This window comes from Arachis stenosperma, chromosome 5 (assembly GCF_014773155.1).
Source record: "Arachis stenosperma cultivar V10309 chromosome 5, arast.V10309.gnm1.PFL2, whole genome shotgun sequence".
NCBI classification, from domain to species: domain Eukaryota; kingdom Viridiplantae; phylum Streptophyta; class Magnoliopsida; order Fabales; family Fabaceae; genus Arachis; species Arachis stenosperma.
The window spans coordinates 27310196-27382284 of NC_080381.1; the positions used below are offsets into that span (position 1 = coordinate 27310196).

The 72089-nt window shown below is 34.3% G+C and overlaps 4 protein-coding genes, 1 non-coding gene and 1 pseudogene across 15 annotated transcripts; 3 read left to right on the forward strand and 3 right to left on the reverse strand.

The window, feature by feature from the left end:
• The first annotated feature begins 22233 nt into the window (after positions 1-22233).
• On the forward strand, positions 22234-22341 carry LOC130984812 (small nucleolar RNA R71). Its single transcript, XR_009088719.1, has one exon. It is a non-coding gene; the product is annotated as a small nucleolar RNA R71 (small nucleolar RNA).
• A 5609-nt stretch (positions 22342-27950) lies between these two features.
• On the forward strand, positions 27951-30407 carry LOC130979089 (O-fucosyltransferase 35-like). The gene is made up of 7 exons (XM_057902445.1): positions 27951-28039; positions 28312-28411; positions 28493-28546; positions 28676-28764; positions 29854-29983; positions 30067-30181; positions 30265-30407. Exons 2-6 carry the CDS (start codon positions 28316-28318, stop codon positions 30106-30108), a joined length of 411 nt encoding a protein of 136 aa, XP_057758428.1. The 5' UTR covers positions 27951-28039; positions 28312-28315; the 3' UTR covers positions 30109-30181; positions 30265-30407.
• Positions 30408-33621: 3214 nt separating this feature from the next.
• LOC130981665 (serine--tRNA ligase, chloroplastic/mitochondrial-like) lies at positions 33622-38804 on the reverse strand. Of its 8 annotated transcripts, none has more exons than XM_057905292.1 (10): positions 38388-38804; positions 36873-37115; positions 36580-36673; positions 36357-36505; positions 36178-36270; positions 35583-35762; positions 35012-35178; positions 34779-34913; positions 34594-34687; positions 33622-34277 (listed from the first exon to the last, which is right to left on the reverse strand). In XM_057905292.1, the coding sequence occupies exons 3-10, from the start codon at positions 36626-36628 to the stop codon at positions 34005-34007; spliced, it is 1140 nt and encodes a 379-aa protein (XP_057761275.1). In that variant the 5' UTR covers positions 36629-36673; positions 36873-37115; positions 38388-38804; the 3' UTR covers positions 33622-34004. The 8 variants fall into 8 exon arrangements, with proteins under 8 accessions (XP_057761275.1, XP_057761274.1, XP_057761273.1 ...); XM_057905291.1 differs by having other exon boundaries at positions 36873-37228; positions 38388-38627; XM_057905290.1 differs by having other exon boundaries at positions 36873-37270; positions 38388-38617.
• A 20116-nt stretch (positions 38805-58920) lies between these two features.
• On the forward strand, positions 58921-63795 carry LOC130981703 (type 2 DNA topoisomerase 6 subunit B-like). 4 transcript variants are annotated; one of them, XM_057905349.1, is made up of 12 exons: positions 58921-59059; positions 59167-59315; positions 59411-59491; positions 59593-59619; positions 59985-60090; positions 60186-60261; positions 61018-61038; positions 61293-61489; positions 61983-62127; positions 62267-62459; positions 62750-62880; positions 63342-63795. In XM_057905349.1, exons 2-12 carry the CDS (start codon positions 59204-59206, stop codon positions 63642-63644), a joined length of 1392 nt encoding a protein of 463 aa, XP_057761332.1. In that variant the 5' UTR covers positions 58921-59059; positions 59167-59203; the 3' UTR covers positions 63645-63795. The 4 variants fall into 4 exon arrangements, with proteins under 4 accessions (XP_057761332.1, XP_057761331.1, XP_057761333.1 ...); XM_057905348.1 differs by having other exon boundaries at positions 59216-59315; XM_057905350.1 differs by having other exon boundaries at positions 58926-59059; positions 59216-59315; positions 59396-59491.
• A 1753-nt stretch (positions 63796-65548) lies between these two features.
• LOC130981704 (ADP-ribosylation factor 2) lies at positions 65549-68371 on the reverse strand. Its single transcript, XM_057905352.1, has 7 exons — positions 68186-68371; positions 67689-67848; positions 67162-67232; positions 66909-67028; positions 66224-66342; positions 66018-66099; positions 65549-65828 (listed from the first exon to the last, which is right to left on the reverse strand). The coding sequence occupies exons 2-7, from the start codon at positions 67834-67836 to the stop codon at positions 65823-65825; spliced, it is 546 nt and encodes a 181-aa protein (XP_057761335.1). The 5' UTR covers positions 67837-67848; positions 68186-68371; the 3' UTR covers positions 65549-65822.
• A 2704-nt stretch (positions 68372-71075) lies between these two features.
• Positions 71076-72089, reverse strand: part of LOC130979128 (uncharacterized) — a 2208-nt pseudogene continuing 1194 nt past the window's right edge.

Below are 72089 nucleotides of genomic sequence, written 5' to 3' on the forward strand. Positions count from 1 at the left end.
AGGTGACAGATTTGGAAGACCACCATCCAAAGCTTGCTTCTACTGTCACAAGACTAGTCATCTTATAGACACATGCTATAAAAGGTATGCTTTTCCACTCCATCTCAACAACAACAACAACAACAACACAACACATAAGCAATGAATGTGATGACCACTGCAAAACCTGATGAAAGCAGATGTCAAACCCTTGTTCCACAGCAAGATGGTAGTAATGCTGAGCTCTCTTTCACTCAAGATAAAAAAAAAACAAGCACTCGTAACTTACTGCAACAATCCCCTTTTCAGTCTCTTAGTGCCACAATCAATTCTTCAGAGTCAGGTATTCTTACTCACACACTACACATGAGCACATACATATCACACCTCTTGTCATTAAAATCATTTTACTCCAACACTTGGATACGTGATTCAAGAACCACTAATCATGTATGTCACACACTCACTGATTTATCAGTTACAGTCATAGAAAACCAATTTTGGTAAAATTACCTAATGGTTATCATACTATCACTTCTATTTCAAGAACCATTCTTTTTTAAAAGATTTTTATCTTACAAATATTGTATACCTTTCTAATTTCAATTTCAACCTTGTGTCAATTTCTCAAATAACTCAAAACTTACATTGCAAAGCTTCTTTCACTGACAAGAGTTGTGAGATATAGGATTCAAGTACATGGAGGACGATTAGCACAGCTGAGGAAAAAGAGGATTGTACACTTTGACTATTCAGCCAAACAGTTAAGTGGTTTAAAATTCTATCTCATCTCTCATTCAAAAATCACAAGTTCCATATACTACACATGATGGAGCATGCCACAATGATACTTCTCTTTCCAATAGCACAATAAGTTGCACTAGCAATATCAATAATCTGTGGCACCTTAGACTAGGTCATATACCAAAAGATACATTGCAATTGATGCATGACCTTTATCCATTTGTCGATTGTAAAGAATTTGCACAACCATGTGATTGATGCGTGAGCATTTTATACCCATTTTCTGCTTATTTTCTAGTTAAATTTAGTTAGAATTTAGTAAGTTTAATTATATTTTAGTGTTAAAATCTTCTTTGGATGATACTTTAAGTTTTTTTTGTGTTTTTATTATTTCAGGTAAAATTCGAACAAATTTGACAAAGTTTTGTGCAAAAAAAAGGGAAAAAAGTGGATGTTGTCAACCTTGACCTCCTTACACTCCAACGAGTATAACTTGAGCTATAAAGGTCCAATTAACGCGGTTCCAATGGCGTTGGAAAGCCAACTTTTAGAGCTTTCCAACGATAGATAATATTCTATAATTTTCTTCTGGAATCACTGCCATGAAGGGTGCTAAATGCCGAGCTTGGTGTTTAGCGCTAAGGAAGATAGAACCAGTACCCAAGCCACTGCCAATTCTGGCGCTGAACGCCAATTCTAGGGCTAAACGCCAGTAGTGCGGGTCAAAATCACCCAAGGAAACATCTTTAATCAGATTTAGCTTTTAATTATTATCTTATCTTTATCTTTGTTATTTTTATTTACAAACAAAATCTTTTAGATTTAGAATTTAATGTTTTATTTTAGTTTCAAATCAAATTAGGTTAGTTATAAAAGAGAGATGATTCAACCTTTCAAGGGTCATCTCTCTTATAGGACTTGGATATTCTCTTCTACACTTTTTCAGAACCCTTGTTTTCTCTGTAAGTCATGAGCCACTAAACCTCTTTGGTTAAGGTTAAGAGCTTTGTTTATTTCTATGGATTACGACTATTGCTTTTCTATTTTAATTAATGTATTGATTCAGTTTTAAGGATTACTTTCTTTCTTTATTTTATGAATCTAGATGGAATGAGAGTATGACCCTTATTCTAAATGCGTTCTTGTGACCTTGGGAGAGGTCTCTCACCTGAACACAGCTTCAAAACAAATTCCTCCTAAATTGCTAATTACTTGGGCTAATCTGGATATGTGACATATAATCCATTTAGCTTTGGATAATTAGGGTTTTTGTAGCCATAAACTAGATTTGAACTTAACCCTTTAATTGGAATCAAGTGACCAAGAGATTGGCGGTTGATGAAGCTTAGAGGAGACTAAATCACTAAGAGACTAGGGTTTAGTCAATTACAGTTTGCCATGAAATGAATCTTGCATGATTAAAATAGTTGGTAAGAAAACTTAATCCATAAAAGTAAACGTCTTTGATACCTTAACTGTTTCTCTCATTGATTTCTACACCATACACATTATTTTCTTCCTTTATTCTTGATTTATCGTTTAATGCTTTTGAAACCCACAAAACCAACTTTTCTATCTGCTTAACTAAACCAATCAGCCGACCATTGTTGCTCAGTTCATCAGTCCTCATGGGATCGACTCTCACTCACCTGAGGTATTACTTGGACGACCCGATGCATTTGCCAGTTCAATTGTGGATATTCTCAAAATTCGGACCAGTGATGTTTGTCATTTCTTTAAACAAAAGAAACTTTCCTTTTCTATAAGTTCTACTACATCTAATAAAATTTTTTATTTAGTGCATTTGATACATGGGGGCCAATTTCCATTCCTTTCACTAATGGTTTCAAATATTTTTGATAATAGTTGAAGATAAGAGTAGATATACATGGGTACACTTTCTCAAACTGAAATATAAAGTTTCAAATTTGGTTAAAAATTTTGTTTTCTTGATAGAAACTGAATTTGGCAAAACAATAAAGGCCATTCGATCTGACAATGGTCTAGAATTTAATCTCAAATCTTTTTACCAATCTAAAGGTATCATTCATCAAATTTCATGTGCGAAAACTCTACAACAAAATGGCGTTATGGAGAGGAAGCACCAACACATTCTTAATATTGCTAGAGGTCTTATTTTCCAATCAAATCTTCACAAATGTCTCTAGCCTCATACAATAGACCATGTTGTGCACTTGATGAATAGAATACCTAGCATTAAACTTAAAAAGAACTCTTTAGCATTTATATGGAAGGGTACCTGACATTAACTCCTGAAAAGTGTTTGGCTTCCTTACTTTTGCTTGCACACTGACAGCAAATAGGAAGAAGCTCGACAGTAGAACCAGGAATTGTCTATTCCTCAAACTCAAACCAAACACTAAAGGATACATTTTGATTGATTTAACAAATAAAAGAGTTTTCATTCAAGGAACATTGTGTTTTATGAATCTAACCTTTTATCACAAAGAGCACGAACATTCCAATAGAGAAACCAAGGCGTTTGACTTCATCTTTGACTATTTTTGAAGAAATAGATCCTTTTATTGTTACATTTCATGCATCACATATATATCATGCACTAGACACTCTCACTCATAATCACACACGACAACATAGTTCATCATCTCATAATCAAACATTGGCACCTAATACACAGTCTGATCACACACTCACACCAAATTCCTCAAATTCACTAATTTAGCATACTTGGTTCAAGCATCCTCATCTCCTCCTTCACAAACAGCACCATTACCTCATACACCAGTACACAACACTCACAATTGAATGAGAGACCATGAAAAACCACCACATTACTTAAAGGACTATCATTGCATGCAAACTTCATCTTCTAAAGCTACTACCAATAGTCATTGCAGGTATCCAATTTCTGCTCACTTATCATATGATGCACCCTCACCATCTTAGAGACATTTTTTCCTCACCATATCATCCAACACTGAACCCAAGTCTTTTGAAGAAGTTGTGAAGGAAGATTATTGGAAGAAAGCTATCAGTGATGAACTTTTAGCTCTTGAAAGTAATAGAACTTGGTCTCTCACAACCCTCCCTGTTGGAAAAAAGGTAATAGGTTGCAAATGGGTCTTCAAGACAAAGTACAAGTTTGATGACACCATCGAAAGACACAAAGCAAGACTTGTTACGAAAGGATTTACTCAAACTGTGGATTTTAACTACTTCGATACATTCGGTCCTGTGGTTAAAATGACAACATTTAGACTCATCATGGCTCTTGCAGCAGTAAAGGGCTGGCACCTCCACCAATTGAATGTCAATAAAGCATTTTTACATGGTGATTTACTCGAAGAAGTCTATATGAAAGCACCACCAGGTTTACAAGTCCCTTCCAATACTGTTTGCAAACTAAAAAGGTCTCTTTATGGACTCAAACAAGCGAGTAGACAGTGAAATTTGAAGCTCAACTCTGTCCTCACAACAGCGGGCTACGTGCAGTCTAAGCATGACTAATGTACATTGACGATATCATCATGGCTGGGGATGACATGCAAGAAATTAACAACTTGAAGACACTTTCTTGACAAGAAATTTACCATCAAGGACCTTGGCCAACTCAAGTTCTTTCTTGGCATGGAAATTGCTCAAAATGGCAAGGGAATTGCTCTTTATCAACGAAAATATACCTTTGATCTCGTCAAAGATTTTGGTATGTTAGAATCTAAAACAGTTTTCACTCTCATGCGCTGCACCTCTCAACTTACAAAGACTTCAGGTACTAGACTTGAAGACGCAACCAAGTATAGGCAACTCATTGGGTGCCTCATCTACCTTACTAACACACGCCCGGACATCTCTTTTGCGGTCAGCAAACTTAGTTAATATCTAAATTGTCCTACTAATGATCATTATAGAGCTAACATGCATATTTTTCGTTACTTCAAAGGCTCCCCAGCAGCTGGTCTTTCCTTCAGCGGCGACTCTGACATCTCTCTATCTGGCTACACAGATTTTGACTGGACAACCTGTGCCGATGCACATCGCCCTATCTGTGGTCAATGCTTCTTTTTTGGCACTTTTCTCATCTCTTGGAAGAGAAAGAAACAAGCCACAGTGACCCGCTTTTCATCCGAGGCCAAATACAAGGCAATGGCACTTGGTTCTATTGAAGGACAATGGCTTCTCTATCTCCTCAAGGACCTCAATGTCAACCATCCAAAGTCTTTCACAATGTACTGCGACAATCACTCTGCACTCCATATCGCCGCCAACCCCGTCTTTCATAAGTGAACAAAACATATAGAAGTGAATTGCCATATCATAAGGGAAAAGGTTCAAGCTGGGATACTCAAGCTACCGCTAATCTCTTGAGCTCACCAAACAGTTGATCTATTCACCAAAGCTTTACCTCTGAAAACCTTCAAGCAGATGTATTCCAAGCTTGGATTAGTGAATTTTCACTATCCAGCTTGAGGGGGATATTGATACCCCTAAACTAGCTATATGTAACATTAATTAGCACACTAATTAGGTTATCTATGCTCTAAGTTAGCTTTACGAAGTAAACATCAATCTCATACTATTCACAGGTGAGGTTCATCATTTTAAATTTGTCTGCCAAATTCATTTCTCTCCAATTTGAATTTCTTATCTCTTTTCTCTGAGTTCGAGTCATAAGTTCCCCGAGTTTCAACAGAAGACGACTTCTTCATTGGACATTCTATCATCAAAACGTGCTCCACAAGGTTACTACAAGCCTACAAGGCCAAGAACTGCAAGCCCACTCGTTTCCATACCCGTAAAGGTACAGTTGACTTTAAAATTTTCTTAATTTTGTCATGGATATCAGAATTGGCAATATGGGTTCCTGCTCTCTGAATCCCTTTTGATTTATTCTTCATTTCAATTGTCATTGTTTGTTCTTTTAAAAAAGTTATGAATTAGAAGACCCAGATTCGTGTTTTTTTTTCTTAATCATTTTCACTCTCCTCAATCTCATAAGAATTGTTATACCTTCTCTTTGCTATTATTGTTTGTTTATACAATTTGGAAGCTTCTTAATTCTTGTGAAATGAATGAATTAAATGTTTATTTCGTGTGAATTTTTTTCCTTTCTTTGATGTCGATATATAACTTGGGAACCTTTTTTCAATTTATATCATAATTTCATGTTTCTGTCTTTGATTTGCTGATGGCTGCTTGCCGTGAAATAATGCTCAATTCTTCACATGATAGTTTGAGGGATTGTAGTTTACTCAGCTGCCAGCTCAGTCAGTTAGAATTAGAAGTAGTTAGAAGTTGTTTAGTTAGTTATACTAGATGAATAGTTAGACTTAGTGGTGTGCGAAATTGTGATCACTACAACTTCGCACAACTAACCAGCAAGTGCACTGGGTCGTCCAAGTAATAAACCTTACGCGAGTAAGGGTCGATCCCACGGAGATTGTTGGTATGAAGCAAGCTATGGTCACCTTGTAAATCTTAGTCAGGCAGACTCAAATGGGTATAGATGATGAATAAAACATAAAGATAAAGATAGAGATACTTATGTATATCATTGGTGAGAGCTTCAGATAAGCGTATGAAGATGCTTGTCCCTTCCGTCTCTCTGCTTTCCTACTGTCTTCATCCAATCCTTCTTACTCCTTTCCATGGCAAGCTTATGCAAGAGCTTCACCGTTGTCAGTGGCTACCTCCCATCCTCTCAGTGGAAATGTTCAACGCACCCTGTCACGGCACGGCTATCCATCTGTCGGTTCTCGATCAGGCCGGAATAGAATCCAGTGATTCTTTTGCGTCTGTCACTAACGCCCCGCCCTCAGGAGTTTGAAGCACGTCACAGTCATTCAATCATTGAATCCTACTCAGAATACCACAGACAAGGTTAGACCTTCCGGATTCTCTTGAATGCCGCCATCAGTTCTTGCCTATACCACGAAGATTCTGATCTCACGGAATGGCTGGCTCGTTTGTCAGGCGAGCGCTCGGTTGTCAGGCGATCACCATGCATCGTGTATCAGGAATCCAAGAGATATTCACCCAATCTAAGGTAGAACGGAGGTGGTTGTCAGTCACACGTTCATAGGTGAGAATGATGATGAGTGTCACGGATCATCACATTCATCAAGTTGAAGAACAAGTGATATCTTGGAACAAGAACAAGCGGAATTGAATAGAAGAACAATAGTAATTGCATTAATACTCGAGGTACAGCAGAGCTCCACACCTTAATCTATGGTGTGTAGAAACTCCACCGTTGAAAATACATAAGAACAAGAGTGATCATTGGCTTCGATCCCAAAGAGGGAACCAGAAGAACCAAGATGAAAATACAATAGTAAAAGGTCCTATTTATAGGGAACTAGTAACTTAAGAATTACAAAGATGAGTAAATGACATAAAAATCCACTTCTGGGCCCACTTGGTGTGTGCTTGGGCTGAGCAATGAAGCATTTTTCGTGTAGAGACTCTTCTTGGAGTTAAACGCCAGCTTTTGTGCCAGTTTGGGCGTTTAACTCCACTTAGGTGCCAGTTCCGGCGTTTAACGCTGGGAATTCTGAAGGTGACTTTGAACGCTGGTTTGAGCCATCAAATCTTGGGCAAAGTATGGACTATCATATACTGCTAGAAAGCCCAGGATGTCTACTTTCCAACGCCGTTGAGAGCGCGCCAATTGGGCTTCTGTAGCTCCAGAAAATCCACTTCGAGTGCAGGGAGGTCAGAATCCAACAGCATCTGCAGTCCTTTTCAGTCTCTGAATCAGATTTTTGCTCAGGTCCCTCAATTTCAGCCAGAAAATACCTGAAATCACAGAAAAACACACAAACTCATAGTAAAGTCCAGAAAAGTGAATTTTAACTAAAAACTAATAAAAATATACTAAAAACTCAACCAAATATACTAAAAACATACTAAAAACAATGCCAAAAAGCGTACAAATTATCCGCTCATCACAACACCAAACTTAAATTGTTGCTTGTCCTCAAGCAACTGAAAATCAAATAAGATAAAAGAAGAGAATATACTATAGACTCCAAATTATCAATGAAACTTAGCTCCAAATTAGATGAGCGGGACTAGTAGCTTTTTGCCTCCGAACAGTTTTGGCATCTCACTTTATCCTTTGAAATTCAGAATGATTGGCTTCTTTAGGAACTCAGAATCCAGATAGTGTTATTGATTCTCCTAGTTAAGTATGATGATTCTTGAACACAGCTACTTATTGAGTCTTGGCCGTGGCCCAAAGCACTCTGTCTTCCAGTATTACCACCGGATACATACATGCCACAGACACATAATTGGGTGAACCTTTTCAGATTGTGACTCAGCTTTGCTAAAGTCTCCAATTAGAGGTGTCCAGGGTTCTTAAGCACACTCTTTTTGCCTTGGATCACAACTTTATTTCTTTCTTTTTCTTTTCTTTTTCTTTCTCCCCTTTTTTTTCTTTTTTCTTTTTTTTGTTCTTCTCCTTCTCTCTTTTTTTTTTGTATTCACTGCTTTTTCTTGCTTCAAGAATCATTTTTATGATTTTTCAGATCCTCATTAACATGTCTCCTTTTTCATCATTCTTTCAAGAGCCAACATTCATGAACCACAAATTCAAAAGACATATGCACTGTTCAAGCATACATTAAGAAAACAAAAAGTATTGCCACCACATCAAACTAATTAGGCTAGTTTTAAAGATGAATTCGAAATCCTGTACTTCTTGTTCTTTTGTGATAAAAATAGTTTTCATTTAAGAAAGGTGATGGATTCATAGGACATTCATAACTTTAAGGCATAGACACTAAGACACTAATGATCATAAGACACAAACATAGATAAACATAAGCATAAAAATTCGAAAAACAGAAGAATAAAGAACAAGGAAATTAAAGAACGGGTCCACCTTAGTGATGGCGGCTTGTTCTTCCTCTTGAAGGTCTTATGGAGTGCTTGAGCTCCTCAATGTCTCTTCCTTGTCTTTGTTGCTCCTCTCTCATGATTCTTTGATCTTCTCTAATTTCATGGAGGAGGATGGAATGTTTTTGGTGCTCCACCCTTAGTTGTCCCATGTTGAAACTCAATTCTCCTAGGGAGGTGTTAATTTGCTCCCAATAGTCTTGTGGAGGAAAGTGCATCCCTTGAGGCATCTCAGGGATCTCATGATGAGAGGGGTCTCTTGTTTGCTCCATCCTTTTCTTAGTGATGGGCTTGTGGTCATGCCTTCTCAGTTGAGCCGGCTTCCTTCTTGAGTTTCTCTTCCATTGAGCGCCCTCTTCACAATGTTTATGAGGACTTGGTCCATCCTTTGATCAAAGTTGACCCTTTTTGAGTTTGAAAGAGATCTCGGGGATCACCTTCTTCAAGGCCACAACTTCATAGAAGTGGTCTTGATGCACCCTTGAGATGAATCTCTCCATCTTCCATGACTCAGAGGTGGAAGCTTTTGCCTTTCCTTTCTCTTCTAGAGGTTTCTCCGGCCTCGGATGCCATAAATGGTTATGGAAAAACAAAAAGCAATGCTTTTACCACACCAAACTTAAAAGGTTTGCTCGTCCTCGAGCAAAAGATGAAAGAAGAGAGTAGAAGAAGAAGAAATGGAGGAAATGGAGGTGGCCTATGGTTCGGCCAAAAGGGGGGAAGAAGTGGTTTGATTATGAATGGTGAGGTAGGTGAAGAGAGGGGTAGGGTTCGGTCATGTAAGGGTGGTGGGGTAGGTGGGGATCCTGTGGGGTCCACAGATCCTAAGGTGTCAAGGAAAAGTCATCCCTGCACCAAATGGCATGCAAAAATGCGTTTTGAGCCAATTCTGGCGTTAAACGCCGGGCTGGTGCCCCTTTCTGGCGTTTAACGCCAGGTTCTTGCCCCTTCCTGGCGTTTAACGCCAGTCTGGTGCCCCTTTCTGGCGTTAAACGCCCAGAATGGTGCCAGACTGGGCGTTAAACGCCCAACTGCTACTCTTACTGGCGTTTAAACGCCAGCAAGGCCTTCCTCCAGGGTGTACTGTTTTTCTTCCTGTTTTTCATTCCGTTTTTGCTTTTTTAATTGATTTTGTGACTTCTTATGATCATCAACCTACAAAAAAAATAAAATAACAAAGGAAAATAGATAAAATATAACATTGGGTTGCCTCCCAACAAGCGCTTCTTTAATGTCAGTAGCTTGACAGAGGGATCTCATGGAGCCTCACAAATGCTCAGAGCAATGTTGGAACCTCCCAACACCAAACTTAGAGTTTGAATGTGGGGGTTCAACACCAAACTTAGAGTTTGGTTGTGGCCTCCCAACACCAAACTTAGAGACTGTGGGGGCTCTGTTTGACTCTGATTTGAGAGAAGCTCTTCATGCTTCTTCTCCATGGTGACAGAGGGATATCCTTGAGTCTTAAACACAAAGGATTCTTCATTCACTTGAATGATCAATTCACCTCCATCAACATCAATCACAGCCTTTGCTGTGGCTAGGAAGGGTCTGCCAAGGATGATAGATTCATCCATGCATTTTCCAGTCTCTAGGACTATGAAATCAATAGGGATGTAATGGTCTTCAATCTTTACCAAAACATCCTCTACAAGTCCATAAGCTTGTTTCTTTGAATTGTCTGCCATCTCTAGTGAGATTCTTGCAGCTTGTACCTCAAATATCCCTAGCTTCTCCATTACAGAGAGAGGCATGAGGTTTACACTTGACCCTAAGTCACACAGAGCCTTCTTGAAGGTCATGGTGCCTATGGTACAAGGTATGGAAAACTTCCCAGGATCTTGTCTCTTTTGAGGTAATTTCTGCCTAGACAAGTCATCCAGTTCTTTGGTGAGCAAAGGGGGTTCATCCTCCCAAGTCTCATTACTAAATAACTTGTCATTTAACTTCATGATTGCTCCAAGGTATTTAGCAACTTGCTCTTCAGTGACATACTCATCCTCTTCAGAGGAAGAATACTCATCAGAGCTCATGAATGGCAGAAGTAAGTCCAATGGAATCTCTATGGTCTCATTTTGAGCCTCAGATTCCCATGGTTCCTCATTAGGGAACTCGTTGGAGGTCAGTGCACGCCCATTGAGGTCTTCCTCAGTGGCGTTCACTTCCTCTCCTTCCTCTCCAAATTCGGCCATGTTGATGGCCTTGCACTCTCCTTTTGGATTTTCTTCTGTATTGCTTGGGAGAGTACTAGGAGGGAGTTCAGTAACTTTCTTGCTCAGCTGTCCCACTTGTGCCTCCAAATTCCTAATGGAGGATCTTGTTTCAGTCATGAAACTTTGAGTGGTTTTGATTAGATCAGAGACCATGGTTGCTAAGTCAAAGGGGTTCTGCTTAGAATTCTCTATCTGTTGCTGAGAAGATGATGGAAAGGGCTTGCCATTGCTAAACCTGTTTCTTCCACCATTATTGTTGTTGAAATATTGTTGAGGTCTCTGTTGATCCTTCCATGAGAAATTTGGATGATTTCTCCATGAAGAATTATAGGTGTTTCCATAGGGTTCTCCTAGGTAATTGGTGGACGAAATTGTGATTCAAATTCTTGTATCATTTGTGATCAATGTTCTAATTATGGCTCTGGTGGAATTCACAACTCCGTTCAACTAACCAGCAAGTGTACTGGGTCGTCCAAGTAATAACCTTACGTGAGTAAGGGTCGAATCCACAGAGATTGTTGGTATGAAGCAAGCTATGGTCACCTTGCAAATCTCAGTTAGGCGAATTGAACATTTGTAATAGTGATAATTGGATTGTTCTAATAAAAAGGAATAATAAAAGGGATAGAGATACTTATGTAGATTCATTGGTGGGAATTTCAGATAAGCGGAATGGAGATGCTGTAGAGCTCTAAGACGCCTGCTCTCCTATTCCTTCTACCCAATCCTTCTTACTCCTCTCCATGGCAAGCTTTGTATAGGGGTTCACTATCAGCTGTGGCTACTTTCATTCCTCTCGGGGAAATAACCTGCACGGCTGTCACTCGCACAGCTAACCAGTCTGGAGGCATCACCCATGGTTGATAGCTACATCCCATCCTCGCAGTGAAAGCTATGCACGCACTCTGTCACAGTACGGCCAATCACCGGTTGGTTCCCGCTCCTACTGGAATAGAATCCCTCTTTTGCGTTTGTCACTAACGCCCAGCAGGTTAAAGTTTGAAGCACGTCACAGTCATTCATGAACGGAATCCTACTCGGAATACCACAGACAAGGTGAGACTTTCCGGATTCCCAGGATCCTACTCGGAACACCACAGACAAGGTTGGACTTTCCGGATCTAGATGAATGCCGCCATCTATCTAGCTTATACCACGAAGATTCTGTTGGGGAATCTAAGAGATATACATTCAAGCCTTGTTACACGCAGAACGGAAGTGGTTGTCAATCACGCGCGTTCATAAGTGAGAATGATGATGAGAGTTATTAGCTCATCACATTCATCATGTTCTTGAGTACGAATGAATATCTTGGAATAAGAATAAGATAGAGAATTGAATAAAAGAAAATAGAACTTCATTAATCTTTGAGGTACAGCAGAGCTCCACACCCTTAATCTATGGTGTGCAGAAACTCCACCGTTGAAAATACATAAGCAAAGGGTTCAGGCATGGCCGAATGGCCAGCCCCCTAAAACGTGATCAATGATCTCCTAAGATGAAGACTAAAACAAAACTGAGACCAAAGATGATTGATACATTAGTAAATCATCCTATTTATAATAAACTAGCTCCTAGGGTTTACATGAGTAAGTAATTGATGCATAAATCCACTTCTGGGGCCCACTTGGTGTATGCTTGGGCTGAGCTTGATCTATCCACGAGCTGAGGCTTCTCTTGGAGTTGAATTTCGAGTTGTGATGTGCTTTGGGCGTTCAACTCCGGATTATGACGTTTTTCTGGCGTTTAACTCCAGAAAGGAGCGTGTACTTGGCGTTCAACGCCAGTTTGCGTCGTCATTCTTCGAATAAAGTATGGACTATTATATATTGCTGGAAAGCCCTGGATGTCTACTTTCCAACGCCGTTGAGAGCGCGCCAATTGGAGTTCTGTAGCTCCAGAAAATCCATTTCGAGTGCAGGGAGGTCAGAATCCAACAGCATCAGCAGTCCTTTTGTCAGCCTTTTTCAGAGTTTTGCTCAAATCCCTCAATTTCAGTCAGAATTTACCTGAAATCACAGAAAAACACACAAACTCATAGTAAAGTCCAGAAATGTGAATTTAACATAAAAACTAATGAAAACATCCCTAAAAGTAGCTCAAACTTACTAAAACTATATAAAAACTATGCCAAAAAGCGTATAAATTATCCGCTCATCACAACACCAAACTTAAATTGTTGCTTGTCCCCAAGCAACTGAAAATCAAATAGGATAAAAAGAAGAGAATATACTATAAAGTCCAAAATATCAATGAATATTAATTTAATTACATGAGCGGGACTTGTAGCTTTTTGCTTCTGAACAGTTTTGGCATCTCACTTTTTCCTTTGAAGTTCAGAGTGATTGGCATCTTTAGGAACTTAGAATTTCAGATAGTGTTATTGACTTTCCTAGTTAAGCATGTTGATTCTTGAACACAGCTACTTTTGAGTCTTGGCCGTGGCCCTAAGCACTTTGTCTTCCAGTATTACCACCGGATACACAAATGCCACAGACACATAACTGGGTGAACCTTTTCAGATTGTGACTTAGCTTTGCTAAAGTCCCCAATTAGTGGTGTCCAGAGCTCTTAAGCACACTCTTTTGCCTTGGATCACGACTTTAACCACTCAGTCTCAAGCTTTTCACTTGGACCTTCATGACACAAGCACATGGTTAGGGACAGCTTGGTTTAGCCGCTTAGGCCTGGATTTAATTTCCTTGGGCCCTCCTATCCATTAATGCTCAAAGCCTTGGATCCTTTTTACCCTTGCCTTTTGGTTTTAAGGGCTATTGGCTTTTTCTATTGCTCCTTCTTTTTCTATATACTCTTTTTAGATCTCTTCTTTTTTTTTTTTTTTTCACTGCTTTTTCTTGCTTCAAGAATCAATTCCATGAATTTTTCAGATCATCAATAACATCTCTCTTTGTTCATCATTCTTTCAAGAACCAACAATTTTAACACTCATAAACAACAAGATCCAAAGACATATGCACTGTTCATTCATTCATTCAGAAAACAAAAGCATTGTCACCACATCAAAATAATTAAACTAAATTCAATAATAATTTCGAAAATTATGTACTTCTTGTTCTTTTGAATTAAAACATTTTTCTTTTAAGAGAGGTGAAGGACTAATGGATTTTATTCATAGCTTTAAGGCATGGTTACTAATGATCATGAAATAAAGACACAAAACATAGATAAACATAATAATTAAAAACCGAAAACAGAAAGAAATAAAGAACAAGGAATGAATCCACCTCTAGTGGCGTCTTCTTCTTGAAGGACCAATGATGTTCTTCAACTCTTCTATGTCCCTTCCTTGCCTTTGTTGCTCCTCCCTCATTGCTCTTTGATCTTCTCTTATTTCTTGAAGAGTGAGGGCGTGTTCATGGTGTTCCACCCTTAGTTGTTCCACATTATGGCTCAAATCTTCCAAGGAGGTGCTAAGTTGCTCCCAATAGTTGTTGGGAGGAAAGTGCATTTGAGGCATTTGTTGATGGTGAACCTCCTCTTGTTCTCCTTGAGGGCCGTGAGGAACTTCCCTTGTTTGCTCCATCCTTTTCTTGGTGATGGGCTTGTCTTCTTCTATGGAGGCATCTCCATCTATGATAACTCCGGCTGAATAACATAGATGGCATATGAGGTGAGGGAATGCTAGCCGTGCCATGTATGAAGGCTTGTCAGCTATTTTGTAGAGTTCATTGGCTATGACTTCATGAACCTCTACTTCTTCTCCAATCATGATGCTATGAACCATGATGGCTCGATCCACAGTAACTTCAGATCGGTTGCTTGTGGGGATGATGGATCTTTGAATGAACTCCAACCATCCTCTAGCTACAGGCTTGAGGTCCAGTCTTCTTAGTTGGACTGGCTTGCCTTTGGAGTCAACTCTCCATTGGGCGCCTTCCACACAAATGTCCCTAAGGACTTGGTCCAACCTTTGATCAAAGTTGACCCTTCTAGTGTAGGGGTGTTCATCACCTTGCATCATAGGCAAATGAAACGCCAACCTCACATTCTCCGGACTAAAATCCAAGTATTTCCCCCTAACCATTGTGAGATAATTCTTTGGGCTTGGGTTCATACTTTGGTCATGGTTTCTAGTGATCCATGCATTGGCATAGAACTCTTGAACCATGAGAATTCCGACTTGTTGCATGGGGTTGGCTAAGACTTCCCAACCTCTTTTTTGAATTTCATGTCGGATTTCCGGATACTCATTTTTCTTGAGCTTGAAAGGGACCTCAGGGATCACTTTCTTCTTTGCCACAACATCATAGAAGTGGTCTTGATGGCTTTTGGAGATAAATCTCTCTTTCTCCCATGACTCGGAAGTGGAAGCTTTTGCTTTCCCTTTCCCTTTTCTTGAGGAAATTCCGGTCTTGGGTGCCATTGATGGTGAATGAAAATCAAAAAGCTTAGGCTTTTTACCACACCAAACTTAAAATTTTCTTGTCCCCAAGCAAAAAGAAAAGAAGAGTAGAAGAAGAAGAAGAAAATATGGAGAGAGGGAGAAGAGAGGGTTCGGTTATGTGGGAGAATGTGGGTTTGTGTTGTGTGAAAATGTAAAAGAAAAGAAGGGTATTTATAGGGAGGGGGGAGGGTATAGGTTCGGCCATGTTGGGTGGGAAAGGGTGGGAAATTGAATTTGAAAGTAGTGGGGGTAGGTGGGGTGTATGGGGAAGAGGGGTTGATGTGAATGGTGAATGGGGTAATTGGGAAGAGGAATTGAGGTGATAGGTGAAGGTTTTGGGAAGTGTGACATTGAGAATGAGATTTGGATTAGAAGAGTGTGATTAGGATTAAAAGGAATGTGGTAGGTGGGGATCCTGTGGGGTCCACAGATCCTGAGGTGAAAACAAATACCATTCTTTCACCATATAGGCATGTAACATGCCTTGATGCATCATTCTGGCGTTCAAACGCCCATTGATGCTAGTTCTGGGCGTTAAACGCCCATGTTATGCATGATTCTGGCGTTGAACGCCAGTTTCATGCTTGTTTCTGGCGTTCAGCGCCAGATTGTCCTCTGTGTGCGCATCCTGGCGTTAAACGCCAGGTTGTTGCTTGTTTTGGGCGTTCAACGCCAGAAAGATGCTCTGTTCTGGCGTTGAACGCCAGAAAGATGCTCCTTCTGGGCGTTGAACGCCAGCCTGTGCGCCTCCAGGGTGAAAAATTTTTTCTTCTGTTTTTGACTCTGTTTTTAATTTTTTTTGATTTTTTCGTGACTCCTCATGATCATGTACCTAATAAAACACAAAAATAATAAAGAAACAAAATAAAATAAAATTAGATGAATAAAATTGGGTTGCCTCCCAACAAGCGCTTCTTTAATGTCAATAGCTTGACAGTGGCTCTCATGGAGCCACAAGGTGATCAGGTCAATTTAGTGTGTAGTGTTCCCAGCACCAAACTTAGAGTTTGGATATGGGGTTTGAACACCAAACTTAGAGTTTGGTTGTGGCCTCACAACACCAAACTTAGAGTTTGACTGTGTGGGCTCTTCTTGACTCTGAACTGAGAGAAGCTCTTCATGCTTGCTCTCTTCTGTCACAGAGGGATGGCCATGTGCTTGAAACACAAGGTAGTCCCCATTCAATTGAAGGACTAACTCTCCTCTGTTGACATCTATCACAGCTCCTGCTGTGGCTAGGAAAGGTCTTCCTAGGATGATGCATTCATCATCTTCCTTCCTAGTATCTAGGATTATGAAATCAGTAGGGATGTAAAGGCCTTCAACCTTTACTAGCACGTCCTCTACTAATCCATAAGCTTGTCTTACTGACTTGTCTGCCAGTTGTAATGAGAACAAGGCAGGTTGTACCTCAATGATTCCCAGCTTCTCCATCACAGAGAGTGGCATAAGATTTATTCCTGACCCCAGATCACATAGAGCTTTTTCAAAGCTCATGGTGCCAATGGTACAAGGTATTAAGAACTTGCCAGGATCTTGTTTCTTTTGAGGTAGAGTTTGCTGAATCCAAGTGTCTAGTTCACTAATGAGTAAGGGAGGTTTACTTTCCCAAGTCTCATTACCAAACAGTTTGGCATTCAGCTTCATGATAGCTCCTAAATATAGAGCAGCTTGCTCTCCAATCACATCTTCATCCTCTTCAGAGGGTGAATATTCTTCAGAGCTCATGAATGGCAGAAGGAGATTTAAAGGAATCTCTATGGTCTCTAGGTGAGCCTCAGATTCCTCTGGATCCTTAATAGGAAACTCCTTCATGCTTGAAGGACGTCCCAGGAGGTCTTTCTCCTTAGGATTTTCGTCCTCCTCCTCCCTAGTGCATTCGGTCACTTTGATTAAATCAATGGCCTTGCACTCTCCTTTTGGATTCTCTTCTGTATTGCTTGGGAGAATACTGGGAGGAGTTTCAATAACTTTCTTACTCAGCTGGCCCACTTGTGCTTCCAGATTTCTAATGGAAGATCTGGTTTCATTCATGAAACTGAAAGTGGCCTTTGACAGATCAGAGACTATGTTGGCTAAATTAGAATTGTTTTGTTCAGAGTTCTCTGTCTGTTGCTGAGAAGATGATGGATATGGCTTACTATTATTCAGCCTTGCACGTCCACCATTGTTAAAACCTTGTTGAGGTTTTTGTTGATCCTTCCATGAGAAATTTGGATGATTTCTCCATGTTGGGTTATAGGTGTTTCCATAAGGTTCACCTAAGTAATTAACCTCTGCCATGGCAGGGTTTGCAGGATCATAAGCTTCTTCAGAAGCTGCCTCTCTATTACTGTTGGATGCATGTTGCAATCCATTCAGATTCTGAGAGATCATGTTGACCTGTTGAGTCAACACTTTGTTCTGAGCCAATATGGCATTCAGAGCATCAATTTCAAGAACTCCTTTCTTCTGAGGTACCCCATTGTTCACGGAATTCCTCTCAGAAGTATACATGAACTGGTTGTTTGCAACCATGTCAATGAGTTCTTGAGCCTCTTCAGGCGTTTTCTTCAGGTGAATAGATCCACCTGCAGAATGGTCCAATGACATTTTCGAAAATTCAGAGAGACCATAATAGAATATATCTAATATGGTCCATTCAGAAAACATGTCAGATGGACATCTCTTTGTCAGCTGCTTGTATCTTTCCCAAGCTTCATAGAGGGATTCACCATCTTTTTGTTTGAAGGTTTGAACATCCACTCTCAGCTTGCTCAGCTTTTGAGGAGGAAAGAACTTATCTAAGAATGCAGTGACAAGCTTATCCCATGAGTCCAGGCTATCCTTGGGTTGAGAATCCAACCATACTCTAGCTCTGTCTCTTACAGCAAAAGGGAAAAGCAAGAGTCTGTAGACTTCTGGATTAACTCCATTTGTCTTTACAGTGTCACAGATCTGCAAGAACTCAGTTAAAAACTGGTAAGGATCTTCAGATGGAAGTCCATAAAACTTGCAGTTTTGTTGCATTAATGCAACTAGTTGAGGCTTAAGCTCAAAGTTATTGGCTCCAATGGCAGGAATGGAGATGCTTCTTCCATCAAACTTGGATGTTGGCTTTGTGAAGTCACCAAGCATTCTCCTTGCATTATCATTATTATTTTCGGCCATCTCTTCCTCTTGTTCGAAATTTTCTAAAAGGTTGCTTCTGGATTGTTGTAATTTAGCTTCTTTTAATTTTCTCTTCAGAGTCCTTTCAGGTTCTGGATCAACTTCAACAAGAGTGCCTTTGTCCCTGTTCCTGCTCATATGAAAGAAAAGGGAACACAAAAAAAAAGAAAGAAGGAATCCTCTATGTCACAGTATAGAGATTCCTTTATGTTAGTAGAAAAAGAAAGGGGTAGAAGAAGAGGAATGGATTCGGATTTTTGATGAAGAGGGGTGAAGAGAAGTGTTAGTAATTAAATAATTAAATAGAAGAGGAAGAGAGAAGAGAAATTTCGAAAATAATTTTGAAAAGGAGTTAGTGATTTTCGAAAATTAGAGATAAAATGTAATTAAAATTAAAACATGAAATAATTAATTAATTAAAAAGAATTTTTGAAAAAGGGAAGAAATATTTTCGAAAATAGAGGAGGGAAAAGTAGTTAGGTAGTTTTTGAAAAAGATAAGAAACAAACAACAAGTTAGTTAGTTGATTGAAAAAGATTTGAAATCAAAATTGAAAAAGATAAGAAGATAGTAAGTTAGATAAGATATTTTAAAATCAAATTTTGAAAAAGATAAAATTTTAAAAAGAATAAGATAAAGAGATAAGATAAAAGTTTTAAGAAAAAGATATTTTTGAAAAAGATTTAATTTTTAAAATTACTTAACTAACAAGAAACTACAAGATAAGATTCTAGAACTTAAAGATTGAACCTTTCTTAACAAGAAAGTAACAAACTTCAAATTTTTGAACCAATCACATTAATTGTTAGCTAATTTTCGAAAATTACATATAAAGATAAGAAAAAGATTTTGAAAAAAATATTTTTGAAATTTTCGAAAATAAATAAAAAATTTTGAGAAAGATATGATTTTGAAAAAGATTTTGAAAAGATAAGATTTTTAAAATTGAAATTTTGACTTGACTTGTAAGAAACAACTAATTTTGAAAATTTTTGACCAAGTCAACCCAAAATTTCGAAATTTTGGAGGGAAATAAGGAAAAGATATTTTTGATTTTTGAATTTTTAAAGAAAAACTCAAAAATGACCCAAAACATGAAAATTTTGGATCAAGACACAAGATGCATGCAAGAATGCTATGAATGTCAAGATGAACACCAAGAACACTTTGAAGATCATGATGAACATCAAGAACATGATTTTGAAAAATTTTTAATGCAAAGAAGATATGCAAGACACCAAACTTAGAAATCTTTAATGCATGGAAAATATGAATGCAAAAATGCACATGAAAAACAAGAAACAATACAAAACAAGAAATCATCAAGATCAAACAAGAGGACTTATCAAGAACAACTTGAAGATCATGAAGAACACTATGAATGCATGGATTTTCGAAAAAAATGCAAGAAAAATTTTAAAAGCATGCAATTGACACCAAACTTAAAAATTGACTCAAGACTCAAACAAGAAACACAAAATATTTTTTATTTTTATGATTTTCTAATTTTTTTGGATTTTTATTAATTATTTTCGAAAATAAAGTTTTGAAAAACGAAAAATAAAAGAAAAATTTTTGAAAAAGATTTTTGAAAAGAAAATTACCTAATCTGAGCAACAAGATGAACCGTCAGTTGTCCATACTCGAACAATCCCCGGCAACGGCGCCAAAACTTGGTGGACGAAATTGTGATTCAAATTCTTGTATCATTTGTGATCAATGTTCTAATTATGGCTCTGGTGGAATTCACAACTCCGTTCAACTAACCAGCAAGTGTACTGGGTCGTCCAAGTAATAACCTTACGTGAGTAAGGGTCGAATCCACAGAGATTGTTGGTATGAAGCAAGCTATGGTCACCTTGCAAATCTCAGTTAGGCGAATTGAACATTTGTAATAGTGATAATTGGATTGTTCTAATAAAAAGGAATAATAAAAGGGATAGAGATACTTATGTAGATTCATTGGTGGGAATTTCAGATAAGCGGAATGGAGATGCTGTAGAGCTCTAAGACGCCTGCTCTCCTATTCCTTCTACCCAATCCTTCTTACTCCTCTCCATGGCAAGCTTTGTATAGGGGTTCACTATCAGCTGTGGCTACTTTCATTCCTCTCGGGGAAATAACCTGCACGGCTGTCACTCGCACAGCTAACCAGTCTGGAGGCATCACCCATGGTTGATAGCTACATCCCATCCTCGCAGTGAAAGCTATGCACGCACTCTGTCACAGTACGGCCAATCACCGGTTGGTTCCCGCTCCTACTGGAATAGAATCCCTCTTTTGCGTTTGTCACTAACGCCCAGCAGGTTAAAGTTTGAAGCATGTCACAGTCATTCATGAATGGAATCCTACTCGGAATACCACAGACAAGGTGAGACTTTCCGGATTCCCAGGATCCTACTCGGAACACCACAGACAAGGTTGGACTTTCCGGATCTAGATGAATGCCGCCATCTATCTAGCTTATACCACGAAGATTCTGTTGGGGAATCTAAGAGATATACATTCAAGCCTTGTTACACGCAGAACGGAAGTGGTTGTCAATCACGCGCGTTCATAAGTGAGAATGATGATGAGAGTTATTAGCTCATCACATTCATCATGTTCTTGAGTACGAATGAATATCTTGGAATAAGAATAAGATAGAGAATTGAATAAAAGAAAATAGAACTTCATTAATCTTTGAGGTACAGCAGAGCTCCACACCCTTAATCTATGGTGTGCAGAAACTCCACCGTTGAAAATACATAAGCAAAGGGTTCAGGCATGGCCGAATGGCCAGCCCCCTAAAACGTGATCAATGATCTCCTAAGATGAAGACTAAAACAAAACTGAGACCAAAGATGATTGATACATTAGTAAATCATCCTATTTATAATAAACTAGCTCCTAGGGTTTACATGAGTAAGTAATTGATGCATAAATCCACTTCTGGGGCCCACTTGGTGTATGCTTGGGCTGAGCTTGATCTATCCACGAGCTGAGGCTTCTCTTGGAGTTGAATTTCGAGTTGTGATGTGCTTTGGGCGTTCAACTCCGGATTATGACGTTTTTTCTGGCGTTTAACTCCAGAAAGGAGCGTGTACTTGGCGTTCAACGCCAGTTTGCGTCGTCATTCTTCGAATAAAGTATGGACTATTATATATTGCTGGAAAGCCCTGGATGTCTACTTTCCAACGCCGTTGAGAGCGCGCCAATTGGAGTTCTGTAGCTCCAGAAAATCCATTTCGAGTGCAGGGAGGTCAGAATCCAACAGCATCAGCAGTCCTTTTGTCAGCCTTTTTCAGAGTTTTGCTCAAATCCCTCAATTTCAGTCAGAATTTACCTGAAATCACAGAAAAACACACAAACTCATAGTAAAGTCCAGAAATGTGAATTTAACATAAAAACTAATGAAAACATCCCTAAAAGTAGCTCAAACTTACTAAAAACTATATAAAAACAATGCCAAAAAGCGTATAAATTATCCGCTCATCAGTAATTCACCTCTTCCATTGAAGGGTTCTCAGGATCATAAGCTTCTTCTTTAGATGAAGCATCCTTAGTACTGCCTGGTGCATTTTGTATTCCAGACAGACTTTGAGAAATCAAATTGACTTGTTGAGTCAATATCTTGTTCTGAGCCAGAATGGCATTCAGAGTATCAATCTCAAGAACTCCTTTCTTCTGATTTGTCCCATTGTTCACAGGATTCCTTTCAGAAGTGTACATGAATTGGTTATTTGCAACCATTTCAATTAGTTCTTGAGCTTCTGTAGGCGTCTTCTTCAGATGAAGAGATCCTCCAGCAGAGCTATCCAAAGACATCTTGGATAGTTCAGAGAGACCATCATAGAAAATACCTATGATGCTCTATTCAGAAAGCATGTCAGAAGGACATTTTCTGATCAATTGTTTGTATCTTTCCCAAGCTTCATAGAGGGATTCTCCATCCTTCTGTCTGAAGGTTTGGACTTCCACTCTAAGCTTACTCAATTTTTGAGGTGGAAAGAACTTTGCCAAGAAGGCATTGACTAGCTTTTCCCATGAGTCCAGGCTTTCTTTAGGTTGTGAGTCCAACCATGTCCTAGCTCTGTCTCTTACAGCAAAAGGGAATAGCATAAGTCTGTAGACCTCAGGGTCAACCCCATTAGTCTTGACAGTGTCACAGATTTGCAAGAATTCAGCTAAAAACTGATGAGGATCTTCCAATGGAAGTCCATGGAACTTGCAATTCTGTTGCATTAGAGAAACTAATTGAGGCTTAAGCTCAAAGTTGTTTGCTCCAATGGCAGGGATAGAGATGCTTCTCCCATAGAAGTCGGGAGTAGGTGTAGTAAAGTCACCCAGCACCTTCCTTGCATTGTTTGCATTGTTGTTGTTTTCGGCTGCCATGTCTTTTTCTTTGAAGATTTCTGTTAGGTCCTCTACAGAGAGTTGTGCCTTAGCTTCTCTTAGCTTTCGCTTCAAGGTCCTTTCAGGTTCAGGGTCAGCTTCAACAAGAATGCCTTTGTCTTTGCTCCTGCTCATATGAAAGAGAAGAGAACAAGAAAATATGGAATCCTCTATGTCACAGTATAGAGATTCCTTAAGGTGTCAGAGGAACAGAAAAATAGAAGAAAGAGGTAGAAGAATTCGAACTTAATGAGATAGAGTTCGAATTGTGCATTGAGAAGGAGTGGTACTCCATAAATAGAAGGATGTGAGAAGAGAGGAAGAGATTTTTCGAAAATTAATTAAAAAGATTTTAAAAACATTTTGAAAAACTTTAATTTGATTTTCGAAAATCAAGAGTGAGAAAGAGATCAAGTAATTTTTGAAAAAGATTTTGAAATTAGAAATCAAAAAGATATGATTAAAAACTGTTTTGAAAAAGATGTGATTAAAAAGATATGATTAAAAAGTTATGGTTTTAAAAAGATATGATTGAAAAGATATGATTTGAAAATAATTTTAAAAAAAAGATTTGATTTTAAAAATTAATGACTTGCCTAACAAGAAAAGATATGATTCAAACATTAAACCTTTCTCAACAGAAAAGGCAGCATACTTGAAATGTTCAATCAAATCATTAATTGTTAGCAAGTATCTTTGAAAGAGAAAGAAATTGATTTTGAAAAAGGTTTGATTGAAAAGATATTATTTGAAAAAGATTTGATTTTGAAAAACTTTGAAAACTTGAAAAAAATCTGAATTAAAAACAGAATCTTCCCTCTTGTGCCATCCTGGCGTTAAACGCCCAGAATGGTGCACATTCTGGCGTTTAACGCCCAATGCACTACCTTTTTGGGCGTTAAACGCCCAACCAGGCACCCTGGCTGGCGTTTAAACGCCAGTCTGTCCTTCTTTACTGGGCGTTTTGAACGCCCAGCTTTTTCTGTATAATTCCTCTGCTGCATGTTCTAAATCTTCAATTCTCTGTATTATTGACTTGAAAAGATACAAATTAAAAATATTTTTGGATTTTTAATAATAAGGAATGCACTTAAAATCAAATAACAATGCATGCAAGACACCAAACTTAGCAGTTTGTATACTACTGACACTAACAACATGAGAATGCATATGAGAAACACAAAACACTCAAGTCAATAGAATTCAAAGATCAGAGCAATGAAATCATCAAGAACAACTTGAAGATCAATGAAGACATATGCATGAATGCAATAGAAACATGCAATTGACACTAAACTTAAGATGAGACTCTAGATTCAAACAAGAAACATAAAATATTTTTGGTTTTTTTATGATTTTGAAATTTTTTTTGTATTTTTCGAAAACTATATAGAAATAGAAAATGAAGGTTTCAGAATTCTCAATTTGGATTCCAGGAATCATTGCAATGCTAGTCTAAGACTTCAATCCAGGAATTAGACATGGATTCACAGCCAGCCAAGCTTTCAAAGAAAGCTTCGGTCCAAAACACTAGACATGGCCAATGGCCAGCCAAGCCTTAGCAGATCATTGCTCCAATAGCAAGATTGATAGAGATCAACAAGCTCTTGTGATGATCAGTTGAAACCTCGGTCCAATAAGATTAGACATGGCTTCTCAGCCAACCAGATTTCAACAGATCATCATGAAACTCTAGAATTCATTCTTAAGAATTCTGAAAAAAACCTAATCTAAGCAACAAGATGAACCGTCAGTTGTCCATACACGAAACAATCCCCGGCAACGGCGCCAAAAACTTGGTGTGCGAAATTGTGATCACTACAACTTCGCACAACTAACCAGCAAGTGCACTGGGTCGTCCAAGTAATAAACCTTACGCGAGTAAGGGTCGATCCCACGGAGATTGTTGGTATGAAGCAAGCTATGGTCACCTTGTAAATCTTAGTCAGGCAGACTCAAATGGGTATAGATGATGAATAAAACATAAAGATAAAGATAGAGATACTTATGTATATCATTGGTGAGAGCTTCAGATAAGCGTATGAAGATGCTTGTCCCTTCCGTCTCTCTGCTTTCCTACTGTCTTCATCCAATCCTTCTTACTCTTTTCCATGGCAAGCTTATGCAAGGGTTTCACCGTTGTCAGTGGCTACCTCCCATCCTCTCAGTGGAAATGTTCAACGCACCCTGTCACGGCACGGCTATCCATCTGTCGGTTCTCGATCAGGCCGGAATAGAATCCAGTGATTCTTTTGCGTCTGTCACTAACGCCCCGCCCTCAGGAGTTTGAAGCACGTCACAGTCATTCAATCATTGAATCCTACTCAGAATACCACAGACAAGGTTAGACCTTCCGGATTCTCTTGAATGCCGCCATCAGTTCTTGCCTATACCACGAAGATTCTGATCTCACGGAATGGCTGGCTCGTTTGTCAGGCGAGCGCTCGGTTGTCAGGCGATCAACCATGCATTGTGTATCAGGAATCCAAGAGATATTCACCCAATCTAAGGTAGAACGGAGGTGGTTGTCAGTCACACGTTCATAGGTGAGAATGATGATGAGTGTCACGGATCATCACATTCATCAAGTTGAAGAACAAGTGATATCTTGGAACAAGAACAAGCGGAATTGAATAGAAGAACAATAGTAATTGCATTAATACTCGAGGTACAGCAGAGCTCCATACCTTAATCTATGGTGTGTAGAAACTCCACCGTTGAAAATACATAAGAACAAGAGTGATCATTGGCTTCGGTCCCAAAGAGGGAACCAGAAGAACCAAGATGAAAATACAATAGTAAAAGGTCCTATTTATAGGGAACTAGTAACTTAAGAATTACAAAGATGAGTAAATGACATAAAAATCCACTTCTGGGCCCACTTGGTGTGTGCTTGGGCTGAGCAATGAAGCATTTTTCGTGTAGAGACTCTTCTTGGAGTTAAACGCCAGCTTTTGTGCCAGTTTGGGCGTTTAACTCCCACTTAGGTGCCAGTTCCGGCGTTTAACGCTGGGAATTCTGAAGGTGACTTTGAACGCCGGTTTGGGCCATCAAATCTTGGGCAAAGTATGGACTATCATATACTGCTGGAAAGCCCAGGATGTCTACTTTTCAACGCCGTTGAGAGCACGCCAATTGGGCTTCTGTAGCTTCAGAAAATCCACTTCGAGTGCAGGGAGGTCAGAATCCAACAGCATCTGCAGTCCTTTTCAGTCTCTGAATCAGATTTTTGTTCAGGTCCCTCAATTTCAGCCAGAAAATACCTGAAATCACAGAAAAATACACAAACTCATAGTAAAGTCCAGAAAAGTGAATTTTAACTAAAAACTAATAAAAATATACTAAAAACTCAACCAAATATACTAAAAACATACTAAAAATAATGCCAAAAAGCGTACAAATTATCCGCTCATCACTTAGCTAAGTGTAACTCATACATGTATATTAGCATACCCTGGTACTACAGTGACTGTGCATTGATTCATTTCATCGATTTTACCTTTCTTGTCACTCTTAGCTTTCTTCCTCTCTCGTTCTCTAACTTTATCACTGTTAATGTTGCAAGTGTAAGGAGTGCATGAAGTTAGTCACACATCAAAAAAAGCAAAAAAGAGTGAGGATTTTATAAGATGAGATTGTTAGTATTGCAAGTGTGAGGAGTGTTGAAATTAGTCTCACATCAGAGAAAGTAAGGAAGAGTGAGGAGTTTATAAGATGAGAGACCCATTTACTTGACACTTTAAGGTTTTGAGTTAGATGTGGTGTCATCTCATCTTATGTTCTCTTCCTTGATTCCTCCCCGGGCGAGAGCTCCCCACGGTGATATGCGTATTAGTATCCATCAAATTTTTTTTCATAAGTATATTCATTTTTTCCTTTTTGCCTGTCAAGTTGAATGCAAACTTGCACTTTGTTGCAGGTGGGTATGTGGTGGTGCAAGAAAAATTTGCCTTCTATTTGTTTAGATCATAGTTATCAGAATCGAACCGGTGAAGTTACTGGGTCACTGGGTTACTGGTTCAACCGGTGGGTCACTGGTCGAACCGGTTAACCCGGTATAATTAAATAATTATGTAAAATTTAATTATTTTTTATTATAAGTACTTTTATTTTATTTTTATAAAAATAATTATCATTTTTAAATTTTAGTACTTTATTAATTAATTTATATTTATTGTATTATTATATTATTATAAATAAAAACTTACATACAGTTAATTTTCATGTGAAGTTGATATTTAAAAATAGTTAGATATTTGACAAGTTTAACTAAATATCATCTAATGATTTTCAACTATCAACTTCATATGAAGGCAACTGCAAGTGAGTCTTTACCTATTATTATATACTACAAGTATTTATTAAAAAAATAATATTAATAGATATCATATAATCATGAAAAAAAATTTTCTGATTAATAATTTTTTTGTTTATCTTTTTAATATATATATTGTAATAAAATTTATAGTTAAATAAAATATAATTGATTTAAAAATGAGAGACTTTAAATTAAAATTAATTGAATATAAGTATAATAAAAAGTTACTATATGTATTATAATTTGGATATATATTACTAAGAAGTATTGTAGCTTGGTGGCATAAATGTCCTTCTTGCAACTTTGGTGTAAGGAGTTCAAACCCCATTGCAACCTTGGTGGCATAAATGTCCTTCTTGGAGAGCATGGTGAATTTGCAGAGCCATTTTGAAAAATTTTCCAATTTAACCGGTTTATTCCAGTTCTCAACCTTAAACGATTCTATCCTTGGACCGGATCGATATAGGATTTAATTTTTCGGTTGAACCGGTCGATCCGGTCCGATTCTGATAACTATGGTTTAGATAGTACAGAAATTTGCTTAAAAACTGCCCACAAGTCAAGACATGTCTCGTGTCTCTATTTTAAAGTATACAAGTTATCTTAGAATTTGTCTCGACACAGGGACAACATGAAGCTTTTGTCAAGACATGCATTTGTCCCCACCATTTTTTTATCCACCTCTGTTTTTTATGACAAGAACCAAATGCTACTTAAATATAAGTCTGGTTTATAAAGGGGTTAGTAAAAGCTCTACAGTGCCTGTTAGTGTTATCCTTCTAATAAATCAAGGATAAGTGCAAAGTTTTGTATAGTATTTGGTTTGATCCTTAGCGATCAAAATAATTTTTTTATTTTATTTTGTCCCTTTTTTTAAATCAATTTCAAAAAATTTGACAGTTTCATGATCCGCAAAGATGGATGAGAGAGCGAGCGCCGCCATATTTATCCAAGGCTACATTTGCTGCTTCCAAGGTTTTTGTCATTACTAACCTTTCTAGCTGATTTATTATGACTTATTTGGATGCTGAGAATGTGATCAAATTAATAACAAGAATTAGAATGCACTGTTGCTGTTAGAAACAAATTAAAGTTGGTTAAATTTCACTCATTCAACCTTTTAAATTTGAGTTGTTTGAGGCTTAGTGATTCTCAACTATTTTGAAGTGTTGTGTATCTTTGGTGAATATTATAAATCATGGCAAACAAAACTTTCAACTTCAGTGTTCTGACTCCTTTTTTTACAGTTGAATGATTCAAGATGGGATTCAGATTATGAGAAACTGTGAAAGCCTCCACCAAATCATGGCTTTCTGCCCTGCACTAAGCCTACTCCTAACTATACAAGTAAGAATTCTAAATTTTTGTTGCAACTTTTCAAGTATAATTTTCTTTGGTAACTCCTTCACAAGTTGAATGTTTATCCAGCTTATCCTGAATAGCGAGGTTACAAATGGAGGTCTCAACCAAATGCATACCGGGGTCTGATTTCTATCTCGAGTTTGCTCTCGTATACAAATATTTGATATTTGATTGTATATAAAGTCTATATCCATTGTTTTGGACTAGTTTTTAAATTTTAATGTTAAAAGTTTGTTTCCTTCGCTGTAGATATGTGATATGGTAGCTGTAGCTCGCACCATAAACGCCACTCATGTAATTCCGGAACTTGACAAGAAATCATTTTGGCAGGACGATAGGTAGCTGATCAACTTCTATTATGTTTCAGTTAAAAGTTCTCTCTATTTTTTGGATTCTGTTTATAATTAGATTTTATAGTCCCTTTTTTGTTTGCAATTTTTCTGATATCTTTGATGAAGAGTGGTTCATTAATTCTTTAGCTAATGATGTAAAAATCATTAAGAAGCTACCTAAAAATCTAGTTCATACCACCAAAATGGAATGTGTTTAGTTTAGCATTTAGAGTATTAAAATAAAGCTCGTTTAGTTTTTTTTGAAAGCTTTACTTTTTCGTTAGATGTTTTTTTTTTTCACTAAACGTAAACTTTATTCTACTCTTTAACCTATGTTTACGGAAAGCTACCATTTCTAATTTTTGCGTTCAACTTTTCACATTGAACTGAAATTTATTTCTATGTATTAACTGTGTTCTTTGTTATTTATACGATGAATTTTGTTGTTTTTTTATAATATTGTTTCTCCAATATTCTCTCATGCATATTATTATTTTTTATAAAATTCTTATTATTTTTTGTTTATATAAATTTTTTTACTGTTATTTTTATTTTTTTATATGGAATATTTTTTTTACTTTGAATTATGATTCTATTAATTCCATTAGAGTATTAAAGAGTACTCAAAATACTAAAAAAATATTAAAATTTATTTAAATATCTAAAATGAAATTATAAAATAACATAAAATAATTATTTAAATTCATGTCATTTTCTATAATTTTTCATCTGAAAGTGATTTTAAATAATATAATTCAAACAATATTTAGTTTAATATACTCCATTTTAAATAAAAATTACCAAACATAAACCACGCTAACTTATTTTTAATCAAAATTAATTTTGCAAAATCAATTTTATACAAACTTTCGTCCGTTTATAAACGGTAATCCAAACACACACATGGTGATCCAATTCAAAAGCTGGTCTGGTATGGATTACTATGAAAATGAGATTGCTTCCATGTGAGATCTTTACAAAGTATGTATTGGTTTAAATCTATTGATATTTACTACTTAAAATTTATGTGAATATTTTACTTACCTTAATTCCTAATATATTGTGCAATCAACCTGTTATTGACAAATTCATTAGGTTATTCGGAACTTCCAAAACTGATTCTCGGTGGGCAAATAACAAACTACCTTCGGATATTCAGAAGTTTCGTTGCCGAACTTGTTTTGAAGCTCTTCGTTTCTCTTCTCGAATTGAACAAATGGGAAAGGTATATAAGTAGATCCTAAACTCCAGTTGACTTTTATGTTGCTCTGTCCATTTCTTTAAAATAGTTTTTCTGCTTATTTGTAGATTTTGGTGGAGAGGATAAGATCATTTGGTCATTATATTTAGGCTATGAGAAGGACATGATTGCATTTAGTGTTGGCTAGTTGAACATATCATTTATCTACAGCGAAGCTGAATGGTATGGATTCCTCAAAATGATTATATAATATTATATAAATCTCATGTCTTTCTATGATTCGTGATGTTTGAAGAAATTTGTAGAAAGCGCACTGCATATTGGAAGAGGAAGTACATTGATCCTATTGAAGAAAGGTCAAAAGGACTTTGCCCCTTTAACTCCAAAAGATGTTGGAATTTTTATTACTGCTCTAGGATACCCTTCAAGTACTCCAATATACATTTCTACTGGGAAAATATAGTGTGATGAGTCGCATATGACTGAACAAGGTAAAGAATTATAATACTATGTTGCTCTATGGTTGTGATATATGAAGTTTAGAGAGGTTTTACAGTTTTAATATATTTATCGTGGTTTTTTCAGTCATGGAAGGTCAATTTCTCCAGATAAATAAGGTTGTGTCTTCACTAGCAGATCATATTTTGCATTTTTGCAATTGATGTTACCCTATCTAGTTCATCCATGACAATTCCCTTCTGATTATGATCATTGCTTTTATCAGGAAAGTTGTTGTTAGTCTCTTTGATAAACTAACAAATGAAAAAATGACTGAGGGGATAAATATATCAAATAAAATTATTGATCTTCACAAAAAAAAAAGTATAAGCGAATCAAACATACTTAAAGTAATCTTATTTATGGTTCTTTCAGTTGTTAGATAAGTTCCTCGTATGATTTTATGATTTTTTGTTTTAGTACTCATCATTGTAAAATCTACTCTTCTATTTCCCCCACTTTTTATTGCCATACATTATTGTTTTCAACATACCATTATTGTTGTGATAGGTAATACTTGAAAATTTCCTCTATGGTTTTAAATTTCTCAATGGGCATTTATTGGTTTTGATCCCATCCGCTTAAGCTTGGCATCTATTGAGTTCATCAGTTTGTGATTAAGATAAAAACTAGTAGATCTCAAGACTCATTGGTAAGAAGTCTCCAACTTGGGGTTAGGTGGGAATATTATCAGCTTGTCATCTATGTTGTCTAGCATCTATAAGGAATTGTCTTTAACTTTTCAGCGCATGACAAATGAGTCATGACTCTATCTCACACGATGTTTGTTTGAGCGTTATTAAGTTAATTAAAAAAAAATTTATTTTTTAGCATATTTAATAAATTTTTAGTAGTAAAAAAATACTAAAAAAATAAAAAATATATTTAAAAAGTTATAAATTATATTTTTTACATAATAAATAAAACATAAAAAATTTTTTATATTGTTTTAATGCCAAAATTTTAAATATAATTAATAAATAAAAATATTTTTTATGATATCTAAAAATAAAATTATTTTTATTTTTTATAAAATCTTAAAAAATAAATAATTCAAAAAAATATCTTTTTTTAAAACTCACTCAAATTAGTCTCTCAAGTTAAGATTATGATTATGACATGCTGATCAAGGGAATAATCTTTATTTATTGTGATTTTTGTTTGCTTGTTGATTGATATGGTGTTGGACAGGCAAGGCTTCTTAAGGAAGAAGAAAGGGTCCATTTCAGGAAAAAAAAAAATAAAGGGTTGGACAGGTTTCGATCTGAAGAGGCATTTTATTCAATTCTTTACCTGATTGTATATGTCAAACACCAAGTGCAAATGCTTCTCACTTTGTTAGGTAGAGTTAGATAGATACATACATGATACATCATCCTTCAAACATGTTTTAGGCGTGTGGTAGCAAAGTGTATATAATCCTTATCATTAAGGAGCAAAGATGGGAAGGGAAAGAAAATTTTGAACAAATAAAAATTAGAGCCAGATGAATACAAAATTTAGGAAGTTCTAGAATATATTGATGGTGGCATTCATTTATTCATTGATTCGTTAAGTTAAACAAATAATTTTTGGTGAGAGAGATCCTTCATTCATAATCTATATCTGCATTATGCATAATGCCGCACTCTCTCTATGATTATGAAACATGTTTTATTTGGTATATTAAATGAGTCGATATTAAATGTAGATAAATTTAGATTATTGATTCATAAATTGACTTGATTATATATAGTTGTAATTATATATTTTTTTTATAACTATTTATATGTCTATATATTATGTATTTTATATTTAAATTTATAATAACAATTTAATTTTGATACATTATTAATATAAAATATTTTACATAATCGTTTCACCATATTTATTTTTTTGAATAATCATTTATATAGTTATTTTTTTTTTATATAGTGTTACATGATTAATGTAGGTACAAAATTGTTTTATACTAACATTTTATTAAAATTAAATTCTTATAATAATATATAATTTTACACACATATATCATGTGTATGATTTATCGTTTTTATTTTTATTTGTTTTAGCTTTCAATATGATAAAATAATTATGACATTTATATTTGTTAAATATATCAGAGTGGTGTTTTTTTTTTTTTGCTATATTTATTATATTAATATTTTGATTTAAAAACTTCTTTAGTCATCTTTTTATATATAATGTTAATAGATTACTTGTATATTAAAATCAGTCATCAAAATCAACCACTAGTATAAAATACATGTCGAAATATAAATACACGTTGAAAATAAATTAAATCACATATGTATTTATATACAAATATATTAATAACTAATTTTAATGACTGATTTTAGTGTACAAATAAGTACTAAATTTGAATCCGACCGTATAATATACAACGGTAAAAGGCCGCACCCAAAATGAAGTACGAAAATAGAGGAGGCTATAATAGAGATGCATATGATCCCATCCAAGATCCAACCTTAAATATGACTCGGTATTTTATCGGAATTGTCTTTTTTACGATGTATTCTTTCGGACCATGTTTTAGGTAGATCAGATCGAATATGAAATCATGTTCCAAAACTAAAACAATATATTTTTGTAAAATTAGTAATGAAATGTGATACTTTTATGCTTTAATTAAATTTTTTATATTATATATTATTTTTGTTTCATAATAATTTATTTTGGTATAAATATTATGCAATATATGCTATTTAATATTTAAGCATAAGATTTTATTACGATTTATGAGAACACATTTTGTTTGTATTTTTTCATAATTAATTTGATGATTAAATCTATTTAACATAATTAAATATTTTTAAACTAGAATTTAATATTGTCACCTTGATTTATGTTTTTTTTTTTTTTTTGGTAAATTATCATCCATTAATAGTTAAATTAGCCCTTCAAATTTTACTCAATAGCCAAATTAATTCCAAAATTTACACTAAATCAAATTGGTCTTCCAAATCACTTCGGGAAAGGAGGAACGCAACCGATGTTGATAAATTTGGAGACTAATTTGATTTAATAAAAATTTGAAGAACGAATTTAACCAATGAGTAAAATTTGAGGATAATTTAAAAATAGCATACGATAAATAAGTAACATTAATTAAAGAACATTGATATCAACTCCCATAAATTTGTTTCTCAGTATATATGACTCATTCTAATAAGTACTACCCTCCTTGTTAATTAAACAAATCTTAATTTTCTATTTATTATATTTTATATCAATTTTAATGAGATAAAATATTGTTGTTGTGTATTATATTTTATATCAATAGTTCAGATTTTAGTATAGGATTTAAGATATTTTATGTTTTATTTTTCTTTATTTTTTAAGTTCAATAGTTAGTTAATTTTCAGAGATAGTATTGTTCTACTCCTTCCTTTCTACATTACTAATTAATATATGCATGATTTTTGCCGCCTTCTTTCCAGTTCTTCCAAAGGCTATAATGTAGGAAGTTGATTGAACTCATCTACCACCACAATCTAAAGCCGCAACAGCAAATATCCTTCAAATGATGCAAATGTCGCGATCCCTTGTATCAAGATTTTCTAGAAATAACACTACGCCCACCCATGAAGGGCCTCAAAGGCTCAGGGATAAGGATGGATCCATCTTCTTGCTGGTAATTCTCAAGCAAGCATATTATCATCCGTGGTACTGCACAAGCTGTTGCATTTAGTGTGTGAACAAACTGTGGTGGAGCCAGATTGCTTTTAGACTTTTTCGGGCTTGCAACTGGCGCTTCCAACGGGCGATACCGGATTCCCAACCTACGGCTCTGATAGTCTGTGCAATTTGATGCACTTGAAATCTGTCATAATATCATACAGGAGGTGTAAAAGAAGGCTCAGCAGATTACATAAAAAAGAAACACAATCTATATTTGCAAAGGGGAAGATAGCAAGAAGTTGATTTCCAATTCTAACTAAATACCTTAATGCTTCACTACATGTCTACATCACTAACATTTTCTTCACCAAAGAAAGCAGTTACCTTAGTGCAACCAGCCATTGTGGCTATTTAGAAAATTTCCCAATATGAAAATTGAAAAGCAGTAACCTTAGACCAAAGAGGCAAAAAATATTACGCATCATGAGCCTATCAGATAGAAAATGTATCTGCAGTACCTCGCCAAACCGTTCTAAGCCAGGCATCCAAGCCTCCACATCAAATTTACGGTAAGCAGGTGCGCCTAAATCTTCGGAAGCCATATCTAAAATTCTGCAGAAACACAGAATCATACCAAATATAGTAATCAAATCATGGTTAAAATTTAGAAAGGATGTACTTGGGCATAAGTGGTAACTCTTACTTAAAATGTAACCCAAGGGATGAGAACATGTCTTCTTCAATTTTAATAAGCTCTTCATGATAATGTTCACTGTCTTCTGGGCGGCAGAAAATAAACATTTCAACCTTGCTGAACTGGTGAACTCGATAAAGACCCCTGCTCAGTTTTAATTATAATTAGAAATTTTAGAATAAAAAGTTACTAATAATCCTTAAATTGCCTCGTCACACCCAATCAGCTCTACAATCAATTACCTTGTTGCACTGCCAGCGGCACCAGCCTCAGTACGGAAGCAATGAGAAAATGCTACATATTTCAGGGGTAACAAAGTTTCAGCAAGTATAGAATCCATATGAAGACCCCCGACAGGTATCTCTGCAGTGCCGATGAGGCATTGGTCACTATCTTCTATGGAATAAACCTGTGTAATTTTGGCATGAAATGAAACATCAAAAGAAGCTATGAACCTCAATCAGAAAAATATAAACATGAAAAATAGACTCTTGGGGGGGGGGGGGGGGGGGGGGGGGAACTCAATGGTCATTTTAAGTCTTTGCTGCATAACAAGGTTGGACCCGATTGTGATTATCATTATTACGCCAACCAAGTTGTAAGTCCCATGCTTAACAAAATACAAGAAAAAGATGAAATGACTAAAATAAACATGTTTTCTGAGAGCCTATAAACTGTCTGACTCAGTCAAATTGGTTGTCATTGCCATGACACATTTGTCATCAGCTGTTTATCTTATGTCCAATGTCATGAACTCAAACAATGCAACTGATGAGTAAGAAGCAGATTTCTGTAAAATAGACACTAACAAACCTGTGTATTGTTTCCACGAGGTTGGAAACCACATTTTTCAACAATGGAGGACCGTACAAGTTCAGGCGTTGTTAATGGAGTAAAGCCTCTCTTCATCACTTCTGAGAGTGTCCAATTCACAAGGGCCATCTCTAACAAAACTGCATCATTTTTCAAGTAGTAGAACTTTGAGCCACTGACCTGTGACACAGCATATTAGATGCATCTCACATACAACTGAAGTCTGAATATATTTATTTCTTGTTTTTCCAGATCCAAAGTTCCATGTCAATTGCAAAGTTTACAATAGAAGATAAGAAATAAACTATCATAGTAGCAACACTTGAAAGGAAGTCTTCTAACAATCGCATAGAATAACTAGTATGGAAAAAACAAAGATGGTCTTCTAAATTCATATATGGAACCACCACCCCTGGTTACTTTCCCATGAGATAATATGTAGCCTCAAAGGCATGCCTGCATTTCCCAGAAAAACAAGTATCCTAAAGTCTAAGTAAATAGATTCCAACACCTAGTCATGTCCGGTATGTACAGTTTCACCTTCACCTGTTGCAAATAATAGCTAAGGAAATGCCTTAAGTTAACCAGGGTATACCTCTGCAGCTGTGTCGAAATCGAAAAGGCAAAGTTCCTTTCCTAGTTCAAGATGATCCTTGACAGGGAAACTAAATTCTGGAGCGCTGCCAACCTAAGAATTAAGATGATCCATTAACATTTTGAGAATAATTGATGCACTAACAAGCTAAATTTTTAGGAACTGTAGTAACTAAATACCAGCTTCCTTGTCATAGAACTATCCTCTCCACCTATTGGAACATGTGGATGAGTCATGTTTGGTATCCGTTGTGCTTCGAGTTGAAGTTTGTCATTAAGCTTGAGCAGGTCTTCTTCCAAAGCAATGAGTCCTTCCTTCAAATTCTTTCCTGCATGCAAAACGCGAGTGTCTTAAGGAATTGACCTAAAAGGCAGAGCAAAGGTAGTTGGGTGCCAAGAGCACCTTCCTCAATTAGTCTTTGACGCTCAAATTGTTCCATTTTCCCTTTCATCTTGTTTGCTACTGCATTTCTTTCTCCGCGCACTCTCTCAACTTCCTGCTTTCTGGAAACCAATTAGCTGAGCAATTGGGACCAAAAAATCCTTTTTTCCTCCCCCTTCCTATGTCTTTGCATTAATCTAATTAGATGACACTATAACATGATTAAGCATGGTAAATCTTAGAAATAACAGGCATTTCAGAACACATGAATTTGGGGAAATTATTATAATGGAGAATGAAGAAATAAGAGTGACCTTTTGAAGATTAAAGAACTGGTCATAGAGTTGAAGGACGAGTTCCAAATCAACATCGGAGTTACGGTTGCGAATGTTGGCAGCAACTGCTTCCTTGTTATCCTTTATCCACTTGAAGTCTATTGCGGCCTTCCAGTGAGACCTCGCACCTTGGTCCTCGGCCTTGGTGGTTGATGGTGAAGTGGCGGGAGATGTTTGGAGGGCGGCGGAGAGAGGCTTGATGGTGCGGCGAAATGGAAGGTTCTGGAAGGAAGAAGGGTAAGAAGGGAAAGCGAGTTTGAGGCATGAGAGTGAGATGGTTGTCCCGTTCAAACAACCCATCTTCATTGAGTCTTGTGTCTAGTCAGAAGCTCCCACTCAATTTTATCCAAACAAAACGTTAGTTTTTATTTGTTGCACTGATAACAAGGAAACAGATGTGAGAAGAATCGTAAATAACGAGTTAATTATCATTAAATTTATAATTTTTATTATTTTAATTTGAGAGTGAATAAATTTTTATTTGTTTTTACTTTATTAACTTTTTTATTTTAAAAAAACTTGATTTTCAAAATAAATTCTGTCGTTAGCCTAGAGTCCTCTCAATTCTTAGCTGGTCAAATTTTTTTTTTTTAAACAAAAAAACATATAGTCAACACTTATATCATGAGTGCTAAATATAACGATTTGTATATGTATATTCGATTATTTTGTTCTGTTAATCAAATATTGGGCAAAGGACATTAGCAAGGTTGCGAGAACTAGACCAGTGGAATAACTGGTTTAATAGTTCAAAGAGTCAACCCGAGTTCAATCAGTCTAATCAAATATAAACTAAAAATATTAAAAATTTAACATATACTTTTAAATATTTAAATTCAATTATTTTTAACATGATAAAATTTAAAATTTTACAATTTCATTTAATAAATTATTCATTAAAAGTTTACAAATAACTTTAAACATCAACATTCATAACTAATAAAAATCAAAATACACATAAATGTCCAAAAAACAAAATCATGTTCTACCACCATCAGTTTATTTCAGTTTCATAAAAACTAAAAAAATAACTAAATAAATAACAACACCATGAACAAGGCAGTGCTTACTAGTTACCATAGCACCATCAACCGAAAATAAAAAATAAAAAATAAAAAATAAAAAGAAATCAGAACCAGAATCAACAACTCAAACAAAAAATCAATCTTTGTAATTTTCAAGAAATCACTGGAAAGCTTAAATAAACAAATAAGATCAAATTGCTAAACAATCAAAAGATTCAAAACTCAATAGGGGCTAGAGAATCCAATTAACGAACTTCAAACAACAAAAACCTGGAAAATAAGCAGAGAATCGAGTTTGAATCCAATATCCATAGAATTAACCCAGAATCCAACATCCATGCAATTAACTCAGAATCCATACAATTGACTCAGAAGTCAGAATATATACAACAATCATATAAAAATTAACTCAGGATATATAAAAATTAACAAAAAAAGGCAACTGAAGAACTAGTAGATGAGTGCTTACCAGAGAAGAGAAGACGGGCAGAGTCGTTCGCGTGGAAGTTATGGCCGACCAGTGGAACGGATGTGCGGCGAAGAGAAGACGGCCAAGCAGGCACGTTTGCGACGGCGAGGAAACAGGGCTGAGTAGACGTTCGCGACGTCGAGCAGCAGAAAGTTCGGCGGCAACGACGGCACCCTCGGAATCGACGACGAGTTCAGGGCGGCCGACGGCGACGAGGACAGGTCCGGGCTTGATGGCACTCTCGGGCTTGACGACGCGAGGAGGAGCAAGGAGAAACGAGCAGACCCAACACACGGTCTGTCCCCGCCGGCGGCAACAGCAAACTCTACCCGAGGAGAAGAGTTCGGCGATGGGATGGTGGCTGGGTTCGTTAGGGATAGATTTTGGGCTTTTGGCTATGAGAGAGAAAGGGGCGTGGGTGGGTCTCGGTAGTGGGGAGCTCTAATTTCTTTCTTTATATATATATATTACTAACCGGAAAAAACCTGCCGGTTCTGACGGCTCACCAATTAACCGTCAAATCGGCCGGTTTTTAAACCAATTTTTTACATAACAAACCTTCATATCAATCGAACTGGACATGTGACCGATTTTTTATTAATCCGATCAAACCAAATGATCCGATTCAATTTTCAAAACATTGGTCTTTTGAAATTTTTATGCGAAATCCTAAAAGAATTTTACTAATATCAAAACTCATAAAATAATTAAGTGTATTTGAAATAAATTAATGAAACCATTTTTATTAAGGTGAAAACTCAGGTGAAGTTGATATCTAAGAGTCATTAGATGAAAATTTAGTTAAATCAGTCAAATCATCTAACGGCTCTCAGGTATCAACTTCACGTGAAGTCGACTGCATCTGAATTTCTACCTTTTATTAATTAAAAAATGCTAGAAGACCAACAGAAATTATTTTTTGCCAGTAATTTAAGGTTGCGAAAATCAAATCGGTCAATGACTGGTTTAATGATTCAATGATCCCACCAAGGTCAAATTGTGAAGGGAGAGGGAAGGGAGAGGGAAGAAGAGGGAAGGAGATAGTGGTTTTGGTGGTTTCGTAAGAGAGGGAGTGAATATGAATGAGGGAAAAGAGGGTTCGCGTTTTGAATTTACGTCCCAGTTACCGTCGGACTTTTTCGATGGTAAAACTTTGCGGTCACCAAAATGAATTGTTTCAATAATTGGCTTTACGATCGGAAAAAATCTGTCGATAAATCCGACAGTAAAGAACGTGCCATTTTATTTTTGTTTCTCTCTAATAATTACTGTCGAAGTTGGAATCCAACAATAATTACTAAACCTTACGAATTCGACGCCATTACCGCCGGTAAATCCGACGAAAATCTCGCCGCTAACGCACGGTAAATCCGACGGAACTCAATATTTTTCTTATAGTACACATTCAACCGAAGAATGACTTTCTAAAGAAGTAAATAAAATAACAAAGGACACTACTACAGAACAACCAGAAAGACTACTGCAAGAAGCACCTACAAATATCATCAAGAAATCATTTTTTGTCACAAGCATCAAACACAATAGCATCAAGAGCACAAATACATTATCCAACAAGAAACGTGGTTGAAGAAAATAAAACAAAGAATGGAAGACCAACCTTGATGAATGATTGAATGAAGGAATGCACGTAATAGCAAAACACAACGTTCCAAAAACCTTCGAACAAGCATGAATGAAAATTTGAAGCAAAATTTAAGACAGAGAAATCTTGAAAAGAAAATGGGGTCACAGTGAATGAAAAGCCTCGAGAGAAAATGAAGTCAAGTCCCAGAAGAAAAAGCAAAAAGAAGAAGAAAAAAGGGATTGGGCTTATACATGACTAGGGGCAAATTGGAAAATTCAACTTTCCCCATTTATGACATGCACGGTTACCAAAGTAACCGTAAGGAACGTGCGAATGATTTTGAAAAGACACAATGTTTCGGATTTGCGAACACATCGAGTACCCATCTTAACTTCTTGAAAGGCAGCTTACCCGACGTGATAAATCAACACCATAATAAATTCAGTCCCGCCTCTAAATGCTGGAGTCCGATCTAATGAAGTTCGGTCTCGCATGGGCATTGTTCATACCTTGGCTCACTACTCAAGTTAGGCCCAAAGTAAGTAAAGCCCAATCAAAATATAAGGGCTTGATCGACACCTACCCAACCTTGTAGACGTCGGGCTCGACGACGCTATCCTAGCCCTATTTGCCCGAATCAGTAACTAACTCCTACAATCTCTCCTATTCATTTAAAAAGGAGATCTCAATAACCTCCTTAACAAAAGGGAGCGGTTATCCACCATCATAGATGGAACTACTCTAAAAGGTGGTTATTAACTCTATATCTACACTCATAAATCCCCACCTCCTCAAAATGAGCTCGAACGGTTTCATACTCGTGGGAGAAGATGTCGGACAAATCACCCAAAAGCGTTTGGACCTTACTTTCAAGCCAAAAAATAACCCAATTTCAAGTAACTCTCAGAACAAATCCGTTGTCCGCTATTTCAATATAGGACACTAATCAAGTGTATATTTTAACTATTAAGAGTTTTTTCTTTGTTTAAAAGAGTTAAGAATTTCTTATTATTGCTAACTAAGAAATTCATTAGTTTCATTGTATCCTGAAGGAGTATTCACTACAAGAAATTATCAGAATAGCGACCGATACTGGTGGTCGCTAAATTTAATAGCGACCAAAATTAGTAGCTAACTGTTAGCGACCAATTTTAACTAAGGCTACCAAACCCATAAGAAATGATATCGGTCGCTAACAAAATCAATCGCTAAATAGCAACCAACTTTTTTGTCGCTAAATCGATCGCGGTAGAAATCAGTCACTAAATAGTGACTAATGTGTCGGTTGCGAAATCGGTCGCTAATTAAGAATCGATTTTTTGCTTGCTAAATCAGTTTCTAATGGGAAAAAAAGAATTTAATTTTGATACACTGTTAGTGTAAAATGGTTTTACACGTGCATCTAATTACGTAATACCACATTAATAAAAATAACTATCTTTTACATTGGCTGCATGAATGATTATGCAAAAGAGCATATGTGATTGCACGACTGTGTAAAATAGTTTACACTGTCAGTGCATCAAAATTAAACTAAACTCCATTTTTTTAATAACGACCATCTTTTTGGTAACTAAATCGGTCGCTATAGTTTTGGTCGCTAAATCAGTTGTCTACAATGATTAGTTAAATTATAATTTTTTACTAAATTTCATCGATTCCATATATAATTATAATTCCAAAAAGTATTAAAATCATTAAAGATAGGTCCATTTATTCATATAAATACTAAGTAACATTTACAATGTCTACATAACTAATAAACAAAAGAGATGTTTACACTTAATTATCCAAATGACTTAATTACTAACTAATATGTTAGTCAATAACAAGAAGAAAATGTCCTTTATTCTCATAGCAATGCTGCCCTACCCTGTTGTACTCCTCCAGCAGTTTATAGATTTTGTAGAATAGTTTTAAAAATGGGTGAGAGAACAAATCAACAAATAAGCCTAGGAACATTTTGTTAAGCAATTGAAAAGATGAACTGGAAAGGAATTAAGAAACTAAAATTTTATAGCAACTATATGAGTAGCAAACAGTAGTAAAAATAAAAAAGATTAAATTAGCCATATCTTTGTCTTCTATTTATTATGATCCATCAGTAGACAAATTCTGTCTAAAATATGTGTTAGCTACTTATAAGCTATGTGCTCAAAAGATGTTTACATTTAAAATTGTGCTAATTGTAGAATAAACAATGCAACTGATAGAGAATGATATATGCAATAAAAATAGAGTAAAGTATTGTTTTTGTCTGTAATGTTTGGGGTAAGTCTCAAAGTTGTCCTTAACGTTTCAATCGTCTTATTTAAGTCCCTAACGTTTCAAATTTGACTCAATATTGTCCTGCTATTAGGGATCCGTTAACAGAATTGACGGCGGGATAAAATTGAGATGATTTTGAAACATTAGGGATTTAAATAGGACGAAAATGTTAGGGACAAAAACGATACATAAAAATAAATTTTAATTTAATTTTATCTTTCAATAATATCAATTTTTTACTGTATATAGTATTCAATTATTTTTTAATTACATCTAAGTAAATTACACTTAATCACATTACTTTTATTTTAAATAAATTTATTTTTTTATAATTTTAAAGAATTTTGATACGTTAGAGACAAAAGGTATAATTTATAAGCATAAGTTCTTTCATTTTTGTTGATTTTAACCGCTGAAGTCTTCTGACTTCACTTTCAACCTGCAAGGAGAAAACCAATCTTGTTAATTACATATTGAATAGTAGAAACTCCAACAACATTAGAGCACTAAGAATCTAGGAGAAGGGGAAGCAAAACAGAACAGAGGCTATAAATCTAAGATGAAAACTCACAGATAACAGAATCAATTGACAACATGTTAGGTTCAGTAAATTTAGATTCCACAATATTAACAAGATTATTATTATTCTCAACACACTCAATATATTTTATTGTGAATGAATTATATTAAATCAGCTATGATATAACCATATCAAAGTTAAATTGAAAGCATAACAGAAAATAAACAATAAAACAGGAAGGGTTAAGTATGATTTTGGTCCCTAAGATAGGGGTTGAAAATTTTTTTCGTCTCCAACCTTTTTTTACTTACAAAATCGTCCCTAAAATTTAACATAGTTTTAAAATTATTCTTTTGACCGAAATTTTAATTTTTATTACTAAATTACCCCTAACTGAAAAAATATAAAATAAAAAAAAAGAAAGAAAACGAGTTAAATAAAAGAAAACTGGTTGGTGGAAGGGATCATGCGTGGGGAAGAAGAAAGGGGAAGGGAAGGTGGGGAAAGGAGGCTGCCGTCGTCGTCCGGGCTCGTCGCCGCTGTTGAGCCACTATCGTTGACCGCGAAGAGAGGGATAGAGAGAGAGAGAGAGAGAGAGAGAGAGAGAGAGAGAGAGAGAGAGAGAGAGAGAGATGTGAGCTGAAGGGATTCGCATCCTCCACTTTCGCCGCTACCGCCGGTGCTTCTGGTCCTCGCCGCCGTTTCGCATCCTTGCCCTGCTTCTCGCCGCTGCTCCTCTCCAAGGTTTTGTTTTTTATTCTTCTAATTTTTTTTTGCTTCTGATTTGATCTTCTGTTTCTGATTTTAATTTTATTGTTCTTGTGCTTTTGATTTTGATTCTGATTTTGAGTTCATTGTTCTTGTGATTCTGATTTGGATTATGCGTTTGTTTCTGCTTTTCTTTTCTGCTTCAGATTCCGGTGCCTAAGACGGAGGCAATGATGATAGCGATGAGGACCATGGAGGAGACTGAGTATGATGAGGTGTTTGTTTTTGTTTCCGTTTCTATTTCTGCATTTGTTTTGCTTCTATTTTTTGCTTTTGTTTCTGTATTTGTTTCTACTTCTGTTTTCTAGAATAGGAAAAGGTATTATTGGTTCTCTAATTTTTATGTTTCTGCTTCTATTTTCTCTTTATCATTCTGCGTTTGGTTCATTGTTTCTGATGAAGAAGAAGAGGAGGAAGAAGATAAAGGTATTTTGGTCCGTAAGACGATTTTAAAATTATGTTGAACCTTAGGGACGATTTTGTAAGATAAAAAAGGTTAGGGACGAAAAAAAATTTTGCCCCCTACTTTAGGGACCAAAATTGTACTTAACCCAAATAGGAATTATGACCTTTAGCAATGTGCAATAACTAGTAACTTCCTTCTTAGCAACATTGTACTTTGCATTCGAATCATCAAATTTTCCTCCAGTAGTATTGTACCATAAAATGCATCAACCAAAGAAAATCATGGCACATTCAATCATAAAAGCAAACATCAACAGCAAAAGAACATAAAGGCACTTAGAATTATGGAAATTCAAACCAAATTGCTTGAAAGAAGTGAGAAAAAGGAATAGAGAACAAAGAATGAAAAATTGCAATGTGTACAGAGAGGAAGAACTCTTCTTGATTAGAGAAACTAACCAACTATTACTTTTGAGTGCACTTAATACCTTGAGAAAGTCAATTACAAATCTCAACTAATCCCCCAAGATAGGAGGTAAAGTTCCTATTTATACCAAACAGGTTTAACAGAATTTGTTATTCACAACAGTAAACCCTAACAATTTTTATATTGCAAACTCTATTTTTACTGCTTGGGAAGACTGATCCTCAATACCCCCCTCAAGCTCAAGGTGTGCTTTGGTATAAATCTGAGCTTGTTCCTAACCCGTTCGAAACTAGCAGCAGATAATGGCTTTGTCAAAATGTCAGCCACTTGTTCTACTCCTGGTATGTGAACCACTTGTAGAGCCTTGTTGTTCACCTTCTCTCTAACAACTTGAATGTCAAGCTGAAAGTGCTTAGTCTTGTCATGTAGTACATGATTTGATGTGAGCATAACGGTGCTCATATTGTCACAAAAAATCATTGGAATAGTTGCCAAAGGAATCTTCAACTCATCAAATAAATTTCTGACCCAAGTCACTTAAGCTTCACACGATGCTAGATTTCGAAATTCTTCCTCAGTAGAGGACCTGGTTATAGTTGGTTGCTTCCTACAAGACCAATTAACCAGATTAGTTCCCAAGTAAATGCAATAACTTGAGATAGACCTCCTATTTTCTAGATCTGCTATCTAATCTGAATCAGAAAATGTAATCCCTGCACTTATGTAGAGGTAAACCATGGTCTTTTGTCCCTTGTAGATACCTGAGTATCCTCTTCACAGCCTTCCAGTGGGCCAAAAGAAGATTATGCATGAACTGAGAGACCTTTTGAACAGTAAAGCTCAGGTCTAATCAGGTTATAGTAACATATTGTAGTGTTCCTACAACTGACCTGAAGAGCTTGGGATCCTCAAAACGTTCTGATCCAGTAGATGGTAGTTGTAAGGATGAGATAATAGGAGTTGGCATGGAAGAATCCTCACTCATCCCTAGTTTATATAGGAGATCTTTAATGTACTTGGTTTGTGAAAGGTGCAGCTGTCCAGTTTTACTTTGTTGAACCTCAATACCAAGGAAGTATGATAATTCACCAAGGTCTTTTAAAGTAAAAGGTTTGTTTAAGTTTTGAATCGTGGCATTTATTTCAAGAGAATCATTACCCATTATTATAATATCATCAACATAACAAAGAATATACATAACATAATGAGAACCATGCTTAATGAACAACGATGTATCTGATTTAGTGCTATAAAAACCAAACAGATTTAGAGTTTTGCTAAGCTTTAAGTACCACTCACGAGGGGCTTGTTTCAGACCATACAAGAACTTGTTTAACTTGCATACAATATTTTCTGAATCATGAGAAAACCCAACTGGTTGATGCATGTAAATAGTTTCTCTAAGATCACCATTAAGAAAAGCATTATTAAAATCAAATTGTCTAATAATCCAGTCTTTTGATAAAGCAATACTCAACACTAATCTGATTGTAATTGGTCTAATAACAGGGCTGAAAATTTGTTCAAAATCAAAGCCTTCAGATTGGTGGAAGCCTTGTGCCACCAATCTAGCTTTGTACTTTTGAATGAAACCATCAGGGAGTCTTTTGATGGTGTAGATCCATTTGCAGCCAATGATCTTAGCATTATCAGGTTTAGGGACAAGAGTCCAGGTTTGATTTTTAATCAACGCATTATATTCTTCTTGCATAGCATTCTTCCAGTGTGAAATGGCTAACGTAGTAGAGGGATTCTTAAGTGGCTGTTCTATAAACTTAGTCTTTCAAGAAGAGCTTCTTTGTGTTCTTCTGTGGTTAAAGGAGATCCCAGTGCAGCTAATGAATCAGCAATATTTTTTATTTGGAAAACATAATTAGTTGGGCTTTGACCTTGTTTCTTGATGGCCTTAAGTTGAGCCTTTAGCTGCTTCACTCGAAATCTTGTTGATTCAGCAAAGTAATCTTCGATCTTTATCCAAATTTGATGACTAAGTGTGCAACCAACCATTTTGTTCTTGAACATAGGATCAATAGAAGCAAGCAACCAGGATTGAAGATTATAATCATCTTGGAGACACTGTTGATAGGTAACAGATTCAAGAAAATTTTGCTGATCTTCATTGGAAGCATATTGTGGTGGAACACGATTTGAAAATAGGTGATCCTCTCTAATTTCTGACCTCTAATAGCTGCTAATGCATGCTGCTCCCAAGTCTTGTGATTCTTTTCTCCAAGTTTGTCACTAATGGGGTTGAAAAGTCTCGAATTTAATAGATGTGGTGGAAAAGAAAAATTGATTGCAAGAACATTGTTGATAGGGTTTGAATTTACAGAATTGGAGGAATTTGAATTCCTAGGATTGGAGTTAACAGATGCATCTGTCATGATTGAAGAATCCAGAAGCTCTTGATACCATATGGAAATTCAAACCAGATTGCTTGAAAGAAGTGAGAAAGAGAAACAGAGAATAAAGAACAAAAAATTGCAATGTATACAGAGAGAAAGAACTCTTCTTGATTAGAGAAACTAACCAACTATTACTTTTGAGTGCATTCAATACCTTGAAAAAGTCAATTAGAAATCTCAACTAATCCCCCAAGATAGGAGGTAAGGTTCCTATTTATACCAAACAGATTTAACAGAATTTGTTATTCACAACAGTAAACCTTAACTATTTTTATATTGCAGACTCTGTTTTTACTGCTTGGGAAGACTGATCCTCAATAAGAATAATATGAAGTGCAGTTTAGAGCATTCATAGATATTAACATAAACAAGCACAATTTTTCTGTTAGTTTTGTATATATTAACCTCAAAAAGGACAAATCAATTTTGGAGCATAACATAAGAAAACACCTATTGCAGTCGATCAAGAAATAGGAAGTTCTAAAGCAATAAAATTTAAAGAAACCCACTCTTTCCATCGAATAATTATATACATGTTAGGTTTTTACCAAAAAGACTGTTGTTGTTGTTGTTGGAAAAAAAGTTACCAGAGAAGACAGTGAGAAGAATGGATCCAAAAATTTTAATACGGAGAGGCCAAATTTTAGACTAACTTTTTTATTATATTTTTCATTCTATAAAAGTAATTTAGATATAACTTATAGTTATTGAGTTAGTTTTTTAAAAGATTTATCAAAAAATATATATATATATATATTAAAAAATGTATAAATTTTTATTTATAATTTTATTTTTAACATATCAATTATATAAAAAAAAACATTACGATATCAATAATACATTATGAAATTATAAAATATTATAATTTATAGTGTGTTTAGTTAAAAAAGTATCACATATCTTATTAATTAAAATTAATTCTTTTAGAAATTTTGAAAAATTTAAAAACAAATTATAAACTACTAATTATGTGAAAGACATATTGTTTTTATATAACATTTTTATAAAATTTTTCTTTTAACAACGTAAATTTTAAAAAAAATAGTATTTTTTATAAGAAAAGAATATCTAAAATACACAATGTGATTACCGAAACATAATTACGCAAGTCATTATTAATATTTTATATAATAACATAAATGTTAAATATGTTAATATTAAAAAAGAAACTATTTTTTTAAATAGATATAGAGATGATTATATATATAAAAACTAATTTGAAAGATACAACGACTTGAAGGTATGATATTAAATTGGTTAAGTAAAAAATATTAGTAAGCTAAATAATTGAGATATAAACCCATCATATAGTAAAAAATAATACATAAAAAACTACTAAATTATATTATACAATATTTTTTATTTCTTTAAACACATATCTCATATAATTATAGTTCCTTAAAATTGGAGGGAGGGAGAGGCTACTGCTCTCCCCGCCTCTAGATCCGTCCCTGGAGATAAGTAAATTACGCGACGACGAGAAAGGAGTGAGCAGAAGAGGCGACGGTGAGAAAATAATGGCGCGACGACGAGAAAGGTAAATCTGGATGGTGATGCGACGACCTGCAACAAAAGAGTAAGCAGAGGATTTACATTTACCAGAAAGCGGCGACGGCGAGCGACGAGCAACGATGACGAGTGACGAGCAAGTAGCAACTAGATTGAAGACGAAAGGGAGGGAGAGCATGGTTGTGTTTGTGATAGAGCGTGGCGGTAATTGTAACACCCTACCATACAGAGTCTTATGCTTAAGTCATAATTCAGAGATGGCAAGGTATTACGACCTCTAAAATAAAAATTTAGTAAGTATAGTAGTATGAATGAACGATTATAACTAGGAGCCTTTGTAGAAAAATGGGTAAACAAAAATCGCAACTCGAAAGCGCAACACTCCGATCAATAACGTAACGAACAAGGATAAACCAACGCGAGATTATATAGATACAAAGGAGTGTCAAGAACAGGAGTATCAAGACTCAAAATCCGGCTGCGAAGATAACCGGTCCGAGCATAGCAATATATACATATGATAAAATAAGGAAAACCCCCAAGGAAACTCAAAGGGACACAAATACAAAAACCTATTCTCCAAAATCTCCCATAAGAGGAGTCATCACAGTTTGTATTATTTAATGGAGATAAAAGTATCTAAGCAAAACATATAAACTAAAACAGAATCCCCAAGAACAAAGGATCTTCGCTAATCCAGAAGTCTCCAATAGGCCTCAGCGAGAAACCTCACGTCCTGCATCTGAAAATCACAAAATCCGCATGGGTGAGAACCAGAGGTCCCCAGCATGGTAACAGCTTCCACATATATAATACATAATAATAGAGGAAAGCCGAAGGCAATCCTAGAACTTCCTCCAGATAATATCAAAGCTTATAAACAAGCTAAACCATAAAAGGGCATCTGACTAAAGATCCTTCAGTCTAACTGATACTTTCCTTTCCAATTCCTTTAGACCTCCCAACCACCAGCAGGAGTATAATGTAGCAAACACAGTTATATCAAACAAGAAATATACAAATAGTAACAAATAAGGCATTTAGACAATTAGCAAGTAATATGCAGTCAAATAGGCAACCTCAAACAATTCATATAGTATGCATATGATGAATGCCTGTCCCTAGTGGCTGATGATATCATCTGTCGGTTATAGAGCCAACCCGACAAGTCCTGGTAGCTAACTATTGGACTGTCCCTCTGTCACGCATCCCCAACTCGAGTTATACTCATCATAAACTTGATCATAATCATGATCTATATCCATCACCTTCACTGGTGAATATTTACGGGGGCGAGCTCATCCGGGTCTTTCACAGTGCCCGGCCACACTTATGACATAGGGTCAAAAGAGCTTCGAGTCTCAACCTGGAGCACGTGGTGGCTAGCCACTGCTTCCTCCCAGGGAAACTCTCATCTCCAACAGTGGAAGTGCAACATTCACAATTCATTCAACAGCATATATGCATTTATACTAGCCATAATCATGGCTCCACCATAACACGGCAATAATCTAGCCATCTGGCTCACGGTTAAATCCATAACCAGCTATTTCATTAACAATTACGGTCTTTCGGCCCATGGCATAACAAGCACTTCCACCGCCATCCTCTGCCTCTCACATAATCATCTTTGATCCTCATTGATTATTCATTTTTCCCTTGTTTCACTCGCAAGTTACCACATCCCCTAGCTCCTTTTCTAATTGCTAGGCATATCATAATGATTTAAGACATAAGTGGTGAGATCAGAGGCTTAGAAGTATGAGATTTGGCTTTTAAAACTCAAAAATCAACTTTAGGATGAAAACAGGGCCACGCGTACGCGCACTCCACGCGCACGCGTGGATGGCCACAAAACTCATCGACGCGTATGCGTCATGCACGCTAACGCGTGGATTAAAAATTAGCCAATCGACGCGCACGCGTCAACCACGCGTTCGCGTGGGTGCTCTCGTGCCCCAGGCACAAAACTGGCACGGTTCTGGCACAACTCTCTGGAAAATGGCTGGGCATTGGGTGCAGCACATCGGCGCGCCCGCGCCCACCACGCGCATGCGTGGATGGCGTTTTCGAGAAGAACGGCGTGTACGCGCCAAGTGCGCCTACGCGCGGGGGGTCATTCTGCTAAAAATTTTCTAAGTTAAAAACTGAAGAATTCACAAATTCAACCCCCAATCTTCCGACGGACATAACTTCCTCATTTTAAATCGTTTTTCACCCGTTCTTCAAACGGCATGGACATCCCGGATCCAATTTCATTTCTAAATAGATTTGGCACAAAACAGAGATCCGTAGTCCAAGTTATGTCCCATTAAAGTATGCCCAAAAACCATGTTTTTCATAAAAACCACAAAGTGCCATTTTAAAAACAAGTCATTTTCAACTCTTTTCAAAACCAATCAAAACATGTCAATTTCATCCCTTTTCTTTGAAATCAATCAATATATATCAAATTCAACATCAAGCCTCCTCAACTCACACATTGACACTTTACCACAATTTACAAAGCCACTATCCCATCATTCTAGCCTACTTCACCCAAGTGGCTCAAACCCAAACACATTGACATATCATATACTCTTCCTCATGCCAATTTTCAACAACACCAATTCCAATTAACCATCATTATACATAATCAATATCATATTCACCATCAACATGGTTCAACCCACAATTCAACCATAACCAATCATCAAGCATATATCACAACATGCATATTTCTCATACATCATACCATCAAGGCATTAATAATCATCATCACATATATAACCACATTATATATATCAACCATTCAACATCATCAACAATTCAATGCCTATCTTAGGGCCTCTAGCCTAAGTATTTCCTACCACATTACATATTAGATACGGAAAATCGAAACCATACCTTAGCCGATTTTCCAAGCTCAATCGGAGCACTTCCAAACCACTTTTCCTCAAGCTCTCAAGGCCTCAACACCTTCAAGAACAGATTTTTTACCACCAAATCCCTTTTCAAGCTTTTCAATATCACCAATCAAGCTTCAACATTTACACATACACAACCTAAGCCACAATCATCATACCCATACACAACATCTCAAAATCCAAATATCATAGAACCACAAATTACACTAGGGTTGAGAACCTTACCATACCCAAAGTCCAAGGAGACAAGATTAACCTTCTCCTTCAAGAGAGTTGGGTCCTATAACATCAAAGAGCCCAAAATCTCAACATTTTTGCTCATGAAACTCGAAAACAAGGCTGAAAATTCGAAGTAAAAAATGTGGCTTACCTCAAGATTGATTGTATGAGTTTTGTAGAGCTCTCCGTGGTGAACGCGTGGCCGTAAACGGAGCGACAATCGGAGTTCTAGATCAAAAGTTATGGTGGTTTGAAGATCAAGTGAGAGAAAGAAGTTTGAGAGAGTATTCTTCCCCCATGGCCTCCATTTCAGCGTGTGTGTGTGTGTAATGAGGAGAGAGAGTGCTGAAAACTAGGGTTTTGGTTTAGTTATATTGGGCCAAGGGCCCACTTTGAGTCCGGTTGGCCCGGTTTGGCCCGTTCGGTCCAATCTTGGTCCGAATTCTATAAAATTGGTACCAAAATTCTCGTCTCAATCTCCTCTATCACATTTAGCCACAAAAATCACATTTTGAACTTTCTAGAATAAATTCTCATTTATGGGTTAATTAGCCGTTAATTAACCGGGTTTTACAATAATGCATGTGATAAAGGTTCTGGCCTTTTGGAAATAATGGGGTTTAGGGTAAAAGTAGGGACTTTTGGGAGAAAAAGAGGACGGAATAGCGACTGATTTAGTAAATGATTAGTTTATTACATGGTTAAGGTTAACTAAAAAATCAAATCTTTTTAGTTAAGTAAATATTTGGTTTAGGTTAATTAACTAAACGGGTTTTATATGATAAAATTGGTTATTAATCGGTTAAAAAATTTTAAAATTGGGTTTTAACCAATTATAAAAATAAAAATTGAGTTTAAAAAAATAATCATTTTTTTTGTCTAAAAAATTGGTTTCTATATAGAAAAATTGATTAAAAAAAACTAGTTAAAAAATTGGTTAAAACCTGGTTTTACAAAACAATTTGGTTAACCAATTTAAAACAAGAGTTGCATAAAATTTGGTTTTAGTTTTGGTTAACGGATTAAAAATCGGTTTTTAAAATTTTATTTTGGTAAACTAATTTTCAATAATATGGATATGTTTTTTAAAATTGTTTTATTAAAAATTTTGATTATGGTTTTTTATCTAATTAACTACATTTTGGATTTTACATGTATACCCTAAATATTATTTTTATTCGGTTGCTAATTTGGTCGTTAAATATTTAATTAGCATTCGATTTAGCGACCAATCATATAGTGGCTGATTTATTGACCAATTAAATTTGTCTAAATATTTATTCGTCGCTAAATTGGTCAATAATTAATAAGAATAGCGATCAATTTAGCGACCGATTGCTTTATAACCTGGATTTTGTAGTTGACCGTTAAATTGATCGTTTTCTTAATCATTAGCAACTGATTTTGCGACTAATTTCGTAGCGACCAATAATTTTTTAGACTATTTTAATATTGGTTGCAAAATCGGTCACTAAACCAAAAATAGCGACTGATTTAGCGACCAACGAACCCCAAAATCCTAGTATTTTGTTTTGGTTGCTAATTCAGTCGCTAAGTTGAAAAATAGTGACCAATTTCACCAACCAACTAGGATGACTTTGTTATTGGTTGCTAAATTAGTCACTAATTTATTTTTAGCGACTATTTTAGCGACTAATAACGAGTGATCGCTAAATCGGTTGCTAAATGAACCGATTCAGCGGCCAATTTTTTTTGTCCTAGAAACATTTGATTGATTGCAAAATCGGTTGTGAATCGCTAAAATTAGTCACTATTTTAAAATATTCTTGTAGTGATCGTTATCAACCATATAACAACTAAATATGAAGATAAACATTTCTTTAAAAAAAAAAGATCTAATCTTATCTTAAAACCATAACAAATATAAAATTTTATCATCTTTTTAATCATAATTCCCAACAATAAAATCATTGGTCTGGTGGGTCTTCTTGATTAGTTGTATACATACACAATATTAATACAAAAACAAAAATACACAATAATTAATTTAATAATTATTACTATTATTGTTATTAAGGATATTTTTAAGAAAAAAGTATAAGAAATTAATGTTTATAATTAGTTAATATGAGCTATTTTTATTTTAATTCTAAAAACTTATATTTTTTGAAAAATTTAAAGTTTAAAATTTACAATTTACTAATTTAGGATTTAGAATTAAAAAATTATAATTTAAAGTCTAAAATTTAAAATAAATAAAATAAATTTTTAAAAATTAATTAATATTAACTGAAAAAATTGATTTTTAGATTTATATTTTTTTATTAGCACAAGTGTCATACTAACCAAAGTATAATAAAATAGATATATATGTTTTTAATTTATGGAAAAATTGTTGTTATGAAATGCCTTATTCCAATATTCTAAAATTGTTGTTTTATACTGAATTTTCTTTGGGAATAAACGTTAATATTATATCGTAAAATTATTTATTATCTCTACATGTAATTTGGCAACAAAGTAGTAATAATAATATCTTATGATGGTATTTGATTGATTTTTCCACCACGAATCTTGTTAATTAATTACGGGCATGAGTTATTCCTTTAGATATAATTAGTACTCTTACTTTTTTTTCCGTAGATTAATATATTTGAGTGTAAAATTATATAAATTACATTAATTTATAAAAATATGGAAAATTAAAACTGTAGCTATAGTATGAAATAGGCAAAAAAATATATTAAAGCTAAAAATATTAATCATATGTGCATATATATAAAATAAGTGAAACTCACTAATATTTAACTGATTTCTTATTATCCATATTTAATCTATTAATATTTCTATTAGTAGTTTTATATGTATACATTATTTTTCATAATTATTATTGGATGGTTGATCAATTGTCACGACAGAGATAAATAGAAAAAAATAAATTAAGCACAAAAAAAGATGGGCTTCATTCTATTCATTTTTGTCATTGATAAAATTACAAGAAATGAAAAAATGTAGTAAAATGTGTAAAATGTATAGAAAGTAATCACAAATGTATCAATTATCTTCTAATTGAGTTATGAAATTTTTTTATTGAATGTTTTTTTATTTTATTTTTTTAACTAATACCATATTAATTTCTTTAATTCAAATATATCCACATTTCAAAAGTTTATTTTATTTAAGTGGTGTATTATTTTTTATGCATAATAATATAAAATACGCTGTCAATTATTTAAATAGTAAAACTAAAACTATATATTTATAGAAATTAAGTTAATGATAGATATAATATTTATGTGACGATTTTTTTACAACCAGTCAATCTTGTTAATATCAGTTAAAATATTAGAGGAATAAATTAAAACGCTTATAAAACACTCATCAGATAAGCAAATTCATCAAACAATGACAAGTGAACTTTGAGAACATGCAAACTAATTGCATCATATATCATAATATATTGGGTCTACACTCTACAACACACACTCGTTCGTACACCATCTATTTTCTTATTTTAAGCATGACTCAAACCTCTATGCAACTCTTTAGAAGGCCAACCATTTTTCCACTATACCATTGCCTCAGCTCCACTGAATTGCATGGTATGATCTAGAGTTGTATATTAGTTTGGTTGACTCAACTCAAACTAACAAAAAATATGGGTTGAACCTATCGTAGGAATTAGTCGACGAATTTGACTTGTCGAATTCACACAACCCAACTTAACTTACCTAATCTTAAAACAAAGAATATATTTTTTGAAAAAAAAAAAGTAAATAATAAATGGTGAATTTTCTGATGTAGAAGCATATATAATTTCTACACATATAAAAATACAATATCATTGTAAAATTTTGACAGATATTTGTAGAAAAAAATATCTTCTATATTGTTGCAGAATTGTGCAGGATGTGTACAATAATTATTACATGGAGGAGTGTGTTAGTTTCCGTTGGAGATGAAGTAGATCAGCACTAATTAATAATTAATAATTAATAATAATGGACTGTGATGATAGGCTGAATGTTGTTTTTGATAAAGTGAGTGTATCCAAGTAATTACAAAAAACATTTTAGTTAGTTGGTTAAGTGCATATAAATTGAGCTAATATAATTATCTATTTTGTTCTTTTTTTGTCATATCCAGACCCAGAACCAAGGAAACGCGGGTCAAACTCGGGTCTGGACTCATATTGTTTTGTCCTTTGAGTAGATGAAAAATATTTAAAAAAAAACTAATGATACATGTAAAAGTGAACATTTATTAAAAAAAAATAAATCATAACATGAGATGCAGATGAAAAAAAAAAAGAAATGAAAATGTTTGGCTTATAGAAAAATAGTGTATAATGGAATTTTAAATGAATTTTGTTAGCTAATCCTGGTACAAACATATAATAAGAAGTAATTTGAATATTTATGCAATTATGGTACTGTGAACAGAAGAGAAAATAGAAAAAATGTGTCTGAATTATTTTTTTATTCGTTGCAATATATTTTAGATTTCTGTTATTATTGTCTTTATTCTTTTTTTCTATGAATATTTGAAAAATATGATAAATATAAACTTATGAATATAGTATAATAAATATAAACTAATTTATGAGTAATAAAAATTTAAAAATAATAATTAATTCAATAAGAAATAAAATAAAAAATACAGTTATGATTAAATTAAGAATGTAAAATAAAATCTAATATGATATGATTATTTAATTATGATCTAATGAATAGTTTTAATATGTGATTCATCGATTAAATCAGTAACTAATAACTAATTAGTCTGAATATTTTAGAGATTTGGTTTGAATAATTAGGAAAGGTGTTATTGAAATTTCTGCATTTGAGTTTTAAATCTGCTAAAAAGTTATTTAAAGAAGAAAAACTAAAAAGAAAATGAATTCTTTTATATATTTGGATGAACTAAAAAAATGAATTTTTTTATATGTTTAAAGAGTAAATAAAAAAATAAAAAAATAAAAAATTAGATTCAATATTTGATCAAATGAATGAAATAAGTATGAAATGTCATATATATCTATGTTATGGTAATATGAAAAAATAATAATTTCAATTATTTTAAATATAAATACAAATGAAGTTAACAAAAATATTTTAGTTAATTAAAGTTTGATATTAAAAATAAAACTAAATATAAATTATTAAAATAATAATTAATTAAATATAAATATAATTTGTGATATTTTATACATATATCAAAATTTTGTATTTTAGTCATGGGTATATATATATTGTGATGTATTAAATATAATTTGTATTTCTAAAATTTTGAAATGTATCACTTTTTTAAATATTATTTTGGTCAATTTTTTTTATCTATCTACTCAAAAGTTACAAATAAAAAAAAACCATCTCATAAAGTCTTATTATTAAATTTTAGAATTTTGCTAGAGAGTCAATAGAGTATTTATATAATATGTATAATAGATTATTTATTTAGTCTAATATAAATTAAAAAATGAATATTTAGAATAAAATATTACTAATTTTTCAAATACAATATACTTATATTATCCCAAATAATTATCTAAATAACAAAAATAATAAATATCTAATATTTTATTGAATTAAACATCTCTAAATCTCTATTATACACATTATACAAATATTTTGTTAACTCCCTGTATTTCTTCTCAATTTTATTCCAGGATCCTTAACTTGTGCTTCCATCAATTTTGATATCTGTGCATGAACAGTTTCCACATAACTGTTGCCCTTGCACCTACCTTTTCACATCTCAGTCTCCCAATTTTGACACTTGGCACTTTATACTATCGCCATTATCACACTACATGTGTAGAAATCATAAATGCTTCTACACAAGAACCATAATGTATTTGTGATGAGTATACGAGTACAATTAAGTTGGGAGTGGATCCTCTCAGGTCGAAAAAAAATTGGATGGTGTTTAGTGAAAAATCTCATTTTTTATTGTTCTCTCTCTTTTATTTAATTTTGGTCCCACTTATAGAATTAAAGATGAAAAATCACACTTTATTCTCTCAAGTGTTAGAAAAAATAGAGAGGATCTATTTCTCAATTAAATTTGACCTAATTAATAGAAATAGACTATAATAAATATAGATAGAAAAAGAATACCAAAAAAAAAATATAAATAAAAAATGTATTACTATTTGCAATACCTCGCCAAACCGTTCTAAGCCAGGCATTCATGCTTTCACATCAAATTTACGATAAGCATGTGCACCTAAATATTAGGAAGCCATATCTTAAGTTCTACAGAAACATAAAATCATATCAAATATAGTAATCAAATCATGGTTAAAATTTAGAAAGGATGTCCTTCGGCATAAGTGGTATCTCTTACTTAAAATGTAACCCAAGAGATGATAATATGTCGTCTTCAATTTTAATAAGTTCTTCATGATAATGTTCACTCTCTTCTGGGCGACAGAAAATAAACATTTCAACCTTGCTGAACTTGTGATCTCGATAAAGACCCCTAAACAGTTTTAATTATAATTCAAAATTTTAGAATAAAAAGTTACTAATAATCCTTAAATTGCCTCGTTACCCCAATCAACTCTACAATCAATTACCTTGTTGCACTGCCAGCTGGCACCAGTCTTAGCACGGAAGTAATGAGAAGAGAAAGTCTATAGACCAGTATTTTTATTAAGATCTGACTAGTATTTAGTCAATAAAAAAAATGAATAATTTTTTAACATTAAATATAATTTTATACTATTAAAAATATTATTAATAATTAATTGATAATTATAAATCACAAAATCTACTGACATCCTAACACTCCTCTAATAGAAAAATGTTACCTAAAGATATATGTTCATTTTGCCTTTTTTTTACTTCATCCCCTTTAATTTTTATTTTACTTCAATAATTAAATACCTTTCACATCATTCATGTACACTTTAATTATTCTATTTTATCTATATTAGATTTTATTTTATTGTATTTTATTTTTTTTTTGCGGTAAATTTTTTTTATTTACATTGTATATTTTTCATAATTAAAAAACAAAAATTATCTCAATATTCTAATAAAAAAAGGCACTTCAATATAATAACGGTAACATAACCAGAACGGTGTCTCATTTTAATTTTGAAAAAATACTCAATTTGATTTTTAAAGTTACATTCAAATTTTAATTTAATTCTTAAAATTTTAATTGCTTCAATTTAGTTTTTAAATTTTTCAATTGACTTCGGGATAGAAATTATTACAGAAACTAATGTAATTAAAATTTAAAAAATTTAAAATTAAAATAATTAAAATTTCAAAAACTAAATTGAATCTCGAATGTAATGTTAAGAACCAAACTGAATAATTTCTTAACGATTTGATAGGCAGTTTCCGTTTTCGACCGTAACCCTTTTGCATTTTGATAATTCCTTACAAGAAGAAAAGAATAACAATGTTTACCAAAAACACGAAAACGAAAAACAATAAAGAGAAAGAGGAAGCCCATATTTTTGGAAGAGGAAGTCCAGCCCAGGAAATTGTTTCATATGCCCAGGTCTTCAAAACCGTGCTCAGATGCAGGTCCAAAAAAAAAAAACCGTGCTCAGGTGCGCGCCATTTTCAGAGAGAGAGAGAGAGAGAGAGAGAGAGAGAGAGAGAGAGAGAAAGAGTGTGTGACTGCGTGTGTGTTGTAATTCCGAATGGAGTTCTCTTCGGTTCAGAATTTAAGCTTACACGTGAGCTTTGCTTTCTTCTCTTATCTGCGAATTGTTGATTTTTTTTTTTGTGTTCTCTGATTTTTCTCTTGGCTGCACAATTTGACTGAGTTTCGTTTTCTTCTCAGATTATGCCATTCGTTTTGTTAATTATAACTTGTGAGTATGCGATTTCAGTTAATATCTTCAGCGTTTCAGAGATGCCGATTGTCTGAGCAGATTTGCAGACTCTCGGTGATTCTCGCTCGATCTTCGTCTTCCTCTCTTCGAGTCTCAAGTAACGAGCACAAACCTTTACTATTAACGTGATTTTTAATTTCTAATTTTGTTCCTCTCTTTATTATTTTATAATATTAGAATTTTTGTGAGTAGTCTCTGATACTGGAAATGGAAGCTGCTTAGAAGAATTTCAAGGTTTGAGGTTTTCTTCCAACGATGATGCTGACAACTGGGGTAACTTAACAATTGGACTATTCATTTTAGAGAGGAAAAAACATCTACATAATTTTCATATTTTATTGATGAGATGTTTATATTTGATGCTTGTAAAACAGATGGAATGCTTTCTATAAAAACCACGAGTAAGTTTAATGTTCTTCTCAGTTCTCACGATTAGTTTTGCTTCGATTTCACTGAATATATGCATACACGTCAAGCGAAAATTGGGAACGATAGCTATTTTCTTATCTGCGTCATTATTCAAGTGCTCGTAATGTCAGAGGTAATATGTAAGCCTTTTGTATAAGCCTCTAAGCAAAATTGTTTTACTCTTAGGTATCTGTCGTATGAACTCCTCAATTTTCATCAACCATGTGGATAGGGTGCTATTCTGTATAATTGTTCTACATCGTGGCATAACATTGAAATAGATTTCAATTATTTAATAGCGTTACCATGTTTAATATATTTGTTATCAGAATCTAAATGTAGTTTATGGAAATTGTAGGTATTAGTGATACTGAGATACATAACTACACGATAAACTTGAAAGCAAGTGATTCTTCCAAAATAACTAGGCTAACTTCAAACACAAAAAATGGTGCAAGATTCAGGTACGAAAGTCATTTGAATACATTAATTTAATACTAATTCATTAGTTGCTTATTAAGTTTCTTTTTCAATAACTGTGTGTTTGGCCTTTTTGCAGTGGCAGTGAAGTATGTCTTTCATCTTTTGTTAGCATTGATCTCTTAGTGGCTGAGATTCATCAGTTTTTAGAGAAGGTAATGTTTTGCACCATTTCATCTAATCAATTTATGCACTATGTTAATAAAAAACTTGGGATGAATGCAAATTCTGGTGAGATAACATTTTCAATCTGAACATGTTTGATCAACTTTTTATGTTTTGCTACACATATGTAGATAGTCCTAGCACAATAACAATTGATACACTTTTCTTTATGCAAAATTTGAAGCGTGAACCAAGAACAAGACTTTTGGGACAAATTTTTTATGGAATTGGGAGTATATTGGTAGAAGTTAACTAAACTCCAATGGTTAAAGTTAGTTACATTCATTGATTTAAACTAATATTGGTCTGTGGTATAACAAATTAAGTATTACTGTATTCGAGGGCAACTGACCACTTAAGTAGTTAAGCCAATGAGGCTGTATTGGGTATATTTTGCCATTCTCCACTGGGTATTATCTAAAGCAATTTGGTATCAAATATTGCTAGTTAAGAAATCCAAGAATATGAATTTGCTAAATATAGTTACGAAGATAGCCAATGAGTAATAGCTCAAATGGCATAGTTTCCCCATACTCAATTAAGAGGTTGAGGTTTTGAGATAGCTTCACTAAATATTAGTTTGCTACCCCTATTTTTCTCTTCACTGCATACAAAAATTGAAGTAAATTTGCACGGAGGATTTTATTGTTGTTTTGATAATTTTTTGTCCCTGCTTCGCGTGCTGCTGTATTTTGGAATTCCTCATATTTTTGCTAATTATTTATTTACTTGTTGATTTTTTGCAGATGATGATTTTAAGTATTCCTGTAAGTTAAACTGCCATATTTATGGTATTCTCAAATGTTCCAATATTCTTTCAAATAACTAGAACTTCCTGTGAGTGGGTGCTGCTGTCGGACATCATTTTCCCCTACCTCATTTGTGATCAGCAGCAAAGAAAACAAATCCACCAAATTAAATTTCCAAACTACACTTCAAGCAGTTATGGAAATTTAATGCAGAATCTTTATCAAGCTTTTGGTGGCAATGTTTTTGTTATTCACTTTGATTTCTCGTCCAGAACGTTGCAACTCATTTGGTGGCAGAAGATTGTGATGTACCTGGATCAAGATATGAAAAGGTGTTTCTTGCAAATGGGGACAAGGAATTACCAATCCCAGCTTCAAATCTTGATCTTCTTAAGTCAGGCCTTGAAGATTATGTACTAAGGCATGGAAATACCTTAAGTAACAAGTGCCACTATTGCTTTCCAAATTGGTAAATTCATAATATCAATTCAGATCCCTGTTTTTCATTTAGAATTATATAATTTCATTTTCTTATATAGATTGAGTAAATATTAGACTTTCACTTTCCTCTCTTAGTCACTTAACAAAGATACTTCTGCTCTGCTTGCGATACTTCGAATTTGAAAATTTGTTGATGGGATATGTATGTACATCTGCGTACTTGTCAATTCTTTATACGGTGTCATAATCTGTTACTTAATGAATCCAAAATGTTCTCTATTACATGTGATCCATAAGACATTGATGTGTACGTTAAATATAACATGTTGCTGTTTTATTGGACTGGATCCGTCAAATTCTGTAGGAAAGTTGTTTTGCATATAGAAGTGAGAGCAAGAAATTTTTTATCGTGTTTTGTTTACTTTCTTTAAGCATACTCTATGCTTATATAATAAAGAGCCTCTAGAATCTTGAGCCATAGTATTAATATGTTTTGAATTATCTACTCGAAACTTTATTAGGGAGCAGCTCAAAGTTGGGAGTGGAGTAGCTTGCAGCATTGAAAACCATCAGCATAATGAACTGGTGATGGAGGCAGTCATAATAATAAGTAACATGCCAGTAGACAACACTGAGTGCTTCAGGAAGTATGGTGATAAAACAGAGGTTTCTCAACAAGTCTCTTGGATTTTGTTTTAGTTCATTTATATCTTAGATTTTCTTTATCTGGTAATTAGTTTGCACGATAACACGCTTCTTTTCTGTTTAAAATGGATGATAAGTTGATAACAATGTTTAATATCAGGTTTTCTATTTCAAAGACTTTTCCCCTGGTACAGTCTCTAAGTCACTTATGAAGGCACTGAAAGGCATTGACTGGAAAAGCTATGGTTTGAAACTAGGGGGGATAGTGCAGCAAGATCGTCTTGCTTTACTAGAATGGGAAAACTTGACTAGAGATACTCACGTTGATATTGTGCTTCACTCGTACAATAAACAATATCCATCATTAAAATGATATTTTTTTTTGGCTTTATCTGATACAGTTTAGATACAGAAACATTTCTTATCTTGGACAATATTTGATTCTTTTATGTTAGCCAAATTTAGTTCATAGAAACAGGCAATTCTATGCCTCTGTTAAAATTGCACTTTTTCTTCCCTGGTAAGAAAATATGCTAGCCCTACGTATTTCCCAATATGAACACAATTCTAAAGATTTTCATGTGATGTGTTAAAATGCTTATCTGTTCCATTTCTGGTGATATGCTTCCTTGACGTATTGTTAAGACTGTGATACCGGGACCAAGAAAGATTACTCAAACTGAGAGAAATCTTGTTAAAAGAGCTGTTAAACTTTCCCTCGATGACTTGAAGGAGAAGCATGCAGGAGTTCTTTTAAGTTCACATGCAGTTCAGGTGAGTTCTTTTATGACCTTGTGTTGACTTGCTTTCTCTCTGTTGTACAATCAGTTATGTAAGTATAAGAGGTGGTTGTGATAACTTTTTAATTGGTCAATCACTCATCCACTCTATAAAAGAAAATTAAAATAGAGAAAACAATGGTTGTGATAACTTTTTAATTGGTCAATCACTCATCCACTCTATAAAAGAAAATTAAAATAGAGAAAACAATCCCTCTCTCTTGCTTGGCATTTCTCTCTGGGATCAATCTAAGGCTTTTCATAACATATGCCAATTGGAGATATTCTGCTCTGCTAATTTTCGATCTTACATTATGCCATTGTTAATATGAAATTCACCATCTTAGTCGTAATCTGAACTATCTTTGAGTATTGGCGACTAGTTTGCAATGTGGCCTTACATTACATTTGGTCAGCTTTATGACCTTAATAAGAAGTTGCTTCTTTCACTTTCAGGTTCGAAGTTATGCCCCGGATCTTGCAAAAACAATTGCTGGGCTGATCTTGTCTTCTAGTGACTTAAATTTCCAGGAAGAATGCTTTTCTCTGCTTGGATTACAGTCACAAGTAGTTGGAACTGAAAATATGGAGAATTGTATTAGAGAGAGGATAGTTTCAGTTATAGAGATGAACGACAAGAAGCCCCACAAAAACAAAGTTGCACCCTCCCTTTTTGTGGATGATCGTGCGCAGGAATTGGAGTTTGAAGAAAACGACATGGAAGAAGGTGAAGATGATTTGGACTTGCAATTGTTCTGAGGTTGTAACTTAGAAATGTGTACCAGAAGTTTCATCAACGGGACAATTAGAGTACGGTTTTTCTATTTTTCGATTGAATAGAAGATAAAACAGAAGGTACTGCTGAACACAAATTCATAACAGATTTAATATACATGTTGAAAAGCTTAAAACGAAGATAGAATCTTCGAATAAATTGATTCACTCCTTTAATGGTTGTGGCCTTCTTGGCCGATTTGAGATTTTCAAGTAACTATGTTACCTAATCACCAAAATTAACTACTAGTATAAAATATACTTCAAAATACAAAATACAAAATACACATTAAAAAATATTAAAACAAAACATATATTTATTAGTATTTACTATTTTTCCATTTCGGTTCTCACAAAATTTTGGATCAAACACTTTAGTTCTCAACTAAAATTAATTATTCGATTGATCTCTAACAATTAATTCCGTTAATCATTTGAGTCTTTTGTTCTGTCAGTTCTAATAGAAGACAAAATGATCATTGACAACTCTAACGGGGGACAATCGTTTCTGCCCCCTTTGTTCAGAAACAACGTCGTTCTCCTCCAATTTCCATCGTATCTTGCATAACTTTAGTATTCATACTCTCCTCCTTCACCTTCACAGTCTTCTTCTCCATCTTCTCCTTTCTCCTCTTCAGCTCCAAGATCATGGTGTAACTGTCACGCGTATCGCACCTACCTCAACATGTCATGGATCACACACTTTTCAAAATTCTGTGACTGGTACACCTACCTCCTTCACACTTCACCCACCAAAAGCATCTATCTCTACGTCTTTGATAACAGCATCACCTCCAACTCCGATAACGTCCACCACATTCTCAAGATCAAGTTTCACAACTACTCTAAGGACACACCTTTTTCCATTCTCCGGAAAGCAATACGTCATGAGAAGATTCTTTTTCGGCATCATATGCAAATTCTCATTTGGAATGGACTTCGAGTGCTTCATTCCTTCTCTCCTGAAGTCCAAGCTGGCAGACAGTTTCGACCTCGCATTCAAGCTATCAGCACAGCGAGCAATGTCATCGTCGCCGCTCATATGAAAACTGAAGCGATTACTAAATATTTGTTCGAAAAAGCTGAAGGATGCAATCGGATTAGTGGACAATGTGGCCATGGAGATGATCGGACAGAGGGGGAGGGAGATGGCAATAACGATGATGGATCTTAATAGATCGGACTTGTTGTGTAGATTCATGGGATCCATCGAAGACAATAAGTACTTGAGAGACATAGTCATTAGTTTCCTGAGTATGAATTAGTTGAGAACAAGTTGCGGATTTTTCTTGTGAACATTGAAGTTGCAGAATATGCATTGTGTAGCTTGAAATTGCAGTGTTAGACTGCTAAAATTATGCGAGATATGATAGAAATTGGAAGAGAACAATGCCGTTTCCGAATAGAGGGGTTAGGGACCATTTTGTCCCCCGTTAAAATTGCCAAAAACTATTTTGTGCTCCATTAGAATTGACGGTACAAAAAATCTAAGTAACTAACGGAATTAATTGTTAAAGACCAATCAAGTAATTAATTTTAGTTGGAGACTAAAATGTCTAGTCCAAAATTCTTTAGAGACCAAAATGAATAAATACTCTATATTTATATACAAAAACATAATAGCTAATTTTAGTATATCAATAATATTTTTTATTTTCAAATAATTAGGAAAAACTTTATTCCTGAAGAAAATAACCAGAAATCAGGGATTTACTCTATAATTTTCCCGAGAAAAGTCTTTACTTTCTCAAAATAATTTTCTGACAAATGAAAAAAAAACTAAAAAATGTTCTAAAATATGACGACAAATGCATCTTTGGACCAAATATAGCAGCCCCAACTACTAGGGATACGCATACTAGAATGCACGAACTGAAAGAAACTACATATACGAGCAAGATAAAGACTGAATAAATCAAAACGGGGTGGCACATTGAATTAGTGTCTCCATTACAGTTATGAACATTGCAACAATGCCCAACATTGCTCACAAGTATTACACATCCATGAAACAAATTCCTAACACAATTTTCGCCACCAAGTCCAAAAACACATTACATGAACACAAATCTAGGTGGTTTCCAACGAGGACCAAGAAATAAAAGCTAGATAATATTCACCCCTGCATCCAGAATCACCGATCCACAGGACTCCCCAAAAGCATTAAGCCTGTAACAATAATAGAAAATCGGGGGCGGCCGGGCGGGGGGGAGGGGAAGTTATGTTAGTAATTCCAACTATTTTTTTTTTAATTCCAACTCTGAATAATGCTATGTTTTTCCCATTCCAAATAATAATAATAATAAAGGTTTAAACATCAATATGCATGAATGCACTTTTCCATAAACTAACAACTACCTTATTGGCAATGTTGTTCGAAAGCCAGTCCAAACCTTCATAAAGGCCTTCCCCAGATGTTGCACAAGTGCTCTGGATGTACCTGGAAGAACCCAAAGAGCATGTTGGATCAAACTGGCATAGCTACCTAAAACTGGGAGGGAAAAACAAAGGCCAAACTTGTTGGGCGGGGGAGGAAACAAATGCTTCCTTGTCAAAATATATACCAGTGGCGTTGTCTGAGAGAGTGGAGTCCCAGCTTGTCAGTAATCTCAGCAGCATTCATTGCATTAGGAAGATCTTGTTTGTTGGCAAACACAAGCAATACAGCATCTCTCAGTTCATCCTGAAAACATGATTTAAAAAGAAAAATTGAATACCTAAACAGAAAAAGCAAAAAGAATGGGACTAAGGATCCTTGTCATGACACTAGTAGATATCAACATATATAGGGCAATCAATCAAAAGCAATTCACATGAAAGAACTAGCTATTCAACTTCCAAACTATATGCTATAGTGACATCACACAAGAATGATCACAAATCAATCATTTGTTCAATAAAGATTTACTCTTCCCGAATAGATTATGCCTATCAAAAAGAATGAGTATCTACTCTACAAGATTAATGGTCACAAATTATTGACATGTTGACATCAAAGAATCTCTGAAAATTCTGGGACTTTCCCTGAAGAATCTTCAATGGTCAACATTATATTGTTATTCTAAAACCTTTCTAACTTTACAAATTTACAGGTCCTTCCTTTTGGTCTCAACGTGTTCCCATACCCAATATACTCAGTCAATCATAAATCAGAACAAATCAACTCTAAAAGTGGGATTAGTATAACCCATTAACAAATATGAATAAGGCAGCATGGCATAACAGGAAATAGCAAACTAGCTAAAGTACCTCATTCAACATCCGATGTAACTCATCTCTGGCCTCAACAACTCTGTCCCTGTCATTGCTGTCCACAACAAATATAAGACCCTGGGTGTTCTGGAAATAGTGCCTCCACAATGGACGGATCTGCAACAGAGAACATAAGTATTCAGCAACCAGGCACCAAGCAACTTTGCCAAGTTATGTAAATTTGCTATGCAATGCATTGAATATCTTGAGTGTAATTTTTTCAGGAATGCATAAGAATCAATCGTCATGCCTTGTCCTGGCCACCAACATCCCAAACAGTGAAGCTAATGTTCTTGTATTCAACAGTCTCCACATTGAACCCTGAAAAAATTAATGAATAAGCGCATGAAACAAGAAACAAAAAATATGCCACACAGCCACACAGTTATGCATTATTTATTTATTGTTTAAAAGTAATAACATAGTTTCTCAAGAACATATGGTGGTCATATTGCTTTAAATCCATGATCTCACAGCAAATATAATGTACTATGTTGCAAGCAATTGATATATGCAACATGGTATTTTTGGATCTCGATGTTTCCCTTTGAAATGTTTGTTTACAGATTTAGCAATATGTTTGTTTCAAATAATATATCAGAACACAAACAAGTCTAATAAAGTTAGATCCTAAATTATCAAAGACACATTCTAACCACATAAGATGTTAAGCAACAAATATTAATGCCTTCACATTATTTCCAATGCTGAAAGGGAAACTATTGATATATGGCTATCTAGCAAGAATAAGCGTGAATCATAGCCTCAAAAACTTACCAATAGTGGGAATTGTAGTGACGATCTCTCCAAGCTTGAGCTTGTAGAGGATAGTGGTCTTACCAGCAGCATCAAGACCCACCATGAGAATCCTCATTTCCTTCTTGGCAAAGAGCCTACTGAAAAGCTTTGTGAATGTCAGCCCCATTTCTCCTTCAACCTGTGGATAGAACGAAACACACAAGAAAGAAACAAATCAAGACCCAAAATATGAAACTTTTTAATTTGATTTTCAGAAACACAATTAAGGAAAAAAGGTATTTTATCACACAGTTCAATCTTTTCCCCTAAATCGTATTCAATGCCATTGGACTCGGTTAGATCTCAAACTCAACGTGGAAAAACTAAAATTAAAAAATCCACGAAACATGCAAATAAGTTGGCAACGAACAAAATTCAAGATTGTCACAACATTTCTTACACAATCAAATCGGATCTAAACACTGGTATTTGTGTGCGTGAGAGAGAGATAAAGAGAAGAGGACAAGAGGGTATACCGTTGGGAAATGAGAGCCTTGAGTGATCTGGAAACAGAACGTTCAGAGAGAGAGAGAGAGAGAGAGAGAGAGAGAGAGAGAGAGAGAGGAATGCTTTGCAGCAACGCGATTATGTGGAGAAAGAGAGAGACCCGTCAACGAGTTAAAAATGGGGGATTTTATTTTGCAAGCATTGTTGTGTAATCTTTCATTCACAAAATTTGTGTATTTAACAAACCGTTTATATATTTGATATAAAATTTTATAGAAATATTTAAATAATTATTTAAAAAATACACATAAAAAATCAGACAAAAATTTAATTTCTAATCTTTTATTTTTTTAAATATTTTTAGTTGATAAAAAATATATACTAAGCAAAAAATTAAAAAATAAAAATCTCTTATTCTTTTAATCGTATTTGTAAAAATCACATCAAAATTTAATTTTTAAAGTATTTTTTGTGAATATATATTTAATATTAGGTTTTTTTGTCGTGTATTTAAACCATTTGAAGATATTTTAGTCATCAAAAACCATTTGAAAATATTTTTGTAGATAATAAAATTTAGGAGCATTTTTGTCAATGCTAAAATAATTCAAATGCATTTTTGGTGATTTACCTTACAATAACTAATATAACATATTAAATGTATATCAAAACCAACCATCAAAATTAATTATTAATATAAAATATATATATATATATATGTATCAATATAAAAATACATAATGACTAATTTTAATATATAAATAATAATTTTTTTTGTAATCAATAAATATACCAAAAATTAGCTATATACTAAAAATTAGTTGTCATATATTTTTAGATAAATAAATATATTATTTAACTACTTAATTATAATATATATTTTATATTTTAATATATTCTATATAAGTAATTGTTGTGATTAACTTTTTTTTACATTTAATATGGTTGAATATAATTAATGAATTTTCTTAATTGGATAAGAAAATAAAATATATAGTGAACTCTAAGATTGGATAAAATATTTTAAATTTCAAAGACTTTTAAATGCATGGGAATTTAAAATTTCTATCAATTTAAAATGTTTTAGTTTTGACGAAACAATTCTCTTGATAGCAGTAATAAAATTCCTTCTTTGGATAATATAATTAAAATACCTTCTTGCAAAAAATACTTTATTATAAGATAATACAAAGTGTATCACGTTTGTTTTAGGAAAATATGTTGTTAAAAAAAAATAAAATTTAATATTTTAAGAGAAAATTATTAGCAAAATATTTAAAGTTTAAATATGATAAAAATTTAAAAGTTATTTAAATTAAAAAATAAATTTATTTTATATTTATCATCATCTATTTACTATTTTCTGTATGAGTTATGACTATATAAAATTAAATAATATTTTGAAAATAAATATTTGATGAACTTTTATATTTACCTGCATTAAGGATTTTGTAAAAGAGAAATTGAATCAATTATATCCCTTTTCATAAAGAAAGCTAAGAAAAGGGAAAATAGATTATTACTATTTTTTTTCTTTCTATAATTTAATCAATATAAAAAATAAAGTGATAAATGGTGACACAACTAGAAAATGATTTAATACAGACAGATTTACAGACAGATTTGGTATATATTACAGACGGATTTTTGGTTACCGACGAAATTACCGACGGATTTTGTCCCTCTGTAAAAGCCTCGTCGGAAATTATTTACCGACGGATTTTTTTTCGTCGGAAAATTACCGACGGATTTTTACCAGTTACCGACGGATTTTTCCTCTGTAAATTCTCCCTCCATTTCCTGAAGGCGACAAACTTACAGACGGATTTTTCGTCTGTAATTACAGACGGATTTTCAGACGGATTTTCCGCCTATAATTACAGACGGATTTTCAGACGGATTTTCCGTCTGTAATTATAGGCAGATTTTCAGACGGATTTTCCGTCTGTAATTACAGACGAATTTTCAGACGGATTTTCCGTCTGTAATTACAGACAGATTTTTCGACAGATTTTCCCTCTGTAATTTAAACTTTGGAAAATCATGATTACAGACAGAAAATCCGTCTGTAAATCCATCTGTAAGGTAAAATAGAATTTTTTTTTACTTTTTCTAATTACAAAATAAACTTGTTTTCATACAAAATAAATATAAATTTAATACAAATTTTTATCTAATTTATATTCGAATATTTATAATATTTCAAAAAATAAACAAATTCATCGTATTATCAAATTAAAAGAAAGGTACTATATTAAACAAGCAAGTCAATATAATTCAAAGCATAAAGAAAATGTATTGATACATCAACTATAATCCTCAATATATTTTTCAACCATACTAAAACTATCAACCATACTAAAAGCTGTGTTATTCTCCATATTAAAACAGAAATTGAAAAATGCCAAAAATCTCTATATCAGTTTAGACCTCAGTTACAACAATCTCTCAGGTGAAATCTCATCTTCTCTTGGGAATCTATTGAAATTAGAAGCACTTGATCTTTTCCACAATCAACTCACTGGAGAAGTCCCTCCACAAGTTGGTGACATGAGCAGCTTGGGAGTGCTTTAATATTTAACTGTGTTAATTATGACAAAAAGCAACACACATCTGCAAGCTGTCAAAAAATTAATCCAAATGAAATAGCAACAAGAAATTAATATGTGATCAAGAATGTTCCTGACACGCAAAGCCAAGCATGGACAAGAATGGTTAGATAATTGCAAGTAATTAACCTCCAAGTTCTTAAAATCTCCTATATAGTTAAGTTTTAAATGACAGGATTGAACTTCATATATGTAATTGAAAATGTGATCATAGTAGTTTAAAGCAATGCAAGACAACAATACAAGAAAAAACAATACCTGAATACTCTGAGTTGTGATGTTCTAATGGATCAGGAAGAATTATGAAAGTGATAGGTGGTGGTTATTGTGCTGATCAATTATGAAAGTTGGTATTATACTATTATAGAAGTGGGGTTTAATTTTAACAACAAGAGAAGAAATAAAGAGGAAGATATTCTCAATTCTCAATAAAAATAACTCAAAAAAAAAAATACACTATTATAGAAGTGGGGTTTAATTTTAACTCATTTTGTGCATTAATAAGCATGCATATTGAACAATTAGCTCGCCAATGCTTGCTTTATTTGCGCAAGTAGTTCTACACATTTTGAAGAGTTCACATTCTTTGTTACAAAATTTGAATCCAACCAACAGCTAATAATTGTTTTAATCCTTCATGTCATTGCTTACACAGCTAAAAAGAAGCAAATGGGACACTTGAAAAGTATAAAATGTTAGATAATTCTATGATGAAGAGGTTTTTGTGTGAAAAGAATAAAATAATATATAATTTATGTTAAAAATTAATAAAAATAAAATAATACATTCTCTTAAATAAGTATTTAATTATCTATTAAAGAAAATCTTTATTTTTTTTAGCATTTTTTCTCTTAGTTTTTATTGTAATTATTGCAGCTGATTAAAAACTTATTAGTTACTTACATAACATTTTCAATAAGGGAGTCCATATAGGACGAGTTAATTAATAGGCTAACCAAACATTAAAAATCATTTGTAACATTACCAAAACCAGAAACACCATAGCCAGCTCCAAGTTCAATTACACGTTTTCCTTTAAGTTTAGCTGGAGAAAACCTTCCCTTTCTGCAATTCCGTTCCTGAAAAAACTAAATTATATTTATGACAGGACAGTTCAGAAAATGTTAGGAGGATCAACAACTTACAAGAAATTTGGCAAAAACAAGTGATGAATCCCACACTTTGTTCCTAAGTGCTTTGAATTGGGATCCTGACAAAACAAAATTGGCATTGTCAAATATTTTATAGATAAAGAGGAAAAAGAAAAAGGAAAACTTCGGGGGGTAAATAATCGAATAATGAATTCAAATCCTAGAAGCTAAAG

Excerpts from the sequence above, each read along its gene's own strand:
- LOC130979089 (XM_057902445.1), top strand. The coding sequence starts at position 28,316 with ATGATTCAAGATGGGATTCAGATTATGAGAAACTGTGAAAGCCTCCAC. Across the intron at positions 28,547-28,675 it reads TCAACCAAATGCATACCGGG|ATATGTGATATGGTAGCTGT; the intron begins GTCTGATTTCTA and ends CCTTCGCTGTAG. Across the intron at positions 28,765-29,853 it reads TCATTTTGGCAGGACGATAG|GTTATTCGGAACTTCCAAAA; the intron begins GTAGCTGATCAA and ends CAAATTCATTAG.
- LOC130981665 (XM_057905291.1), bottom strand. The coding sequence starts at position 37,199 with ATGAAGATGGGTTGTTTGAACGGGACAACCATCTCACTCTCATGCCTC. Across the intron at positions 36,674-36,872 it reads AGTTCTTTAATCTTCAAAAG|GAAGTTGAGAGAGTGCGCGG; the intron begins GTCACTCTTATT and ends TCCAGAAAGCAG. Across the intron at positions 36,271-36,356 it reads GTTCTATGACAAGGAAGCTG|GTTGGCAGCGCTCCAGAATT; the intron begins GTATTTAGTTAC and ends CTTAATTCTTAG.
- LOC130981703 (XM_057905348.1), top strand. The coding sequence starts at position 59,024 with ATGGAGTTCTCTTCGGTTCAGAATTTAAGCTTACAC. Across the intron at positions 62,128-62,266 it reads AGTATGGTGATAAAACAGAG|GTTTTCTATTTCAAAGACTT; the intron begins GTTTCTCAACAA and ends GTTTAATATCAG. Across the intron at positions 62,460-62,749 it reads GCTTCACTCGTACAATAAAC|AGACTGTGATACCGGGACCA; the intron begins AATATCCATCAT and ends GACGTATTGTTA.
- LOC130981704 (XM_057905352.1), bottom strand. The coding sequence starts at position 67,836 with ATGGGGCTGACATTCACAAAGCTTTTCAGTAGGCTCTTTGCCAAGAAG. Across the intron at positions 67,029-67,161 it reads ATGTTGGTGGCCAGGACAAG|ATCCGTCCATTGTGGAGGCA; the intron begins GCATGACGATTG and ends TCTCTGTTGCAG. Across the intron at positions 66,100-66,223 it reads TCTCTCAGACAACGCCACTG|GTACATCCAGAGCACTTGTG; the intron begins GTATATATTTTG and ends GGGTTCTTCCAG.